Genomic DNA, 72,089 nt, shown 5'->3' on the forward strand with positions numbered 1-72,089 from the left:
GCTCGCCTACATGGCATTCAGGGATAAAAATGTCAAAAAATAATTGTTCACACGACATTCGTTGGTTAGCACTAATGCGTGACTCATAGGGACAAAAATGCCAATAAAATTTTAGCTTTTGTTACTACTTCAATCAGACCCAAACACAAGGGTCATTTTTCAATGGTTACTTCTCCTTTTTCCACCTTCCCCTTCTAGCCTTCTAAGACTTCCAATGACCTCTATAGCCAGTGTGTCCAAACCCACCATCTTCGACCACCACCAAGCACCATAACTAGATCTACACATCACGATATCACCCATCACCGACGTGTCTAGACCTATCATCTTTGGCCATAACCTTTCCAAACACCAACCCGGGCACCCATCATCAACCCTCGCACACCACCCATTGCCAATCGAACCTCTTTCATAGCCACCCATCATCACCGCAACCAACCAACATAAACCACCTGCACCATAACCAGAAAGCATTCAACCTACACAACCAAACCCTCACCACCGTGCCACCATTGCTAGCACAACCAACGACCTTAACCAAACTCACAGCTGTAGCACCAAACATCGGTAACCACCACATGCTCCACCATCTTCGAACATAGATTTGTGGTGGTACAATAGTGATAATGGCTTGCAATTGTGCGACGGTGCATGATGGCGGAGGTGGTAGTCTTTTTTTCCTCTATAATAATTATCTTGTTGTTTCTATGGAACCCATTGATGACCTTGGTAGTTTGGCTTGAGGAGAGGGAAATGGTTTCACTGGTTTGTTGAAGCAATAATTGTAACAACAGCGGAATCCCATTTTTGAAAATGGCAATGGGAGGTGATGGAGAAAGAGGTAACAATGGATATGGAGGATAGGGGAATAATTTGGGAAATTGGAAGAAAAAGTAAAAATAAAAAGGAATAAATGAATTTTTTTTACCATTGATTTATAATTTAGAGAAATCTAACAGAATCAAATTGAGAGGATCCGTGTCTTGATATTTTGATGACAAATTAGTCCATCAACATTTGATGACAAATTGGTCCTGCCAAGTCAGCATCCCATGTGGCACTCTTTTTCCATGACAATTCAATCCTCAGTTGCCACGTAAGCATCAACATTAGACATTACGGGCGAAACTAACGGTAGGACTAATATGTCACCATTTTTGCACTTTTAGGGACCAAGTTTTATTTTTTTCATCTTTCAGGGACGAATATGTCACCAAACTACACTTTCAGGGACGAATTTAGGTATTTTATCAATATTTTTCAAACCACTAAAGAATATATGATACAACTTTTGTTATTTATTCTCTTCGATTTTGAAGGTATTTCTAAGATATATTATCAAATATAAAAATAAATATAGAACCTAAATCAGTAAATGACCAATTTATTTCGTGAACATGTATTTCATTGGCATCTTAATCCATGAAATTAAACTAAGAAAAACTCAAATAAATCCATGAAATTATTTAGGATTTCATTGTTTTTGAAATTAACCCATTTTTTCACTTTGATCTCTAAACTCATGTTATTATTATCACTTAAGTATTTAAACTAGGGACTAAAATTATAAAAAAAAAAATCATTTTAGGGATTTTAATGAAATTCTAAGTATTTTCAAGCTATTTTTTTTATTTTTTTTATTAGTTTCAGGACTAAAATGATAATAAAATACAAATCTGGGGACTAAATTAGTAATTTAGTCTACAAGGTTTGGGTTGAAAGTGGACAAATAGGAGTAGGTTAAGTTGGTAATTCAATCAATTCATCCACCAATCATACGAGTGGTTAGGAGGGTATGGCGGTAGAAATTAGACAACCATACTAGTGGGTGGATTATAAAAGGATTAGCTAATCATTTAACTATGTTAAGTTTATCAAAGGATTATCTAGCTTGGAATCTTCAAAACTTCATTGGTAAATCAATGGTCTTTCTCAGTTTTTTTATTCATATTTTTTCTTATTTAATTCTCTTTGTTTATATAAAAAATTTGCACTAGGACATGTTGAAAAAAATCAGAATATAAAATAAATCAAAATTTTCATTAAGTTAAAAATAAATTAAATGCTTTAACTTCAAAAGCAATTAAATGGAAAAGTTTCTAACAAAGTTAAAGTGTATAAGTTGATTTTAATCTAATATAGAAGTTTAACATATTTCATCACTTTATTTTCTCCTCTTATAAATATTTCTCAAGAAAATTATTTAAAATAAGTTTACTTTTTTCCTCTATGTCCTCATCCTTTGTAACAATAGTCATTGGCACCCAATCCAGGTGAAGGAGACTTGTATTCCTAAATGCTCTGGATAAGTATCGGGTAAATTCGGTCTACATGATGCAAATAAAATATAATATTAGAAGGTGAGTGAGAAGACTTTGGCAGTTTAGCGTATGCTGGTGTTTGAGACTAAGTCATGATGACAATGAAATCCACATAGATGCGCCTAGTGAGTGGCTCATCACCACTGGCGCAAAACCATAACGAACATAACAAGTGAAGGTGTCCTCAAATAAAGAGTCATGGGTCCATCGATCCTCCACCGATGGGATTCTCTGATGGAAAACTAGCTTCATCAAGTAGTTCATCTTCCTTTAAAAAATAATTAAAACGTTATGGGTGTGTCCTCCATCCATCCATCGTCATGTTCCAAGCAAACAAACCATACGATTAACAAATAATTTATACTACGACATATTAGCACACTTGATCAACTGATTCTTTACTAAACTCATTTGGTTTTACACTATGTATTAAGTCAAAAGACATTTACATCATAAGATAAATTAGGATCTTTAATTTTTTTAATTGGATACAAATAAATACAAAGGTTAAAAGTTACGTCTTATGAAGCATTAGACTATAAAGAATGATTTTGTGTATAATACATTAGACTGAAGTAGACATCACTCAAGATCTAATAGAGCATCAATGAATGACATTTAAAACTTCATTTAATATTTTGTGTATGAGTTTCATTTTGCAGACAATATTCTCTGGATCTGTCAAATCCTATGAAGCATAAATGAGACTCAAGATTTGAGAAGTACCAAACAACCATTAAAAATGCGCTTTATTGTTACTTATTGTTCGAACCAACTTTGACCTATGCGAATTGACTTGTTGGTGTAGTAATCTACACGAAAGCCAATAAAAGGGGTTCATCTACATGAGAATAGGATGTGCATTAAATGTTCTAACGACCATAAGATTTCAAATGAAGTCCTAGTGGAAAAATCAAACCATTGTGAGATAATAGATACTTGAAGAAGGTCTATGTAAATTATAAGCATTGAAGAAATGACATGAAGTGAAATATATGTGAATTCATTCTTTCTTTCTTCCATTATTTTTGTAAAGCTTTCTATAAATTCTAGTAAAGTTAGAAAAAAATTATCAAAACACCTTGAAAGAAAAGACTAAGTGTTAGATTGTATATTCGTCTTTAAGACATTAGCCAAGTTAGTCATTGTGCAAACACTCAAACAAATCTTTTGATTTGTATAGAGTCAGCAATGACTCGATAAGACAAAGAATATTAGGTTGTATCAAGCTTAGGATAGAACTTGAATTGTAGAGCCAAAAGTGGCAATAAACAATACTTGTAACTTTGTGATAAGTTAGTGGAACTTAGTGGTTTAGTCAAGAACTAGATATAGTCTGAGTAGCCTAATATAAAATTCTCAGTCTTATACTTATTAGGTTGTGTCAAGCTTAGGGTAGAGCTTGATTTGTAGAGGCAGAAGTGACACTGAACAATACTTGTGACTTTGTGATAAGTTGGTGGAATTTGGTGATTTAGCCAAGAACTAGATGTAACCTCGGTGGTAGAGATGAATCAGTATAAAATTTTCAGTCTTATAATTCTTTCCTTTCATCTGTGTTTTTCAAGTGACTTAGAGTGTGTGAATTCGATTTTAGATAAATGATTCAGTTTTTTTTAAAATTTGTTTTTCAATCGTCTGATTGTCATTTTGAAAATTTGTTATCTATTTTCAAACAATTCTTTTATCATACCATAAAACTTGTTTTTTTCTTAAAAAAAAAAGTTTTAGAATTACTAAAATCATAATTTAACCTTCCTTCCTGTGATATTTGTTTTTTACATGCTTCTTGATTGTCTAGGTCACATAGGAGAGGACCATGAAAAAATATTATTGATTTATAATTTCTTGAAAACCCTATTAGAAATCATGAAAAATCAATTGTCACATTTGAGAAGGTGAACCCTTTCATTGATCTAAATTTATATGATATGCCAATTTTATATAAAATAAAAGTCATATGATATGGAATGGGTCAAGCTATGTCAGAGTACTTTTGGCTATAGCTTGTTTCATTTTAAATTGGTCATATCGATACAAATCAAATTCAAAATGTTATACAAAAGTTTTCCATCTCAAACATTTTATGTCTCTTAATTTCATCTCTACATTTTTATTTCACAATTAATATAATTAAAAAATATTAAATGCCAAATTTTAGAGATGAAATATTTATATTTTAACTTTTAAAATTTTATAATAATTTTTAGATTGTATTCATCAATACTATTATTTTCCTTCACCGTTTTATAATTTTCTTTCTAGTTATTTTTTATTTTAGTTTATATTATATATTTTACATAAATTTAAAAACATGCATTTATATAATAAGTATAACATTGGCTTTTTACTTAGTTTTAACTAAGTTTTCATTTTAATGTGTCTTACAAATTATACAACATGCTTATTCTTATAAATTCAAAGAATATAATGAATGTATCCAACTTATAATTTCAGTGAGACTACCTTAATATATATAGTTGAATTTAAGTTCCATAAAAAAAAGAGAAAAATAAACATCAAATTACCAAATCAAAAGTACTTGTAAATTTTATAAACAAGCTCACATTAGAAAGAGTGTCGTCCAAACTTAATATATATAACTAGCCATTGTGTACAAAACATAGAGGATTGAGGCCAAAAACTAATTAAGTTCAAAGAAGACACATTTTGTTAATAATTAGAATTTCTAGTAAGCTTCAACACATTAGTGTTTATGCCGCGGGAGCATAGTCATAAGTATCGTCGTCGTCACTTTCCATGCATGCAACAAGGAAATACCAGAATTTCCATTCCCCTTATGATTCACTACTACAAAAAAAAAAACACTTTTTATGTCGGTTAATTTGCACATTCTACGTCGGTTATTAACCGTTATTGTAGATAACGTCATAGAAAGTGCAGACTTTCTACGACGGTTTCATAGAGAATCGTCTTAGAAAAAAATATAATTCTAATACAGTTTTTAACTAATCTAAGACGGTTCTTAGTTAAGAATCGTCTTAGAAGAGTACACTTTCTAAGACTATTTTTCAGATAATCGTCTTATAATGCATTTTAAAAAAAATATGTTGAGGATTCTAAGACAATTTTTTAAGATAACCGTAAACATTCTAAGACGATTTATCTGAGAACCGTCTTAGAATGTGTTTTTTTATATAAAAAAAATCATATTCATAGAATCATGAATTTGTAGAATATAAGATTCAAATTATGTAACTAACTACTAGATTATTGACGTAGTCTCCTTTCACTGTACAAAAATTAAGCTTATATTCTACACACACAAAAAAATCAGTAAAACATACATATAATTGGATTAATTTGCCTTAAAATTTGATAAGGTACCTTGCGACAGGACTATACAAAGATGTTATCTTAATACACCAAACAACACCGACATTTCAAAATGTAGTGACACAATGATAACAATGAACAAAGTTATAGGACAATAAATCATACTCAAATTATCACAAAATTCAGGAAGTACATAAATCTAATAAAGAAAACACAGATTATATCAAGAGTGATGAGTGATTGCAAAATCAAAATGGGATATAAGTAGACCTACAAAATCTCTTCCCAAAGCAGCATAGTGTTATCTTCAGCCACCGTAGTCCAAACTTTCCTAATGGTCAAAGTCTGATGTTAACAAAATAATTCATTTCAGAAGTGGTTCTTCAACAAAAACATATGTATCAACTTGCCAATTTGGTTTCAATTTTATTTCTAAATTATAACAATTTCCATCTTTATTGTAATTTGTAATAAGATTGGACATAACACTCACCGTGAGACGAAAAATGTTGTCTCATACTTTAATTCCAAGGTCTCCTAATTCCCTGCAGCACTAACACATACAATTACAATGTTCTCAATGAACTCCATTATTCACTGTGTGAATGAATAAAATCCAAGCACTCATTATTGTATGTGGTCTAGCCTTTACTCATTTTCGACGTGGTCTAGCCTAGGAGACTAGGAGTGGCTAGTAATTAAATAAGATTTGGCAACTATTTTGTGAGTTTGAGTTAAGAAAGGACAAACTAAAAACAAGAAAATATAGTATTGAGAGAAGTCTCTGGCTTTAGTGTGAGAAGTAATAAAAAAGAATGTTTAATAGTTTCTTTTTTGAGTCATTAGGATAAGTAATAAATGCTACTTTTATTCCTTCAACTCTGATTTTGGGGCACGGATTAACAAAATCTATATACCAATATACCTTACGAATGTTCCTGCTCATTCTTGAGCACATACAATGGGTCCATTAAAAATTAAATAAATTAAATGAAAGTTGTTACTTCAGTATTCAATAATTATTTTACCATGTGATGTGACTAATATAATCATAGCTAGTTTAAATTACTAGTAATTAACAAAAAAAATATAGCATGCAGTGAGATCAATCACAAAGGGGAAGAGACACACAAAGGCAAGAATTGAAGTAATCTATAATAAGCAAGAAAAAAATGTAAAAGGAGACTCATGCTTATAATGTGCTAGAATCAAATTCAACTGGCACATATCATATATCACAATAGTGGCAGCTAATAATTTGTTGATTCCAAATCAACCGCCCGACAAGAAAACCAAATCATATTAAACATTTAACACAATTAGGAAGGAAGCATGACAAGCACATAACAAATTATCATAATGGGTGATAAAAGGCCACCTGTTTAGATGGATTGCTACCGCTAAATGATGGTAACAAGCCATGGTGGATGTTAGTTATATCCTTCCCATAACTCCTTAAAAAGAAGCTCCATAGTATCTGCACAAATAAATCAATAAAAAAGGATAAGGCAAACTTAAACAGGGCAGTGTAGGCTCTAGGCCAAGCTCCAAACCAAATCTTTGAAACTCTATATCTACTTGATGCAAAAGTTTGAATCTGCATTTACATTCCAAAATATACTTTAATTATGCCAAATTAAGAGTATTTTCTCAATTGTTATGTTCTATTTGCACATTTTCTAGTTATTGGTATTATGTTACATCAAGGAATACTTAGGCATATCATTTACTTATTGTTAAAGGTCAACATTGTAAGATATTAAATAAATTGATTAATATAGGATACAAAAACCCAATTAAACCAATATGCATATAAAGATCAGTTAGAGAAGGATTGGATGACTACAAAGTTTTAGAGTCTTAAATGTACTAGCATCTATCATTAGGAAAAAGTGATCAATAACTTGTACTCCACTTAAAAATTTATCATAACTAGAGGGAAAAGATAGCCAAAATGTCATCAAAATTGTTATTCAAAATTTGGATGCGTGCTTACAAAATCAAAGTTTCAACATGATGCCAAGGCACGTCATGTAACATCCCAATTTTCGTAAACTAGATTAAAAAGGATTGTTATTTATAAATAAATAGAGTTTAAAAAAAATGATGAGATTTTATAAATAAATAAATAAGGAGATATAATTATTAATTAAAATAATGATTTGAGAGAAAATAAAAATGGTATTTTATTTAATTGTTTGATAGAGAATAAAATAAAGTTTGTTTTTATAAAATAATAAATAAATAAATAGAGTAAACAATAGGTCGTAAATGCCCCTAGCTATAAATAACAACATGCTAGGTCAATTTTTAGACTGACTCCTCAGTCTCCTCTGCCTCACAATGTTGTTTCTTCTCTCTCCTCCCAAAACCCTATCTTTTTTTCGCAGGCCACCTAACCTGTCTTAGAAAAACGACGATCTCGGACTCGTTCACCGTTGGATCGTTGTGAAATTTGAGCACCACGTTCGCAACCCAATTACAAGCATTCACACCGTTGGGAATTTCGATATTATGTCTGAGCTAAGAGAAATACCCCTCGCATTGTAGCATTTTCCTTTCCCGCAGAAACCCAGAGCTTTCTCGGTAAAACTACGATCCCGGTTTCGTTAACCGTTGGATTTTTATGAAATTTGGATATTTTGTTCCAAATTCAATTTCGCACGCTATCACCGTTGGGATTTGCGAGATAATATTTGTGGAGGGAGAAAAATAAATCGCATGGTGACAGTACAAGTGGAGGCTTCAATCCCTTCTGTGTCTCTTTGACGTTTAGGAATTCTATCGGAGCAGCTAGAGGAAAAAAATTGGAGGAATCTCAGAGAACCGCTAGAGATGCTGCTATCGCTGGTTGAAGACATGTGAGTCCGCTTAAAGGTAAGGGATGAGTTATTCACAATTGGGAATTAGTGAGAATATGTGTATGGATCCTTAGAGATATCAATTGGAATGAGTTTTGGGGTATTTTTGCAATTTTCATTTTATCCTTATAATTATTACAGTGAATTATATATGTTTGACAGACCAATTGTTGTGGAATTGATATGCTATTGTGTTGAGCGTGAACCCTATAAATCGAGTACTTTTTCTAATTAATATGAATTGATGAAATAAAGGAGAAATTTAGAGAGAGATATTGATTTTGTATTTTCTCTTTTTCTTGTTGTTTAGGTTTTTATATATAATTTAAAAAGTTAATATCATAATTGAAATTGACCAAAGTGTTCATATAATTATTTAGAATGTGTGCATTGAAAGCTTACTTTGTAATTTGTGATTCAATATGATGTATGCTAGCTTATATATATATAGAGGTTGTTATTTATATTAATAATTTATGTAAATAATATTGTAGAGTGTTATAGTATGATTCCAAAAATTATTAAGTGTTGGAGTTTGAGAATATTATGGTTAAATTTGATGAACATGTGTATGTTGTACCTTATGAATATCATTAGGAATGTTATGAGATGGTTGATGTGATGTTATGAGATGTTAAAGTGTGGACATGATATTCGATTGTAAATAAGTGAATGTGTTTAACACTTGATGTTACATTAATTATATCGTGAGCTATGAATTATACAATAACCTGACTAGTGTTTATGCGCAGTGTTAAAGAGAAAGTGTAGGTTCCTAGTTAGGAACCAGTGTTAAATTGTAGCGCAATTGTGTTTAACATGTTTGAAACATGAGTGTGAGGTCGTGGTATTGTATAGTTCATGAGCAATGCTTATAAATGAAATATGTGATTAATTGTGGAATAATATGTTGCCTTGAGATTATAATATTGTTATTGAGATTGAGTAAAAGTGTAAAGTAGAACAGGTGTTGAATTGTGAGATACGTGAAAACATGTGATGGTGGATTGTGACATTATGAGATGTGAAATTGTGAATGAGTTTTGGTTGTGAATAAATGTGTGATTAATTCTTGATGTGACATTATTTGCGTTGTAAGCTGTGAATTGTACAATAACCCGACCAGTGTTATCTTGAGAAAAGTGTAAATGTGCAGTGCTAAAGAGAAAGTGTAGGTTTCCTATTTAGGAACCAGTGTTAAAGAGAAAGTGTAGGTTCCTATTTAGGAACCAGTGTTAAATTGTAGCGCAATATGTTGTACGTGTTTAAGACACGAGTGTGAGGTCGTGGGTATTGTATAATTCACTAGCAGTGTCTGTGCGCTAAAATGATTTTAGGGGTTGGACCTGAATCAGGAAGGAGAGGCCCTGACGGACTCTTCGGAGTGTAGGCCTTGGGGGTCATCGGGTTTGAGTGCTCCTTTAAGCCTATGCTGATCCCATATGGTTGGAGCATTCTCGCAAAACATCGTGACCCTGACTGGTCTCCCTATGATTTTACTTAGTGAGAGTGACCTGGCAAACCCATTGTGTGGTGTGTCTTGTTATGTACTCCTAAGCGCCCCAGGGTGGTTTTTCACTGACATGGTACCACATTGCATGTAGGCTTGAGTCTTAGCATAATTGTCTCATGCGCTTGCTAATTGTTTATTATGAAATTGAGGTGTTATTATGTCTTGATCAGAGCGTGTGATTCTTGTGTAATGTGATTGATGATTGAAAAGTGTGATTGATGGATGAAAAGTGAACTTTGAATGACAAAGTGGTGGAATTACGTGAATTACATGTAAGTAAGTTTTATTTGGTTTATATGATATGTATATCTAGTTGTCTTGTTTCTCTATTAGTTAGGAATGTGATAACTCACTCTCAGTTTGTTGTTTGTGTTTGGATCCTGTGATGATCTTGAACTGTGTTCGGGGGAGCAGATGACTAGGTGAACTGTTTTAAGGAATATTGTGCTGAAGGACGTCGGGACACAACGCTCTGATAAGATGTGACATTGGGATATATGTTTTTATGTTAATTTTATGATGTTAGTCTATTTTATTTCACCTCACGGATTTAACAAAATATTTTTGTAAATTTGACGGCCTTATTTGAGCCGAATATTTTTTTAATGAGTTTATTTGGTAATTGAAATGAATGTGAACCTTTTACCCATTTGATTTTTGTTTACCAATATATTTTATTTATTTGTATATATGTCGGGGTAGAGGGTGTCACACGTCACTTGGTTGAAAGTGATTTTTCCATGAGGCATGGTGACATTTTATATATAAAACTCAAACTACACGACCCCAAGTCATAGGAATATTCAAAAATTTGACTCACTAAACTTAAAACAAAAAAATGTTCTAGCATATAAGTGTATTTGGATAAAGTGTTTAATTAAAAATTTATTCCCAAGCTTAATTGTGAAGTTTTTTTTAAAAAAAAAAATTATTTTGATAACATTTATGGAATTTATTAAAATATATTAAAAAGAACTATAAGAAGCTTATAAGCCATTTTCACTGTGAGTTTATGATAACATTTATCACTCCAAAGGAATGTTGAAACTCAATTTATATACAAAGCAATTGAATACTTATCACCTCACCCATCGAAGAATGAATACAAAAATGTTGAGGTTCCATCCAACCATTGAACTGCTTCAAGGAGAACCAAAACTAGCTAGTTTCTTTATCATTTATTAATTTAAGTTTTAAAACTACTGATATTTTATATTGAGCAAATAATAATTTTTAACCAAAATTGTACAAATAAAGCCCGCATTCAATTCAAACATAATTTGACCAAATCAACATTACAGAAGCTCAAATTTACACATTCAAGCATTTATAACAATGCAATATTTTTAAAGACTACAACAACTCTGACTAATGATGCACCCTTATTTTACTACATGCAGTCATGCACTACAGCCTATAGTTTCATATCACTACATGATTGTTTAGAAGGAACCATACAAAGTCCCTTTTTTATAAATATCCAAAGAGAGAAAGCGAGTGAGAGAGAAATTACAGTGAATTTAGGCGACCAAATTTTATAAACATCCATAGGCTCCATCATGAGATCATATAAGTTCAAAAAGGCACTATCCAACATCATCCAACAATAGAAGGGTCTTCAGCTCCATAAAGAAGACTACATCACACCAAAGTAAAAGGAAATAGTCAATTAAACTACAAATTTGAATATATGGGTGGCTCAAAATTACATATATACACAGTAAAAAAATATGTACTCAAGAGGGGAAAAATCAGCTATTTTCCTCTTCTTTTCCACTTTGTGAAAGGATCCAGCTAAGTGCTAATGAACGCCCTCAATCACTGGTTAAGAATCAGTAAAATAACAACAAATTAAAAACTTTATTGGAAATCATGATAGAGTTACATTGACTACACTTCAAGGTATAGCTCTTGGTGTTCTTGAGCTGCACAATCAAAAAATAGATAATCTAACAGCAAGTAAACAATTAGAATCATGATTTAACTATATACAGACAACAATAATTACAAGCAATCATCAAATAAATAAAGTTCATACTCGCCTCCAAATCCTGCCTTTGGTATGTTCGGTCTGTAAGGGGGAATTCCTTTTCCCACAGGTACTGATCAGGGTTTGCCCTGCAACTAAATTTGCTGGAAAAAGATGATTTTCTTCATGGATTTCCAAAACTGTCCAATCTCGAAATGAAAAATCATGAAACTGAATTGATGATAGGAACTTAATATATTTTTTATCATACCAAGAAATAATTAATCACTTTTCACTCAAAAAAAAGGTAATCCAGTGGCTACACACCCTGTACATTTTGGATAAGCTTCCAACAATCATGAAAAAGGTAGATAATGAAACAAAAGACATAAATTTGTTCCGTAAAACCAAAATAATTAGAAACAACTAAATAAATTTTAGGGATAAAAAAATTGCATCAGAGAACCTTCCTTATATTCAAAGAATATGCAACAAATGAAGGGAAATCAGAGTAGTATTCACCACAATAAGCTATTACAGGTCGTAGCTCAAGGTGTCTGACTATGGGTTTGATGCTTCGAGAGCATTTTCTAGAAAAACATCCTAGCATTTTCCCTACAATAAATTGTTTTTTAAACAATTTAAAATACAAACTCATTCAAGAAGGTCAACAAAAAGACATCAACAACCAGTATTACTATAACTCCCCCATAAAGTCACCTCCAAGCTTATATAAATTACTAAAAACAAAGTCTTACTATAATTCATACTTTGCGCTCTTCTTACTTCTCTTGGGCTGCTCATGGGCCCACTGAAGCCCACTCGGATGCTCCTACTCTCTGTGCTCGATGTCTCCAACCATGACTCCTCCTGCTGCTTTAACTGAGGACCTTGCACCAAATGGCGTCGTCGTGGCAGAGAGTCTTCCACCAAAAGGCAACATGGCAGAGGACATTGCTGCCCCAAATGGGGTCATCATTGTGGAAGACGAAGAAGCACCAAACGATGCCGTTGCGGCACCAAAAATTGAAGAACCGATGGTGTCAAATGCAGGTGCGGGAGAGGAAAAGGAGGCCAAGGAGAAGAAGGTTACAGAGGAAGAAGAAGCAAAGGAGAAAGAGAGATGGGACAGATAAGAGGACACGATAGATGTAGGGTTTGTGGAGAATAAGGCCAATACGGGTGAGTTAGAGATTTTAAAAGGTTAGGCAATGTCAATTTTGTAATTAGACGGAATTTATAAAACCGTCATAGTTTTCATTCCCTCTAATTGAAAAATTGCCGCCGTATCACATTCTAAGAGGGTTCTTAATAGCCGTCTTCGAATGTGTGTTGTAAAAAATAAGTTTTTTAGTAGTGATTATAATCTCCCTCAATGCAAGTTGTATATGCGTATAGATCACGCCAATCATCGCCATTATTGTCGTATGCATGCTTCTTGCAAATGGATGCCATATTTTGTTAATGAGACTAGATATTAAACAGTGATCACAAGAAATTAAACTGAGGTTTCTGAATTGGGACTGGGAAAAGTGAAAGCTAGATCCAAACTAATGGTGTAAGTTGATTTTGAGATGGGTTTTCTTTCAGAGTCACAGTATATGTAGAAAGAAGAGAAGGTGTTGGAATCGTTTTGGCACAAGCTGTAATACCCCGTTTTCATAAAATAAATAAAAAAATAGTTTTATTTAAAAATTAATAGAGTTTTTAGAAATTAAATAAATGAGAAAAAAGGGTTTTTGTTAATTAAAATAAGGGTTTCATAGTATTAGAAAATAAATAGAGTAAAATGATGTTTTAGAAAATAAAGAGATGTTATAATTAGTTATTTATTTAATGAAAGAGTAAAATAAAATAATTTTTTTTATAAAATAATAAAATAAAGAAAAATAGAGTAAATAATAGACTCAGAGTACCCTACCTATAAATAGAGACATATTAGGTCATTTTTTACATTTACGATATGTTATTACACTTTCTCTTCCTCTCAAATTTGTTGTTCCTTTTTCCTCTCTCAAAACCCTCTCTTTTTCCTGTATACACCCAAACATGACGCGGTAAAACTATGATCCCAGACTCATTAATCATTGGATTATCCTGCAATTCAGATACCAACTTCAAAACACATTTTCCCATGCTCATGCCATTGGGATTTACAAATAATTCCTCTAGAGGGAGAAATTCCCATCTCACAAAGACAGTAAAGTTGAGGCTCTAATCCCTTCTCCTTCTCTCTAATGCTTGGAAACTCTAACAAAGCAACCAAAGGAAAAGCTTGAGGGATCTTAGGAAATCGCTAGAAACGCCACTATCACTGTCGGACTACACACGTGAGCCCGCTTAGAGGTAAGGGAAGAGTTACTCAGACATGGGAATCAGAATGAACATGTGTAGGGATCCATAGAATAAATTTTGGGTTATTTTGGGTTGTTTTAAGAATTTTAGTTTTGTTCTTATTCTTTTATTCGCAAATTGATTGTGTTTGATGGACCAATTGATGTTTTGATGCAAAATTGTTGTGGAATTGATATGTTCTTGTGTTGAGTGTAAAACCTAGAAATTGGGATTTTCCCAATTAGTGTGAAATAATGAAATTAACCCAATTAGTGTTAATTAATGAAATTAAGTAAGGAGAGATTTACTGTACGAGGGAGTGAGATATTGATTTTGTATTTTTTTTCATTTTTTGTGCTTTTTAGGGTTTTTATATATAATTTGGAATTAATATTATAATTTGGAATTAGAATAGGCTAACAAATTGACATTCTCGATTATTATTTTAGTTTTAATATTTAGTATAATTTTATATATTGTTTCATATTGTTATTCTTTAAAATTGGCCAACATCTATTTAACTATAAGGTTCTTTGAAAGTTTTAGTAAATCCTCGGTACAATTTTGTTTGATTATATTTCACTTTGTAAATTCATGATTAGAATATTTGTGTGTTTAGTTATTTATATATTGTGTGTGTTTATATATGTAACACTATTTGTATATTATGAATTGTGATTGAGATTGAGTATAAGTGACAAGTTGAGCATATGTTAGTTTGTGAGATACACGTGAACATGTGATGGTGGATTGTGATGTTGGGAAGTGTTAAATTCTGGACATGGGATATGGTTGTGAATGAGTGTGTGGTTAATACTTGATGTGATATTATTTGTATTTTGAGTTGTGAATTATACAATAACCCGACTGGTGTTTATCTTGAGAAAAATGTTTAGGTGCGAGGTGTTAAAAGGAAAGCATAGGGTTCCAAATTAGGAACCTGGGGTGTTAAATCATAGCACAATGTGCGAGGTGTTAATAGAAAGGTGTAGGGCTTCAAGTTAGGAACCTAAGGTGTTAAATTGTAACACAATGTGTGAGGTGTTAAAAGGAGATTGTAGGGTTCCAAGTTAAGAATCTGAGGTGTTAAATTATAGCGCATTGTGTTAAACTGTTTGAAAATAAGTGTGAAGTCATGGGTATTCTATAATTGATGAGTAGTGTTTGCATGCAAAAGATGTTTTAGGGGTTGGACCTAAATCAGAAAGGTGAGGCCCTAACGAATTATTTGGGGTCTAGGTCTTGGGAGTAAATACACTCGGTTGAGTGCTCCTTTAAGTTTATGTTGATCCCATATGATTGGAGCATTCTTGCAAAATAGAGTGGCCCTGACTGGTCACCTTATGATTTTATTTAATGAGAGTGACCTGACATACCCATTGTGATGTAGCTCCATGTGGAGCTTGTAGGCCTTGGATCTTTTTCATCAATGGAGTCCTTTGCTTCTTAAAGTTCAATGGTAGCGGAATGGAGAAGGAAGAAAGATGATTGGAGATGCAACTTCAAGGAAAAGATGAGTCAAACACAAGCTCACAACCACAGGAAGCCATGGATAAGAGCTTGAAGGAGGAGAAGATGAGGGGAGGGAAAAGGAGAGAAGGAGCATGAAATTTTATACCTCAAATGAGGTTTAAACTTTGAATTATAATTCTCAAATTATCAAGGTTGAAAAATGCACACACATGGTCTCTATTTATAACCTAAGTGTCACACAAAATTGAGAGAAATTTGAATTTCTATTCAAATTTCACTTGAATTTGAAATTGAATTTGTGGAGCCAAAATTTCATTAATTATGATTAGTGAATTTCAGTTATGGTTCAGCCCACTGATCCAAGATCAATTCCAAGATTCTCCACTAAATGTGCTTAGGTATCATGAGGCATGTAAAGCATGAAGGACATGCACAAAGTGTGACTATATGATGTGACAATGGGGTGTACCAAGCAAATGCTCACCCCCCCCCTCTAAAATTTCATTGGATTCGGCTTCTCCCAATTCAATTAAATTTATTTCCCAACACACATCAAATATTCACTTAATGCATGTGAAATTGCAAAACCACCCCTAATACAAAATCTAGTCTAGGTGTCCTAAAATACAAGGGCTGAAAAATCCTACATTTCTAGGGTACCCTACCTACATTATGGAGCCCTAAATACAAGGCCCAAAAATAATGAAACCTTAATCTAATATGTACAAAGATAAATGGGCTCATACTTAGCTCAAGGGCCCGAAATCTACCCCAAGGCTCATGAGAACCCTAGGGCCTTCTCTTGCATCTTTGGTCCAATCTTCTTGGAGTCTTCTATCCAATACCCTTGGGGGTAGGATTGCATCATTGTATGGTGTGTTTTGTTATGTACTCCTAGGCTTCCTAGTGTTGTTTTACACTGGGATGGTACCACATTGCATATAGGATTGAGTCTTAGTGTATTTGTTGCATAACACCTCTGTAATGATCATTGTGACTTGCTATGTGATGGTGGATAATGAATTGTGTGAGTGTGAGATGTTGTATTGTACTTGAGATTTGTTGTTTTTAACACGTGATTAATGCAAAGTTGTGGAATGTGATTTTGTGATTAAATCCTTGGGACAAGTGATGTTACACAATGAGTGGTAAAATGATGTGAATTGTGCTTAGTTGAGCTTGTTATACTAATACTATATATATGTGTCTTTTTTTATCTCTACATCTTTAGAAATGTGATAACTCACTCCCCGTGTGTTGTTTGTGTTTCGATCATGTGATTATCTCGAACCTTGTGTTCAGCAGAGCAAAAGACTAGGTGGATTACTTTAAAGAACCTCAAGCTGGAGGACGTTGAGACACAATGCTCTGATAGGATGTGACATTGGGGCATAGGGTTTTTGTTTTAAGTGCATGATGTTCAAAACATGTCATTTTACTTTATTTTATTTTGCTACTTAACTTGAGTTCTTTTGTAAACTTGAAAGACCTTATTTTGAGCCAGAAATGTTTTTGATAAGTTTTATTTGGTAAAAGTGAAGCGAATATGGACCTTTTACCCATGTGGATTTACTTACGATTTACTGAATAAAATTGATTTAATTAGATTTTGCATTTTATATGTTTTTCTCATTTATATGCATGTTGGGGTAAAGGGTGTCACATTTAGTGGTATCAAAGCAGGTCGAACCTTTCGGCCAATTTGTTATGTGCTTACCATATTCTGTTGTGCACTCTGTGTGATTTCTTATGATTATTCTATTGTTTATGTTGGAATTGTAGCTTGCTTTTCCCTTTCGCATGATTGCATGAGACTAATTGATGCTCGTGATATGCCTTGTATCCTTAATGTCCAATACACCATAATTCCACTGTGGAGTCACGAGCTATGAGACCGACCATCTTTATAATTTGTGAAGTACGGTAGGACATTATGGCAAGCTGTTAGGTGATGCAAGCAGTCTTGATATTGATTGATAATGACTTAATGAGAAACTACCTATGAAGGGTTCTGACCAGTGGAGGATTCTGACCGATGAAGGATTCTGACCAACTAGAGGGTTGAGTGAAGTATCATCAAGTGAAGTACCACTAAGTAAAGTATCGTATGGAGTGAATCATTGAGACATTAACTTTCGAGGGATGGTCTAATTAAAAGTGTGGTGTATGTATTTGTGTTGTTGAGAACCTTTGAACTGCATGTCTGTGGTGAATGAGAGTAATTGCTTGGTGTGCCAATATGAATTAGTTAGATTCTTATTTTCTTATCTTACGTGTATATCGTGAGTAACTATACTTCCTTGATGCATGTATGATGACTATTTAATTCTTATTTCTTTTATGTACATTATATGCTTGTTGTAGGAACCTTACAATTATATGTAAGTTTGTAGTGTGGTGTTCTACCTTATTTGCATGGATAGTATGGTTGTTTGCAATTCCTTATTCTTAGTGACGCTAATGCCCTATAGTTCAATGACCTGTGTCAAAGGTCGAAGCACCATTTTTTTCTCATCTTAACTTCGTCATAGTTGTTGTTGCTGCAATAAGGTGCACGACAAGTAGTAGGTGTAGCAACAACTTTGACATCCATGACTTTGACTATTGAGTTAGAAGATATGGAAACTAGAAAAAGGAAAACAATGATGCAACAACAGTAGAAGTTGGAGTTATGAAGTTGAAGTTTCAGCTTCAGAACTTCAACTTCACAACCTCAACTTCTACGGTTGTGGTATTGTGATTTTCCTTATCCTAGTTTTAATATCTTCAAACCCAATAATCAAAGTCATGATTGTGCACTAGAAGTCGTTGCTACACTAGCTATGTGTTGTGCTCCATATTGCAGCAACAACAACTATATGACAAAGCCATAATAATCAAAGAAAAGTTTGGCTTCTTCCTTTAACCTTTTCATTTGGCATGGGTGATGGTGATTCTTTCAATGCCCCATATTTCATAACATGTAATCGTACTAATCAAATGATTATTTCATTCTTAAAAAACAATCATTCAAGTGTGTGTGTGTGTGTGTGCACAACATCTCACACAATGGCTAGTTGTACATTTCATTGCTAGTAGCCGGAAGTTGTCATGACTAAAGGACTGACGAGTTAGTGGAAAAAATCTATAGTTGGTTCCTCGACGTGAATCCTTTTCACTTAGAGTCCAACAGAAACAAGTTAACCGTGGTGGATGCTAACACATTGTGGAAAGTACAATGTCTAATGTGTCAATAGTAATTTTGTGTCGCTAAGTCAGTAATCAAAATATTCATCGTCTTTGTTTATATGTAACATTTGCTTAGTTTTTCTCGTTAAGTTCAATTCATGGAATATTAAAAGCAAAGTAGCATTAGTTCCTATTGATGAATTAATGATAAATTTATCAATCTATATTTCTAGATTGATCTAAGGCAAAAGTCTCCAGATGATAACTAATTTTTATAATTGACTTAGTCTACCGTGACAACGAAGTATCATGGATATTACCACTTAGTTCAATGAAGATGCCAATAAAAATTCCCATTAGTTTTTCTAATTTTATCGTCTTTTCAATTTGACGGAATCTTACTCTTCCTAAAAAATTGAGATGTGACTCCTACAATAAATTAATAATAAAGAATTTAAATAAAATAATTTTGCAAAGTAAATAAAAAATAATAAAATGAAGAACTAGAAAACAAAATGAATTGTACATCGTCATTGATATTATCTACTCAAATAATTTAGTGTCAATTATCCTCTTTAAAAAATACTTTATGTCTTTAAAAGAATATGAAAATGAGGAGAGAGAAAAAATAGAACTGAAAAATTAAAAGTTACAATTATTTTTAGATATCCTATATGTTGCCAATACTTTCTAAGGGATACAACACAATTAATTACTTTCTAAGGCATTGAAACAATAGTCACAATACTATCTAATTATGTAAAACTAATATTGTAGTAGGCAATCATAATCGTTATTAGTTTTTATTAATGTGGCACTGTCCAATCAAACGTCCCTAGGGCTTAGCTACAACAAAACATAATAGTAAACTATGATTTATATAAATTTCATTGTAACAATTGAAGAAGAGAAAAGCAGAGGGCCTAAGGCGATGGGCTAACCCACCACACCGCTATGCTTAAATGAATGTTTATCAAACAAGGAGAACATAGCCTATATCTTGGCGGTGGGTTAAGCATAAATATAGGTGTGTGTATACATACATAAAAGGATGTTGTTAGTTGTAATGGATGGTGTTGAACATCATAAGTGTTTGATAAAGAGTATATTGGCTAAGAGATCATGGGACTCTGAAGCAGGAATAAATGGAGTAGCTCAGCATTTTAGATGCAAAATGCAGAAAATGGTTTTACGAAAAATGCTTTAGAGCATAAACTGGAAAATTTCTACAATGATAATTATATGGACCCTATAAATAATAACACGCGTAATACTTTCATGATTTCCTATAAATTTGAATGTGATGCAGTGAAACATAAGGTAGATCATAAGTATGAGAACCATCAAAAAGTAAATGGAAAACAGAGTGCATTTGGGGCTAAGGTAAAGGAAAGGCCGAGTGGCCTCAAAGTGGCCAACCAATTGCTAGATGCACTTCATATTACTGAAAATAGCGTTGCTCCAGAGATGATTTCATCAGCAGGAGTGCCTTAAGTTATAGTGAAAGATTGAAATGCAACAACACACTCTTTGTTTACTCACTCTCTCATGCATCTCGCCTCTCTCACAGTCACACACACACACACAACAACAACACTTGCCTACTTTCACAATACATTATTAAAAAATAAAAGAGCACTAACCAATTGGCATAGCCACGACGGCGTGTGCGACAATGGTGAGGGCTCAACGGTAGCGCCACAACGATGTGGGTGAGCAGAGAGCAAGACAATTGCGACGGAGGCATGGGAACCTCATGCGAGGGTGGTGTGACGGTGGTGGAGCTTGTGCAACGCCAGCATGATTATGATGGGCAACGGTGAGTGCGAAGGCTTTCGAAAATTACCAAAAGGGAAGTCACTGATTGAGTCCCTCATTAGGGTTGGGTTCTTTTATTTTTGGTGTAATTTTAATTTCCGATAGAAACATAATCTATTGGAAAATCTGTCGGTAATATTTAAATTTTCAACGAAAACATAATCTGTAGGAAAAAAATCATCGGTAATTTATACTTTCCGACGGAAAAATTATCCATGGGTAAATTTCGTCAAGAATTCAAACATTCCACTCCGTCGATCAATTTCATTGGTAATGCAGACATTTCCAAAAGAATACATTCCGTGGAAAATATTTTGTCGGTAATAATGATTTTTCTTGTAGTGTATGCAGAGCAAATACTTTAGAGGGACACACTATTGCATTGTGCCTTTGTATTTTTTGAAAAAATTCATCATCATATGAAAACTCTTGCAGGATTATTTTTGTTGAGAGACTCCATTAATTCTTCCAAGGCTATCAATTTTCCTCTATTTATTTTTCTAGATAACTTAAGCAAAACTCATTCACCTTCAACTCTCCATTTTTTTAACACGCACGAATACCTTTCTCACCATCATGAATTCCTTTTCTTTATCTTTCATTTTCCCTTGCCCATAAACGAAAGCTCTCACCTCTCACGTAGATTTTGACTTTTAACTTACTAATTATTCTCCACAGATGTTGTTATCTTTCTCGTTCACTAAATATTCTCCACAATCGTCGTCACTCACTAATTATTCACATTGTAAATTCTCTAGTTCTTATCGGGGGAAACCATTAGCAAGGTATATATATATTACCAATGACTTCACCAATGCGAGAAGGTTTTGTCAGATAACTACTGAGCATTTACAATGGTATCGCCTATGCATTTTGACATTCACTATGGTTTTACTTACATGCATAACTTGAAGAGTTCTACTTAGATTTTTTTCATGTGAGTCCCCACTATCCAAAACAACAAGAAATATGTTGTTGTTGAGGTTTTGAAGGTGTATGCAAAATAACTGGCAGGCTTTATTTTTTTCATTTGAAATTCTTGACCGCCTAGATATGATACAAACCACTTATGGTGGTGTTATTGTTTAACTTATATAGGGAAGAAAAATACATTAAAGTGGGTAGCCATGGAAGAACTAATGGATTATCACAACAAAAAGTGTTCTCACATGAGTTGACATTCAATGATGGCCTCTTGGAAAATTATAAAGGCATCCATCCATGCAATATGGCATCCTTCTAACTTATTTTTGGCGTGCACTTTCCCTATTGTGTCAGCACCCACCACATGGTTAACCTATTTCGGTTGGACACTAAGTGAAAAGGTTTCAAGGAGAGGAACCAACTATTGATTTTTTCCATTATTACCATGACAACTACTAGTTGTTGTATGAAACGCACACCTCTCCATCAATTGAGATGTCTTGTAAATGCACACTAGAATGACTATCTTTTAAGAATGAGATATGTGTTTTATATGTATGATTACATGTTATAAGATATGAGGAAATGAGAGAACGACCCTCACTCATGCCAAATGGAAAGAGTATAAAGGCAAAGCCACCATTTTTTCATATTTTGGATTCGTCATAGTTGTTGTTGTTGCACTATGGAGCACAACAAGTAACATGTGTAGCAACCGCTTCAAGTGCACAACAATGACATTGATAATTGGGTTTCAAGATATAAAACTAGGATAAGGAAAATCACAATACCACAATCAGAATAAGAAAAAAAATTTGGTTTCATCCTTATACCCTTTCCATTTGGCATGAGTAAGGGTTGTTCTCTTCATTCTTAGAAAATAATCATTCAAGTGTGTGTGTGTGTGTGTGTATTTGTCTTTGTGAGTGCACGCACGCGTGACATCTCACTCAATGGCGAGTTGCATATTTCGTTGTCAGTAGCTAGAAGTTGGCACGACTAAAGGATTGACAAGATAGTGGAAAAATCTATAGTTAGTTCCTCAATGTGAATCCTTTTCACTAGGAGTGCAACCAAAACAAGTTAACTGTGGTGAATGTTGACACATTAGGGAAAGTACATGGAGCAAATATTTTAGAGGGCACACTATTGCATTGTGTCTTTGAACTTTTCAAAGAATCCATCATAGTATAAAAACTCTTGTAAGGGAACTTTTTGTTGAGAGACTCCATTAATTCTTCCAAGGCTAACCAGTTTCATGTATTTATCTTCCCTAGATAACTTAAACAAAATATCACATAGCTCACACTCATTCACCCTTAGCTCTCCATTTTTTTTAATGCACACAAAGACCTCATCTCGAATACCCTTCTCACCATCATGAATTCCTTTTCTTTATCTCTCATTCTCTCTCACCAAAAACGAATTACCTCTCTCCCCTCACATACGTTTTGACTTTTAACTTTCTAATTATTCTCCACAAATATTGTTAGGTTTTTTTTACCAAAATAGGTCAAAAATGAAAACTAATTACCATAATAGGTTGATTAAGAAAGTATTTACTAAAATAGGTGATTTTTGCCTCATAGGAAGTAGGAGGCACCTTGTGCTTTTTGTTTGTGTTGTAGCAGGAGGTGCCACCCTGGAAAGTTGCATCTAGTTAAGCCAACACTAAATATTCTTGATTAATGGCATTTTCACTCAATTTAGCGGTCAAGCCGATGTAAGACACCCTTTTAATATTAGCATACAAATAAACAGAAATTACTTATTTTATTAAAAAAATCATTTTTTAGAAAAAAGTTTAAATAAACTCACCCATATTATTTTATCATTCCTATATACTTTGTTATTCTTTATTTCAATTTTTAGTTAAGATTATAAAATGTAAGTAAAAAGATGAAGAATATATTATAATTTCAAAGTTTACAATGAAATACAATTATATAATGAAATGCTAAACAATAATTCAAACTTGATTACAACTATAATATTAATTTTCCTTTCTTAAAAAATATATTTGCTTAATAAAATAATGTATTTTACCACTAGAGTTTAACTCAATTTGATTGAGTAGAATGTTAGTTGTTATAAATCTTCTTATTTGATTCCTACATATAAATAATAATAATAATAATATTTTAGATAATGCAATATTATGAATAAATGAATCTCCTTTATTATAATACAAATATATAATATAAATAAACTAAAGCCTAAAAAATGTGTCATTGGGATACTTGAAAGAATTGTGTACCATTGATTTTCAAAAAAAAAAATAATTATATAAAAAATTGAGGTTTAAACCATTTTTTGTTTCAAAAAGATATTTTTATTTGGTTTTTTTAAAGCCAAAACTTTCATTCAATATTAGATGACAATAATGTATACAAAGAGGTATCAAAGGAAAAAAAGAATATAATAATTTTTATTTATCATAATTTGTAGTATATTGTAACAATATTAAAATACATACTCGTATTACTTCATTCTTCATTACCAAAAGAAATTAAAATATATACTCCTATTACTATATTCCTTGTTACTAATAGTACATACCCTTTTTTTCCTAATTAATTAATACACTTATACTTACTATAAGTAGTCTCATCAATATAATACAAACATGATTGGTTGAGATAAATTTTATGAGTATCCTGCATCGGCTTGGCCTAGACTAAATAGTTGTCCAGGGTGGCGCTTCTTACTTCCTATGTGACAAAAATCACCCATTTTGGTAAATTATTATTGATCAATCCATTATGATAATTAGTTTTAGTTTTTAACCCATTTCGGTAAATCATCCAATGTTATTACCTCTCTCGTTCGCTAAATATTCTCCCAAGGCTAGCCCAACGGTGAGAAGGGTATAAAGCAAATTATAAGATAATTTTTTTTACTTTAAAAGAAAGAGCTCTATGTTAGGCCTTTTTGTCAATATATGTTACATTTTTGTCAACATATGTGGCCTTTTTACTTTATAAAAATTAATAGCAAATATTTTTGTTGGTGGGCCTAAAGCATAGCCTATAGTCGTTTTACTCTTGGGTCAATCCTATATTCTCCACAACCATCATCACTCACTAATTATTTACATTATAAATGCTCTAGCAGTTATCCGGGAAACCATTAGCAAGGTAGACATATTATCAATGATTTCACCAATGCAAGAAGGGTTTCTCAGATAACTACTAAAGCATTTACAATGGTAACATGGTACCGCTTATGTATTTTGACATTCATTATGATTTGACTTACACACATAACTTGAAGCATTCTACTTAGATTGTTGGCACGTGTGAGTCCTCACTATCCAAAACCAAAGGAAATGTGTTGTTGTTGAGGTTTTGAAGGTCTATCGAAAATAATAAGTAGCCTTTTCACCAAAAATTCATGAGTGCATGGATACATACACACCACTTATGGTGGCATTATTTTTTAACTTATCTAGGGAAGAAAAATACATTAAAGTGGGCAGCCTTGGAAGAATTAATGGAGTCTCACAAGAAAATGTGCCCCCACATCAGTTGTAATTCAATGGTGGCCACATGGAAAATTACAAATACATTCATGCATGCAATAACGCGTCCCTCTAAATTATTTTTCGTGTGTACTTACCTTGTCATGTCAGCTCAACTAGAGTTAACCTATTTCAATTCCATGCTAAGTGAAAAGGTTTCTTGTCAAAGAGCTTACTATCAATTTTGTCAATTGACTTCTAGTTCTTTTACCATGGCAACTATTAGCTACTGGAATGAAACGTGCAGCTCTCCATCAAGTAAGATGTCTTGCACACGCACACTAGAATGACTATTTGTTAAGAATGGGATATGTGTTTGATATTTATGATTAAATGTTATGAGATATGAGGCATTGAGTGAACAACCCTAACTCATGCCAAACAGAAAAAGTATAAGGACAAAGCCACCATTTTTTCACATTTTTGGCTTCATCATAGTTGTTGTTGGTGCACTGAGGGGCACAACAAGTAACAGGTGTAGCAACAACTTTGAGTGCACAACCATAACTTTGATTATGGAATTAGAAGATATGGAAACTAGAATAGGGAAAATAATGATACAACAACAATAGAAGTTGAAGTTTTAGCTTCACAACCTCAATTTCTATTGTTGTGTTATTGTGATTTTCCTTATCATAGTTTTTATATCTTCAAACCAAATAATCAAAGTCATGGTTGTGCACTAAAAATGGTTGCTAGACTGGCTACTTGTTGCGCTCCACAGTGCAACAACAACAACTATATGAAGAAGCAAGAATAAGAAAAAAAGTGTTGCTCTGTCCTTATACTTTTTTCATTTTGCATAGTGAGGGTTGTTCCCTCAATGTCCCATATCTCATAACATGTAGTCGTACTAATCAAACACCTATCTTATTTTTAGAAAACAATCATTCAAGTGTATGTGCACGATATCTCACTCAATGGCAAGTTGCACATTTCATTGCCAGTAACTAGAAGTTGTGACTATTAAATTAAAGGACTGGCAAGTTAGTGGAAATAATCTATAGTTGGTTCCTCGACATGAATCCTTTTGACTTAGAGTTCAACTGAAATAAGTTAATCATGGTGGATGTTGACACATTAGGGGAAGTACGCAAAGCAAATACTTTAGAGGGACACATTATTGCACTGTGCATTTTTACTTTTCGAAGAATCCATCATTGTATGGAAACTCGTGTGAGGGCACTTTTTGTTGTGAGATTCCATTAATTCTTCCAAGGCTATCCAATTTCCAGTAGTTGTCTTCCCTACATATCTTAAACAAAAATCACATTGCCCACACCCATTCACCCTCAGCTCTCCATTTTGTTTGACACATATAGAGTCCCCATCTCGAATACCCTTCGCACCATCATGAATTCATTTTCTTTATCTCTCATTCTCTCTCACCCAAAAACAAAACCTTTCTCCCCTCATGTACATTTTGACTTTTAACTTACTAAATACAAATGTTGTTACCCCTCTCATTCGCTAAATATTCTTCACTCGCTTATTATTATTTATATATTATCAATGATTACACCAATGCAGGAATGGTTTCTCACATAACTTCTACTAGAGCATTTACAATGGTAAACATTGTACTGCCTATGTATTTTGACATTCATTATGGTTTGACTTACACAAATAACTTGAAGCATTCTACTTGGATTGTTGGCACGTATGAGTGCCCATTGTCCAAAACCATAGGAAATGTGTTGTTGTTGAGGTTTTGAAGGTCTATGGCAAATAATTGGTAGGCTCTATCTTTTACCAGAAATTCATGATTGCATGGATATGATACACACAACTTATGGTAGCATTATTTTTTAATTTATCTAGGGAAGAAAATTACATTAAAGTGGATAACCTTGGAAGAATTAATGGAGTCTCACAACAAAATGTGTCCTGACATGAGTTGAAATTCAATGATAACCTGTTGGAAAAGTACAAAGATATCCATGCACGCAATAGGGCGTCCCTCTAAATTATTTTTCTTGCGTACTTCCCCTGTCGTGTTAGCACCCACCATGGCTAAACTATTTCGATTGGTTGCTAAGTGAAAATGTTTCTTGTCGAATAACCAACTATTGATTTTGTCCACTGACTTCTAGTCCTTTTACCGTGGCAACTACTAGGTACCGGAAAGAAATGTGTAGCTCTCCATCAAGTGAGATGTCTTGCACATGCACACTAGATTGACTATTTGTTAAGAATAGTATATGTGTTTGATTTGTATGATTACATGTTTGAGATATGAGACATTGAGGGAACAAGCCTCATTCATGCCAAACGGAAAGGGTATAAGGACGAAGCCACCATTTTTTTCAAATTTTGGCTTTGTCATATTTGTTGTTGTTGCACTAAGGGGCTCCACAAGTAGCTAGTGTAACAACAATTTTGAATACACAACCATGACTTAAATTATTGAGTTAGAAGATATGAAAACAAAGATAAGGAAAATAATGATACAACAACAACAAAAGTTGAAGTTCTTAAGTTGAAGTTTCAACTTCAAAATTTCAACTTCACAGCCTCAATTTCTATGGTTGTGGTATTGTGATTTTCCTTATCGTAGTTATATCTTCAAATCCAAAAATCAAAGTCTTGGTTGTGCACTAGAAGTGGTTGCTACACGAGCTAGTTGTTGAGCTCCATAGTGTAGCAACAACAACTATATGTTGAAGCCAAAATAAGGGGAAAAATTGTGGCTCCTTCCTTATATATTTCCATTTGGCATGAGTAAGGGCTGTTTCTTGGATGCCTCATATCTAATAACATGTAATCATACTAATCAAACACTTATCTCATCTTTAAAAAGCAATCATTTAAGTGTGTGTTCATTACATCTCACTTGATGGTGAGTTGCACATTTCATTGTCAGTAGTCAGAAGTTGCATGATTAAAGGACAGACTAGTTAGTGAAAAAAATCTATACTTTGTTCCTCGATGTGAATCCTTTTTCCACTTAGATGTTTGTTTTTTTTTTTTTTTTTACTTTAATCCTTACAAATAACTCACATTTTTTGTTTTAGTCTTGATAAATATGTCACTTTTTTATTTTAGTTCCCATTAATTTTATCATGATGGTGTGATATATAATGACATTATCACCCTTACACTTTATGGAATAGATTAACAAGGACAATTTAAAAAAAACAATACGGACATAAGTAAAAATGAATAACAAGAACTAAAACCAAAAATCTCTTTAGGAGTAAAAAGTTATTTAAGCGAGAAAAATAAAATAAAATAAAAATTAAAAACAGCAATATTCAATTTTTAAAAGTGGCAAAATTCGTGGTGTGAATTCTCAGACTCCCATGCCCATGTGGACTAGTTTGGACCATTTGTTCCTCCAATTATCTGGTATGTGGCTATGATTCTCTCTCTTCAGATTCCATCCCCATGGCAACGTCCAACCTCTCCCACCAAACTGCACGGCCGTTCCCCACAGCGTGCGTCAGTTCCCGGCCACCAAGCGCCGCCGTTAACCTCCGGCGGCACCTCCCACCTCCTCCCAAGCCCAGAAAACTGACCCTCAAAACCAACAACCGCTCCAAGTGGGCCATTCAATTGAGCCTAGTGGAGCAAAGCCCACCAAAATCAACGTTCAACATGCAGCAACTCGTGGGCTTTCTCTACGACGATCTAACCCACCTCTTCGACGATCAAGGTATCGATCAAACGGCCTACGACGAACGCGTCTTCTTTCGAGACCCAATCACCAAACACGACACTTTGAGTGGCTACCTCTTCAACATTGCACTTCTAAAAAATCTCTTCAGGCCCCAATTTCAGTTGCATTGGGTCAAACCGGTCCGTTTCAAAACTAATTTTTTTTTTTTTCTGTGTATATTAAAATATGTTCCTGTACTTCTACTTTAGTTGAAAATTGAAATTTGATTTTAGTTGCTGAATTTCAATTTTGATCAATTTGGTTATTCAACTTTACAAATAGTAATGGTTTTCGCTATCTTTAATGAGGGATGGAAACCACTGTTTTTAAAAGTTCCGGATCAAATTAATCAAAATTAAAGTAATAATACTGTTATTCTGTTGATCACTAGAACGTGGAGAGTGTAGTCGAGGGAGAGAATTCTAAGAGAGAGTTGTTAAAAAAGAATCAGAGTCCCTCTATTTATAGACTGGCCTTTGGCGGAAAACGTTAGTTATGCCATGGGTCATCTATTATTTGCGTTTCATAGCCTATATTGGTGACTTCATATGCGCAGGTTTCTTTAAATACGTCGCCATACCTTTACCTGTGTCTGGCCTAATATAACTAACAACGGGTAAAGTAGCTCCCAAGTCTGGTGTTGCTTTGTAGAAGTAATGTTAACTAAAGAGTGTAGAAGCGAATGTTTTCCCCACAGCCCCCACGTCAGTGTTGTTTTGTAGAAGTAATGTCAACTTAAGAGTGTAGAAGCAAATGTTTTTCCCATAACAGATTACATCCCATGTACCATGATACTTATTTGTAAAATAACCTACACTAGTCGGCATTAATTCTACAAAACAACACTGACTTGGGGGCCTATGAGGAAGACATTCTTCTACACTCTTAAGTCGGCTATGTAAAGAAACCGGCACATATGAAATCACCAACGTAGGCTATGAAACACAAATAATAGATGACCCGTGGCATAACTAACTTTCCCGCTAAAGGCCTCCAACAGTCTATAAATATTATAACTATACACAAAATAGGAGGACTCGGATTCATTTTTAACAACTCTCTCTCTCACCTTCTAGTGATCAACACCATAACAGATACTAATATCATTTTTTATTGAGAAAGTATAGGATCAAAAATATATTTTACCATGTTATTTGTTCAATTGGACTAATGGAATTGTTATAGACAGGACCGTATGAGATAACTACACGGTGGACCATGGTTATGAAATTGGTGCTACTTCCTTGGAAACCGGAACTGATCTTTACAGGAACTTCCGTTATGGGCATTAACCCAGAAAATGGCAAGTTCTGTAGCCACGTGGTAAGTTACAACTATCTAGTAGTTGTGCTATGCTATCAAATGATGAGTTTTTAAAGGACAATATTTACATGTTTGGTGCATTTGATGCTATTTCCAAATATTTTTCACCTTGGTAAGTGCTTTATAAAGGTTTAAATGAAACTCTAATTTTAATTGAAAAACAATACTTAACAGTGCTTAAACTGCATCTTATTTTTTAAAATGGAGAGATATTACCACTTTCAAATTGGCAATGAACTTCTTATTTTTTATTAGAGTAGAAGAGTAGAACTACTCCTTTTTCAGTTATGTTAGTTAACTCAACTAGCCTTAGGTTAATTGACAGTTGGTTTGTTAGTTATGACAGCTGATCTAAGCTCTAGTATAAATACTAGACATGTAACTACTTTTCAGTTGAGTTAGTTAATATCAAAAACTCCATTTCTGAAGTTTAAGCTTTTCTCTCCTTTTTCAATTCTGAAAACCTTTTATTTTTCAATTTTCCAGGACTTTTGGGATTCAATAGAGAAAAATGAGTATTTTTCTTTTGAAGGTTTGTTGGATGTAATCAAACAGGTAGCCCTTCTGTTTCACAATAGTTGGATGTATGCCTAGGATGTTCTTTATCTCAAAGTCTCCTGAAAGTTATTCTAACTAGGAAGCCTTGGCACTTTGCAGTTGAGGATTTATAAGACACCAGAATTGGAATCACCCAAATATCAAATATTGAAAAGGACGGAAAATTATGAGGTCAGTCTTGTCATTCATCAATGTAGTTGTTCTCGCATTGATACTGATAGTTTAATACTACCTCCGCTCCTATTTATAAGAAACAAGTTATAGTGTAAAATACAATATAACATGTTTCTTATAAATAGGAATGGAAGTAGTATATTTTCTGTCATTTCTGATGTAGCAGTCTGTTCCATGATAAAATAATGGGCCATTTTGTTTAAAGGATCACATTAATTCTGTTTAAATCATAACATAAAAAATCACCATTTGTGATCTACAACAACACCGCATCGTACTACTGCATAGCAAACATTAATGCACTAAGAGATGGTTCTTTATTTCATCAACCACCACAAAAATTTCAAGTGGCAAAAATAAAGATTAGTATATGTCTGAGTACTAGATTGAATTTTCACAATTTTTATCTATCGGATGAATTTTTTTTCCCCATTTTGAATGATAAAACAGGTTAGACAGTACAATCCATTCATAGTAGTAGAAACAAATGGAGACAAGCTATCTGGGTCTACTGGCTTCAATGATGTTGCTGGGTAAGATATAACAATCAAATGAAGCTTCCATTTGTTCTTAGATCTAGCCTTAGATAATGCTTAATGTTAATTATCCCCTTACACAGATATATATTTGGAAAGAATTCCACAACAGAGAAGATACCAATGACTACTCCTGTATTCACGGAAACCAATGATGCTGACCTGTCCAAAGTGTCAATCCAAATAGTTCTTCCATTAGACAAAGAAACAGAAAGGTATGCTACTGAGTTTTGCTTGTTTTGAAATTTGGATAAATTTTGTGCTAAGAGATGCATGCCTTAGCTTTATAAAGAAATGCAGTTTTGTAGAAAGTAATAAACATAAAAAAGTGTAATATCTTTAGTTGAATTTAAAGGTTTGTGCTTACTGTTTTAATGTTGACCAGTTTACCAAATCCTAATCAAGAAACAGTTCGCTTGAGAAAGGTTGAAGGAGGCATTGCTGCAGTAATGAAGTTTAGTGGAAAGCCCACAGAGGATACTGTTCGTGAAAAGGAGAAAACCCTGCGTGCCAATATCATTAAAGATGGTCTTAAGCCTCAATCTGGTTGTTTGCTTGCACGGTACAATGATCCAGGTCGAACATGGACCTTTATAATGGTATGCTACAAAACCTGCTTGAATGTGTCAGTTGATTTCTAATATGTGCAGTGCTTGCTCTACTGTAACTAATTCCCAGTGTAGATACCTGATGTATGCTTTGGATGAATTATTTAGTTATAGAGATTAGGTTCGAGAATAGTAACATAGAAGAAAAGAGAATGAGCCCTATTTTTGGGAGTTACCTTGTGTTCTTGGTGTATTCTCAATATTTCCCCAGCATCAAGCCAAGAACTCGAAGTGTGACTAATCAAGTTTATATCCTATTAAATATTGATTGTATAATCTATCTCAATGGAGCATGTCATTCCTTGATGCAATCCGACTAAGCAATAGATAATTTGAGGGTGTTTTAGATAAGAGATTAAAATGTACAAAAATAAAATAAAATCTTAAACTTATATTTGTAAATAGATGAGATTGAAACAATAAAATCAGGATAAGACAAACCACTAATGAGAATTTGGTTTCATTTCAATGCTATTCTTTCAATCCTACTTGAACCTTGACATGGGAGATAGCCAGAAGTGCTCTACATTATCCCCACTCTTTCCTTTGTCATTGGGCAGGAAAGTGCTTAACTGCCTAATCCTTTTCCATCAAGTAATCTCACACTTCATGAGGTAGATCAAGAGATTCAAGATGGATCTCTCTCAAAATCCCTTATTATGTGCCTCTTGATGTCTATTTATACTTTTGTTTCCCTTTACCATCCCCTAGGCAAGTCTATTATCTAGCCAGTGTCTGTCCAAATAAGGGTATGATAGGTCATAGGTCTTTTATTAAGCCTTGGGGATTTCTTCTTCTACTTTAATGAGATGAGACAGACTGATGCTAAGGATACACACACATACCTTGGACATCTGATCACACCGGCTGTGTCAGACTGTCAGTTACTAGAAAAAGAGCATGAGTGTGCTCTTTGATGTTATTTTATGAAAACCAAATAATGCAATTAGCTTTTTGCCTAAAAATGAAAATGGTAGAACTCTGTTTTAGCTTTCCAACATTGTTAGAATCACCTTGATTGCATTTGTGTAACTCAAGTTATACCCATTTTGCTGAAGCAAGGTCAGAATCAGCAACAATCTGCAGTTCATTTGATCTACTGAACTTCTTTCACCAAATTCTCAATTAATTAATTCAAATATGCTATTAAAGGCCAAATATAATAAACAAAGTCATTGATTCATCTTAAATGTGCAATAAAAAGAATAGATTTATCTAGATTCTTTCCATAAATATGGCAAATCATTTTATAAAAGTAATTACAGAGGGATTTTATATGTTAATTTGCAAAAGCTGCTTTTGCTTCCACTTGTCGTTCTGCAACTAAACAACTTTCTCATAAATTTGTATATAACATCAGAATTGGTTGTACTAGAAAACAAATTGAAACTAATTGTTTCTTGGAGGGTATCACCATAATTAAGCTTTGCTATGCATGTCATGGTGAAATTGAGTCTCCATTAAGGTTTTGTTTTTCTGCTATACGCCTGATTCTTAACATATATTAGTCTGCGGTCTGCTTCTATTCCCATCTATTTTCTTAGTTTAATGCATCCAATGAATTTCATTTTGTCAAATTATTATTTTCCCTACTGGAGATATGGGTTTCAACTTTTTCTTTTCTAAGTACTTGTATACTGTACCTGCATGTAGGTCTTCTATTGTAGAATTACTCCATGTTCAACGATGATCTATTTTTTCCTTTGGAAAGTTGTTACCTTAATTTGATGTTCGTCTGCTTAGCTAGTGACAATTGCTTCATTTGTTTTGTGGTTCATGACATGGAAGAGGAATGAAGTGCTCATATGGCTAGATGACTTTTCCTTGGATTAGCATCAATGCAGTAACCGTAGCTACTTTTTATCATCACTTGACACTATTTTTCGAACATATCTTTGGCTGTATATGAAAGATATGGTTAGAAATTCTCTTATCAAGGAGGGATGTTTGGAACCAAAAATAGGCTATAGACTACAACATTGAAAGTAGAAAGTTAGTGATTAAGGTACATGTTTATTAGCTGCTATTCATCGAGTTGTAAAAGAACATTAAGTTTACAGTACGCAGTTATATTTATTCTTTATGCTCCTGCAATTTATGTATGGCATAATTCAACAAAAGAAAGGTGCAGCGTTATGATAACTACTTTTAAATTCGAATTATCTTACCTATTCAAGACCACAGGAAGTGCACATGGATCGTGTCAGGATAGTAATGTGATAGAATACCGCAGCAACCGCAACAAGCATGACCCAAAAGGAACGTGCAAAGACCCACATACCTACTGGACTACATAGAAGAAACTGCCAAATACCGTTAATCATGCATGTTGTATGTGCTTAGCAGCTTGTAATAGCATTGTTAGGAAATATTAGGCTGTCACATGTCCTTTTATATGTCCTTATATAGGAGTTTCGTGTTAGACATGCATGCTGTGCATGCTTAGCAGTTTGTAATAGTATTACTAGGAAATATTAGGCTGCCACATGTCCTTGTATAGGAGTTTCTAAAACTGTCCATAACTTGCAGTATTTGTCTTTAAAAGCACATAAAGCCATGAATAAAGGAAGAAGAAAAAAATCTTATTTTTGTACTCTTGTAAATCTCTTGCTTTTTTTTCTTGGAGGTAGTCTTGGTCTTGAATTCAAGACAACACCCTCTATCATAATGAGTAGTGTCAATCTAACAAAGAATTCAGCAAATTATCAACTAATAACAAATTAGATTATTTGAGTAATCAAAGAATGGGTACTGAGCAATGAAAATAAAAGAATCAATCACAACAACTAGAGAATACGATATTCTAATTTCTAAAGGCAATTGGGGTATAAATCTTCTTACTCTTATCCTAAAAGTAACAGTTCAATTTAATATAATCTAATATTTGCAATTGCAGTTTCAATCAATGAAAATAGATTTAGCCTAATTTCTTAGTGCAGAACCTCTATCTAAATCTGTATTTCTATCACTTAGGTAAAGTCTAACAAGAAGTGGAAACAAGATTTCTAAGAACTCATTAATGTAATCTAATTTTTTTCGATTACTAATATAATCTAATCTTTGCAAATGTAGTTTAAATCAATGAAAATAGATTTAACCTAATTTCTTAGTGCAGAACCTTTACCTAAATTTGTATTTCTATCCCTTAGGTAATGTGTAACACGGGTAAGCAATGAAAACAAGATTTCTAAGAACTCATAAATCACATGTTCTATTATTAAGATATATACAAAGCTATGATAAATTAACCCAATTCTAACATGTTAAATTTTTCAATTGTCGTGCAAATTATAGATTTCTAAATTTATAGAAACTAAACAAACAGAGTACAAAGATAGAAGCGGAAAACACAAGAATAAAATTAAATTAGGAAAAGAATCACAATATATATATATATATATATATATATATAAGAAAAATAACCAAATTTCAATGAAATTTGAGTCAAGTTCATTCGCTCCCTCGTGTCTCTAGAGTTTTAATGAAAAACAACCGTAGCCAAGAGTGTTATAGTTACTAGCAAAAATACAGGTTTTGCCATATCTGTATATTCGTATTTCTATTTTGTTATTGAATTTTTATATGCTAAAATTAATATATTTTTTTAATTTATCTATTATGTATTGAATTGTATATTAATTTTATTATTTACTTTAAAACTTTGTTTGCATTTTTATTGCGCGATCACATTTTTATTGTGTTAAAGTTTTATTAATTTTTCTTGAATTAATATTTTGCTTATTTGTGTACCATGTTTTGCTTCCAGTTTTTATGTTATAGATAAATATTAGTTCATATTGAATTTGATGCAAGCATCACTTCTAAAATATTATTGATAGTGCTAAAAACATTATTATTTATTATTGTTATTATTATTATTGATATAAAAAATATGTAGAATTTTTTTGTCCTACAATCGTTACAAATATTCATCCAAGTTAAAAAAAATTAAGATTTCTTAAATTCGACTTTGAACATAAGGAAACATTATTAATATTTAATTTTAAATTAAATTTAAAACTAAGATAAAATAATGGGTAAACAGAGTAGACCCAATAAAGAGAAAACTTTAATTTTCTTGTATCTTCTCACACAGGATTTTGGAAAAATATAAATAATAGATAAATTTAATAGATTGTAAAAAGAAAAACTAATTAAACTAATAATTAAAGATATAGTGACAAATATTTGTCTTTATGAATCATTCCAATTTCAACTTTCTTTTTGTCTTCTTTAGCAAACCATGATCTATTTCTTTCTTTTGGTTCAATTCATAATACACAAAAAAAATCATTTTTTTAAATACAAAACAAAGTTACACATACTATCACGATTAAGCGGTTGAAGTTAGTTACTAGGAGTTATTAGAAATTAGGTGAATAGTTACTTAGTTATGATAGTTACTTAGTTACTAGAAGTTATTGAAGTTAGTTACTAGGAGTTACTAAAAGTTGATTATTCAAGTTGGTTATTCTCTATATTTGTATAAATAAACCACCTTTGTAATACTTTGATGAATGAATTCGAAAACTATCGTTCATTTCTTTCATTCTTTATATGGTATTAGAGGCAGGTTGCAGATGTTTTTACAAAAACACTTCCAAGCTCGATTTTTGGTAAATTCATTGTCAAGTTGGAAATGATTAACATTTATTCCTCAACTTGAGGGTATCATGATTAAGCGGTTGAAGTTAGTTACTAGGAGTTATTAGAAGTTAGGTGAATAGTTACTTAGTTATGATAATTACTTAGTTACTAGAAGTTATTGAAATTAGTTACTAGGAGTTACTAGAAGTTGGTTACTCAAGTTGGTTATTCTCTATATTTGTATAAATAAACCACCTTTGTAATACTTTGATAAATGAATTCGAAAACTATCGATCATTTCTTTCATTCTTGATACATACCTTTCATTTTTTTCCAATGTGATTTCTTTCATTGTTTAGATATGTTTTTGCTTAAGAGATTTTCACAATTTGCTGCAATGTCCAATTAATGAGATAAAGACTAATCAAATTCTCCTTTTTGCGTAAAACAAAATATCTTAAACCCAAATTAAAAAATTGGGAATGGTAAGTCCAAAATGATAAGATGCATAGAGAGATGGATGGTGGTTCTGTTGGAACAAAGAAGCTCTTCACACACACTCACACTATGCACTCACTCACTCTATGTTAGAGAATAAGAGAAGATGAAAGAATTGATTTAGAAAGTAGAGGGAACTTAGAATTCTGAATTAAAACTTCTGCACTCATTCTCATTCATACTCATCATTTTCATTCATGATCACTACTATATTTATACACTGCACATATAGCTTTAACAACCTTCATAGCTGTCAAACTAACTCCCTCCTAACTACTAACTAACTAACTGAATTACAGCATACATCAACATCCCTCCTTAATTCAGATTTGTCAAGGATGTCACTCCTAACTTGTCTCTCAATTCATTGAACTTGATAGACTTCAATGGCTTAGTTAGTGTGTCTGCAACTTGATCTTCAGACATGCAAAACTCTAATTCAAGCTTCTCCTTATTCACTTGATCACGCAGGAAATGAAACTTGGTTTCAATATGTTTACTCCTGCCATGTGCCACAGGATGCTTAGCTAAATCAATTGCTGATTTGTTATCCATCAACAACCTCATAGGACTGCAATTTCTCAAGTTTAGCTCTTCCATTAAAGCTTCCAGCCATAGAGCTTGACAGGCTGCCATAGCAGCAGCAATATATTCTGCTTCACATGTTGACAAAGCAACTACACTCTGCTTCTTTGAGCACCAAGAGATTGGTGATGTTCCAAATTTGAAAACATACCCAGCAATGCTTTTCCTGTCATCCTTATCACCACACCAATCTGAATCACTATAACCAAACACTTCTCCTTCTATATTCTTCTGACTGTAAGGATATAAAATGCCAAGATCCAATGTTCCTTTCACATACCTCAGAATCCTCTTTGCTGCCAAGAAGTGAGGTGTCTTTGGTTTCTCCATAAACCTGCTTATCAACACAACATAATAGGCAATATCAGGTCTGGTGTTACATAGGTACCTCAATGAGCCTACAATTTGCTTGTACAAGGTAGGATTAACTTCTTTCTCATCGCCATCTATTTGCAGCTTAATTCCAGTTTCAGTTGGTGTGATAACAGAATTGCAATCCATCATATTGAACCTCTTTAGGATGTCTTCTGCATACTTCTTTTGATGCATGAAAATCCCTTTACTGGTAGAAACAAATTCAATACCCAGGAAGTATGATAGTTCACCAAGATCAGACATCTCAAATTCATCCATTATTCTTCCTTTGAACACTCTTATATCTTCTTTACTACTGCCAGTCACTAGCAAATCATCTACATAGAGACATATTATCAAAAACCACCAGAATTTGTGTTTCTGACATAGACTCCATGCTTAGTAGTGCACTTGGTGAAATTCTGCTGGATTAGGAAGCTATCAATTTTCATATTCCAGGCTCTAGGAGCCTGCTTGAGGCCATATAATGCCTTATTCAACTTCTAGACTTTATCCTCTTGTCCCGCAATTACATAACCAGGTGGTTGAGTTATATAGACTTCTTCTTCAAGTGGCCCATTCAAAAATGCTGACTTCACATCCAGTTGATATATAGACCAATTTCTGTTGCAAGCAGTTGCCACAATGAGCCTAACAGTTTCAAGTCTTGCAACTGGAGCAAAAACCTCATTGTAATCCAAGCCATGTTTTTGCAGAAATCCCCTTGCTACTAATCTTGCCTTATACTTGGACACATCTCCATTAGGCTTTACTTTAGTCTTATAGACCCACTTCACATCAATGAGTCTTTTTCCTTGAGGTAAATGTACTAACTCCCAAGTCTGATTCTTCTCAATTGATCTCAATTCTTCTTCCATAGCTACTCTCCAATGTGAACTTTGTGAGGCTTCATCATGACTCATTGGTTCTGATTCAGCAAGTAGAGCAAAGTGCACAAAATCCCCTTCTGTCGTGATTGTTGTATCAGGATACAATTCATACTCTCTAAGTGTTTGTGGTACTTGTCTCTCTCTTTGTGACCTTGTGAGTTGCTCTCCACATGATGATACATCCTCTTCACTTTGTTTGTCTTCAAGGTTCACAATCACCTTTCTTTCACCATTGTCAACAACATTTATTTCCCAATTCCAGCCCTTTGTTTCATCTATCAAGACATCTATGCTAATCACAACCTTCCTCATTCTAGGATAATACAGCTTATAGGCACCAGTTGGATGATATCCAATGAGTATCATTGGTTCAGCCTTGTCATCAAGTTTCTTTCTGTTCTGCTCAGGCACATGCCTAAAACACAGTGAACCAAATATTTTGAAATGACTCGCACTAGGCTTCTTTTCTGACCATGCTTCTTCAGGTGCGTATCCCTGCAATCTCTTAGTGGGACACCTGTTCAGAATATACACAGCAGTAGAAGCTGTCTCTCCCCAAAAGTAATGAGGCATTCCCTTCCCTTTTATCATGCTCCTGGCCATGTTCAGAATGGTTTTGTTTCTTCTCTCAGCAACACCATTATGCTGAGGTGTATAGGGAGATGTCACTTCATGAATTATCCCCTCTTCATCACAAAATACTTGAAATTCATGTGAGTTATACTCACCACCTCCATCTGTTCTAAGCACTTTGATTACCTTATCTCTTTACTTTTCACTCAACAACTTAAACTTCTTAAAAATGTTAAACACTTCACTTTTCTACTTAATGAAATAGATCCATATTTTTCTAGTAAATTCATCAATGAATGACACAAAGTAATTGTTACCTCCTAGGGATTTCACTTCAAAAGGACCACACACATCAGAATAGATCACTTCAAGCTTTCTTTTGGATCTGATTGGAATTTCTAACTTGAAAGAATTCCTTAGTTGCTTTGACGCACAACACTCAACACATAATTTTTTTGGTATCTCAATTTGGGGAAGACCATGAACCATTTTCTTACTTTTCAATTCACTTAAACTCCTGAAATTTAGATGACCAAACTTGTGATGCCACATCCAACTTTCATCACTTATGGAAGCAGCCAAGCATTGAAATTCTGCAATCTGAATTCCAATCTTGAATGTTCTATTTCTTGACAAAGAGGCCTTTAGGATCAACCTCCTCTTGCTGTCAAATATCTTCATTTGATTATCCTCCATCTGCATTGAGTAGCCCTTTTCTAGCAACTGTCCCAAGCTCAGCAAATTATTCTTCATATTGGGAACATATAGCACATCATTGATAAATGAGTGTTGTTCATCCTTCCTTTGAATCATCACCTTTCCAATGCCTTCTGCAGTTACAGAGCTGTTATCTGCAAACTTGATCTTGCTCTTCACCTTATCATCAATGTTTACAAACCACTCTTTATGTCCAGTCATGTGATTGGAACAGCCTGTGTCAAGATACCACAGATTAACATTGTCTTCTTTTGAGTTTGTTGTTGCCATTAGCAACACTTTATCAGAGTCAGAATCATCATCTTATGCCAATTGAGCCTCATCTGCATTTCTTGGAACCCTTTTATTTCTGCATTCATCTACAAAATGTCCCTATTTCTGACAGTTATAACACTGAATCCCTTTCTTGTTGAATTTCTTCTTGCCCACTTTGTGATTCCCTCCACTTTTCTTGTCTGTTTCTTCATTCTGGTTATGATTTCCAGAACTGCTGGAGCCTTCACTTGACCCCTTCCACTTGTTGTTTTTTCCCTTTCCCTTTTCCTTTTTATTCTTGCCACCATCATAGTTGTTCCCTTTGGTTGTTTGGGCTTGCATAGCTTGCTCAACTGATCTTTGTGAATTTCTTTCATTGAGCCTCATCTCTTGAGCTTCAAGAATTCCTTGCAGTTCTTCAATCTTCATTTCTTCAAGATTCTGGCCTTGCTCAACTACCACCACTATATGATCGAATCTTGGTGTCAAGGTTCTTAATACCTTGTCAATGATCCCCAAGTCTGATTGCTTGTCACCATAAGCATTCATTTGATTTGTAATTGCCAAGATTCGAGAAAAGAACTCACCAATGCTTTCTTGATCACTCATTTGTAGAAGTTCATACTGCCTTCTCAAGGTCTGCAACTTCACCTTCTTGAGTTTGCTATCCCCTGCATAGGATTTCTCTAGAGTATCTCATGCCTTCTTTGTAGTATCAGCAGATCTAATTTTCTGAAAATTATCTACATCTACACACTGATGAATAATGAACAACTCATTTGCATCTCTTTTCATCAATTCACGGTGAGCCACCTTTTGTGCATCAGTTAGGTTCCTGTCAAGTTCTTGAACCCCTTCTTGCACCACTTCTGTCACATCTTAAAATCGAAAGATTATCTTCATCTGAGCACACCAATCATCATAGTTCTTGCCTTTGAGAACAGGCATGGATGCTGGAAAATTTCCATTCGAGGAAGTCATCTCAATTTCAGTATTCAAGGATCTTGAACTTCTGCTCTGGATACTAGTTGTTGGAACAAAGAAGCTCTTCACACACACTCACACTACTCACACTATGCACTCACTCACTCTATATTAGAGAATAAGAGAAGATGAAAGAATTGATTTAGAAAGTAGAGGGAACTTAGAATTCTGAATTAAAACTTCTGCACTCTCATTCTCATTCATACTCATCGTTTTCATTCATGATCACTATTATATTTATACACTGTACATATAACTTTAACAACCTTCATAGCTGTCAAACTAACTCTCTCCTAACTACTAACTAACTAACTGAATTACAACATACATCAACAGGTTCAAACCGCAAGAGAAAAAATTAGAGGAAGTATAATATCAGAATTTGGTATCCCAGAGGTAAATGTATTATATCTTAAGATGTTTATCGATTCAATCCAATCTCTCTATACTGTTTCATTTATATATGTAAACACAAAAATTGACCTGGGTTAGAATTAATGAAAGAAGACCAATGAAACTATGAGAACAGAGAAAGAGAAAGTTGAAGAAAAAGATTAAAGTTGAAGTGTCTACGATGCTTAATCCAACCATAATAAAACCAAATAAAAATGCTTCAAAAAATCGTGTACTCACACACGGTGAAAATGCTTTAAAAAATAAATAACAAACAAAATAAAAAAAAGCTCGTAAAAACACATTTGTATTGAAAAATCAATCCCTTAGATTAAACATGCATGGCAACATTTTTACCAATACAATAAAGTAACGGTAGAAATCACAAAGTTCATTTAGATAAAAATAGAAATGGATGAAGAAAAAAAAAAACAAATATAACAATACTATGTTATGCAATTCCAATTTTACGAGAGAGAAGATGGATAAAAAATGGGAGTTGTGTGAGATGAAATGTGAGAGTTGTTACTAATTAAGTGTGGGAGGAAAGATAGTGTGCCGTTATTTGGAGGGAATGATGATATGCGGTTATGGGAGGAAAATAGGGTGCAGTTACATTTGACTATGTTCCAGAAAAGGTATTAATATGCTGTTCAACTTTTTCTTTATATCAGTTTAACTTTTACACTTTTTTTTTCTATTTAATCCATTAATTATTTCATACATATTTTTTCATACATGAGGAATAATGGTCCAATAAAAGTGAAGACTAAAAACTCTTAATACTAGTATCTACTTTTTTTTATTGTTATAGATACATGAAATAAAAAAGAATAAAAAGAAAGTAATATAAATTTGACTTTTTTCATTCGATCCCATCGTGTCTATAGAGTTTCTAACTTCCAAAACCTCCTCGGAGAATTTTCCCTCGGAGATGTGAAACTGAAAATATGGCCAAAAGACGTGAACAGTCTCATAAAACTTCAGCCAAAGACCTTTAAATAATATTTGGCTCGTTTCCTAACATTTAACAAAAACATGGATAGAGTAAGAATAAACATTGAGAAAGAATAGGGAAAAAGAAGGTACGAAAGCAAAGAAAGTCAAAGTAAAAGCGAAAGAGAATGCAAAAATTAATGGTTGAATTAGCAGGTCCCCAGAGTTTGGGCACTTGTGTGTCTCTCCTAATTAGCATATAAAATAAATAATAAATTATATCAAGTATATAAATAGATAAAAGAGAGAGAGAAGAAGATAGAAAACATGTAACACGTAAGAGCATAACAGATAAGTGTAAGAAACAATTAATAGCCGCATAAACTTCTGAACACAATTTAGTAAAAAAATGAATATTTAAATTAAAAATAGATTAATATTACACATTTCTTTTATATCAAAATAAATTTATGGGTAAAATATGTTTGAAGTTATTGTAAAATTTGAAAAAATATTAATTTTATTTTTGTAAAAATTTTCATATTAATTTAATTTTTATAAAAATAAAACATATTTATTAATCATAATTATAATTCCATCGGATGATAATATGACATAGCTAAGATACTTGTATGAGTAATTTGATTACAAATGACTTAGATAATTTGTGGTTATTAAAATCTTTCAAAATAAATTAAATCATTTATGATCGTTAAATCCTCCAAAAATTATAATTTTTTATCACTTTTTGGGTGGTGATTTTTTTGTACTTTCCGATGAAATTAAGGAAAAAAATGAAATATCAATAGGTTCTGATATTTTCTCATTATTCTTGGGAAGGTAAAAAAATAAATAATTAAGCCGGTTAAACATATCATGAAACCGTTTAATAAAATTATTATTAAGAACTAACAAAAATGTTTTTTATTTCACAAGAACCATTTAATAAGAAAAGTTTTATATTTTGTCACAAATCTCAAACATATTTATTTATATTATCAAATAAAAATGTATTTTTCTACATTAACTACGTGTTATATTACTTCTCTTTCTTAGACAAATTAAGAAAATACAATTAGCATGTAAAAAAATCAATTTTCTGGTATAATCTTACTTTATTTTCTCTTTTCTTTTCATAATTTTCTTCTTTATTAATTAAATAAATAACTAATTTATCTCTTTCTCAATATAAGAATAGAATTTAAAAGGTAATATACCAATTAATGTTATTTTAAACTTTCAAAATGATAAATAAATAATTATATAAAATAAATTAATAGAAATATTTTTTCTTATTTTTTTAAAAAAAAATGGTAGAAAAAAGTTTAGACAAGTTGGGGGCAAAACTACCAAAAGGGGCAATAATTTTTTTAAATTATCAAATGGGATAAATTTTAAATAATATCCATAAAGGGGTAAATAGTAGGATATCATACTACTTTTTTGAAAGTAAAGTCTTGAAGTTATATATATTTTAATTTTTTAATTACTTATTAGAAGTTATAATTGATTTACGATTTTAAAGTCGTAAATTTTTTTACAATTAATTATTAACGAATTTAAATTATTTTTAATTTATAGTTTTATTTAATATTTTTATATATTATTTTATTTAAATTAAACGTAACAAAAAGAAAGATTTTGACGTATATTCTGAAGAATTTATTGCGGAACATCATCTCATAATTAATATCTTTTTTAAAAAATATGTGTAATACATTTTAATATTTTTATTTAAAGTAAGTCTTTTGTTTACATAATTTTTCTAATTTATAAAACAAATAATATTCTTTAATATTAATAACAAAAATATTGAAAATATTAAATAAAATAATATATAAAATATAGAAAATATATTAAATAAAATAATATAAAAATATAAAAAATATTAAATAAAATTATAAATTAAAACTAATTTAAATTTATTAATAATTAATTTTTAAAAAAATTATGACTTTGAAGTCATAAATCATTTACGATTTCTAATAGCTAACTAAAAAATTAAAATATTTATAATTTGAAAGTACGTAATTAAAAAAAGTCATTTTCTTTTTTATGACTTCAGTAAAAAAAAAACAAACAAAAATCATGAATTAATTTACAACTTGTGTTAGGGTACCTTACCACTTATTCCTTTGTGAATATTATTTTGAAATTTACCCCTATTGGATAATTTATAAAAACTGTTGCCCCCTATAAGTGGTTCCGCTAGTTAAGAGTTCTAAAGAAGACCGATAAAAAATACTTATATTATTAGTGCTCGTATTGAAAACAAAAATCAAATCAGCTTTTTTTTATATATATGAATTCGTTCCTTATCTTATCAGCTAGATCTTTAATGATTATTAATAATTTAATATGTTATATTTGAGTGACATAAAATAAACTACTAAATAATAGTGAAGGGGAAGTAGTAGGAGACGGGAACAGTAGGGTGGAGGCAGCAGGACAAACAATAAGAGCCGTTGGATGTAACGCCAGTGACCAGCTGTGATGAGAACGGTCAAAGTTGGACTGCGCCGCACTTGAAAAAAGCAATGCAAACGAATGAATCACTACGCGTTCTCATTTCTCAATGCCGTTTTCGCCTCAATGTTCGTTCTTTCGAACTTACTTCCCTCCCACCCTTCTTTTTAATTTTCCCTATATATACTTTACATTATAATCAGATCACAATCCTATAATGCAACTTCGTTACTAACACTCCTTCCATTTCATCAGCCAAAAAAAACAAAAACAAAGGCTCCTTCCATTTCGCCACACTCTCTCTCTCTTACCCAACAAATTTAATTTAACTCTATTTTACTTTCGTCATTTTAAACCACTGCTTCAAATCTATTTTACTCTCTCTCCCTCTAATCTGCGTCTCTTTTCGTTTCACGGGCCACATTGCTGCGTTCTCTGGTGTCTTTGGCCTTTCAAGGTACATTTTTTTTTATTGATCTATTTCTTATTTATTTTAAATGGTTTCGTGACACCTTGGAGATATCGATTTATTGATGTAAATGAATTAATTTTTTTTAATAAAACAGTTCCCCATTTTTCGATATGAAATTAAGATCTGGATTTACGCCTTGGTCCGCCATAGAAGAAACTTAGTTAATTATCCACGGATGTTTTGAAAACTTGAGCTTTGTATTTGTCCTTTTCAATTTCGTTGACTTTGGTGAAAGCAACGAAATTGTAACCAGGGACTTTATTGTGTCATATGGTTGTTGAGTTATAAAACTGTTTCACCTCTCTTTCTATATACATAAATGCTCATGTCAATCTCATGTTATCATAAATTAGAGAAATCAACATTTTTTTTTACCATTTTTTCAAGCAAAAGTTGTTACCGGAAAAGGATTATGTGTATTTTGGATTAAAGTTGAAAGAGCCCAAAAGTACTTTTGCACTGGATGCAACAATTTTTTCGTTCTTCTTTGGGTGTATTGAAATTTGTTATTGGAAATTGAAATTTTACAAAAGTAGTTTCCAAACTTCAATCCAAACATATCTATATATTTCAGGGGCTTGATTGTAAGCTAAGAAATTGCTTCAGCTGTATCCATGCATAAATGCTCAATTTGATCGTATCAACTATCAAGTTATGTAATGTAGCTAAATGTATTCAAATCAAATTTTTGAACAGGAAAAATATGGCAGAGGCAAAACCAGACACACCGTTGATGCCACCACCATTGCGGAACCTTCCAGATTTCAAGAAGTCCGTGAAATTGAAGTATGTGAAGCTTGGTTATCATTACCTCATCACACATGGCATGTACCTCTTTCTTTCCCCTCTGGTGGTGCTCATTGCTGCACAGCTCTCGAGCTTCTCCCTTGAAGATCTCCATGTCATTTGGGAGAATCTACAATACAATTTGATATCTGTTATTGTGTGCTCCACTCTCATTGTATTTTTGTCCACCCTATACATTATGACTCGTCCACGGCCCGTGTACCTTGTAAATTTCTCTTGTTACAAGCCGGAAGAAGCTCACAAATGCTCAAAGAAGATATTCATGGACCAGTCCCGGAAGAGTGGTTTTTTCACAGAGGAAACTCTTGAATTCCAGCGAAAGATTCTTGAGAGGGCTGGCCTTGGGGAAAGCACTTACTTTCCTGAGGCTGTTCTCAATGATCCTCCCAACCCCTCAATGAAAGAGGCAAGAAAAGAGGCTGAAGCTGTTATGTTTGGTGCAATAGATGAGCTGTTTGCAAAGACTTCTGTGAAACCTAAGGACATTGGAATTCTGATTGTGAATTGCAGCCTCTTTTGCCCCACGCCATCACTTTCGGCAATGATTATCAATCATTATAAGCTTAGAGGGAACATAAAGAGCCTCAACCTTGGTGGAATGGGATGCAGTGCAGGCCTCATTTCAATTGATCTTGCTAAGGACCTTCTCCAAGTCCACCCCAATTCTTATGCATTGGTTGTTAGCACCGAGAACATCACTTTGAATTGGTACTCTGGGAATGACCTATCGAAGCTTGTTTCCAATTGTTTGTTCCGTATGGGAGGGGCTGCCATTCTGCTTTCTAACAAAGGCTCTGATAGGAGGAGATCAAAATACCAGCTGGTTGACACCGTTCGCACTAATAAGGGTTCTGATGACAAGTGCTTTGGCTGCGTTGTCCAAGAGGAAGATTCCAGTGGCAAGATTGGTGTTACTTTGTCAAGAGATTTGATGGCAGTTGCTGGTCATGCTTTGAAAACCAACATCACCACATTGGGGCCTCTTGTCCTTCCAATGTCTGAACAGCTCCTGTTCTTCGCCACATTGGTTGGGAAGAAGCTTTTCAAGATGAAGATCAAGCCTTATATTCCAGACTTCAAGCTAGCTTTTGAGCACTTTTGCATCCATGCCGGAGGCAGAGCCGTGTTGGATGAACTGGAGAAGAACTTGCAGCTGTCCACTTGGCATATGGAGCCATCAAGGATGACGCTTTACCGTTTTGGCAACACCTCCAGCAGTTCTCTTTGGTATGAATTGGCTTACACAGAAGCCAAAGGGAGGATCAGAAAGGGTGACAGAACATGGCAGATAGCATTCGGTTCCGGATTCAAGTGCAACAGTGCAGTGTGGAAGGCTCTCAGGACCATCAACTCTGCGAAGGAGAAGAACCCTTGGATGGATGAGATCCACAAGTTCCCAGTTGAAGTTCCAAGGATTTCGCCTCTCTAAACAACGTAGTTTTGAGTATTTTTTGGTCAGCATTAGGTGGTAGCTGTTGAAGTGGTGGAAAGGGATGAGGGGTAGGTCTTGTTTGTGATAGATTTTGTTTGTTATTAAGTCTAATTTAGTCAACGACTTGTGCAAGAGCTTTGGACTGCCGGGGTATCTCAGCAATCTATTGCTCTGTGGTAGTGAAATGTAATTACAATTCAATTCGAGATTTGTCTTATACATTTACAATTCTTTCCCATTTTGAAATGGAAAAAATTTGTATTTTCTTGGTTGACATATAAGTGATATAACCTTGTTTCTTAAGAATATGATCAGGGGTTCCATTCTTGATTTATATGAATTAAAAAATGTTTATTGGGTGAGATTAGTTCCATGTAATAATAATGTTATAAGTGACTAATAGCTACACAGAGTCTAGTATTCTAAGCTGTTGCCATAGGACACACCCTTGAAACTGAGGTCCATTTATTTTCTCCACATTCTTTTGGAATTGAAAGGTAGGCAAATTTACGTTAGAGGGTTCCATTTATAAACAATTTACGTAACAAGGTCTATTTTGAAAGTATTTGCACAGGGAGTCTCTTTTTGCATGGAAGCCGCCATTAGCTTTGGCGATAAAGCATGACCCGCTAGAGGCAATGGCGATACAGGCGCTGACGTGGATGATCTCGCCATTGGCACTGGCGATACGAGCTGACGTGGAGAGGTGTCGCTTGTCCCATTGGCGAGACACGCCACGTGAAGAGGTTCCCGCTATCAGCAATGGCGATACTGACGTGGAGGAAGCTCTCGCCTCTCCCATTGGCGATACTGACGTGGAGGAATCAACCATGCAGTGTTACGCAGGCTAGGGTTGCAGTGTTTCTGATGAGTGCAGTGATAGGTTAGGGTTGCAGGTTGCAGTTGTAGCTGAAAATGGAGGAGTAGGCTTGTGACTGTTGCTTCCTTACGTTTTCTCTTATAAAAAAATGCTCCATGAACATAAATTTTTCTACACTTCTCCTCCCCCAAGTTGTTGCGGAGCTTTTCCTTTCTCTTTGAGTGTGTGTGCTGTGCTTCCTTGAAGTTTCTTGCGTGCCCTTTCTCCTCCATAATTCCTGGTAAGTGATTTTTAAATTAAATAAGATTTATATATTATGTTGTTAAATTATAAAAATAGTAGGTTAGTTAGTATTAATAGATATTTTAAGCTTAGGTTAATTAGTATTAATAGGTATTCTATTCTTAAGTTTTATGTATTAATAGATATTCCAAGGTTAAGTTAGTTAGTATGAAAATATTATTTAGTTGTTGTATATATTCTTAGATATTATATATATACACACACACACACACACACACACGTATGATACTTTAGTTAAGACACTCTTAATATAAGTTTTTGTAATATTAGACACAAGTTAATATTAGTTTTAGATATGTATTTATAAATTTTAGGCTCACGTAAAATTTATATATTCTGGTAAGTGATTTTCAAATTAAATAAGATATATATTCTGTTGTTAAATTATAAAAATAGTAGGTTAGTTAGTATTAATAGGTATTCTAAGCTTACGTTAATTAGTATGAAAATATTATTTGGTTAGTTAGTATAAAAATATTATTTAGTTTTTGTATATATTCTTAGATTTTATATATGTGATATTAGCTTTTGTAGTATTAGCTTTTGAGGTATTAGGTATATATTTACACGCATGATACTTTAGCCAAATAAATATATATATACCCATGATACTTTAGCCAAGACACATGTAATATTAGCTTTTGTAGTATTAGGCATAAGTTAATATTAGCTTTAGGTATATATTTGTAAATTTTATACACATGTAAATTTTTAGTTTTTGTAATATTAAATACTTCACACGTAAATAAATAATTGTAATATTAGACACTTCACACACGTAAATTTATCTTTTTAGTATTATAATTTTGTATGTTATATATAGATAGTACATTGTTAAATAAATGAGTTGGTAAGTTAATATTATTTGAGTTAATTATTTTTAGTTAGAATGTTATATATATTATTTGTTAGTTTTAGTTTGTAGGTTAATATTATTTGTTTTAGAAAATTTACGTGATTAAATATATGATACATTGTACATTATTATTATTTTTGTATTACACATTGTTTAAATAATTTTTTGCATTTCAATATTTGTTTGTCTTTTAATTTATTTGGTAGTCCATATTTTATTTAATTATTTATTTGTTAATTGTAGGATATATTATGTTATTTATTTAAATTTGTCTGTGTGTATGTATTTGAAATTATTTGTAGAATATATTTAAATTTTATTATTTGTATAATATATTTTGTTATCAAATAAATATATTTTGTTATTTATTTAAATTTGTCTTCACATGTATTTTAATTTATCTATAGAATATATTCAAAATTGCCCAGTTTTATTTATTACAAATTTATTTATATATATTTAATAACGTTTTTATAAATGTGTGTAGTTTTATTTATATTATCTACAAATAATGTATAAATTATTTTGTGAATTTATTGTATTATATTTTATTTTGCAGTATCAATGACATCTTCATCGTCATGTCCATCACATATTAAAATTAAGTCTGGCCCGATCGATAGTGATGTATTATGGATGCAACCTAAACATGTTTCAGAACATGTTTCGAATGGGAAAGAAGATCGGAAATTACATATCAGACGAGCTGTCCCCACGTATCAAGGGGAAGAAGAAATCCCAGAGCAAATTTTTCCTTTCCTTTGACAATCTGGTTTTTACTGTATTATGAAGATGGGATACTTAAAAATAAATGTCTCATTAATTAGTGCTTTGATAGAAAGATGGAGGCCGAAAACACATACGTTTCACATGAGATGCCGAGAGTGTACTATTACTCTTCAAGATGTCTTTGTATTGTTAGGTCTACGTGTGGATGGTTTACCATTAATCGGTCCAACAAATCTTAATTGGGCTGATTTATGTGAGAAATTATTGGGAGTTAGACCACAACCACAAGAAGGTGAAATTAAAGGTAGTGTGATTAAATTAAGTTGGCTGGCTCACCATTTTGCACAAATAAATAACCACGACGACGAAGAAAGTACGAAGATTTGCCCGTGCATGGATACTAAGATTCATTGGAGGTGTCTTGTTCGTTAACAAAAACAGTAACAAAGTTTCGCTAAGGTACCTTCAATTTTTACGTGACTTTGGAGACTGTAACACATATGCATGGGGACCTGCCGTACTTGTTTTTCTATAGAGAGAGATGTGCAGTGTCACCGATTATAAAACTAAATCAATCGGAGGTATGTGCATCTTACTACAAATGTGGGCATGGGAACGATGTATAACCTTGGCTTCAAAGAAGACTCCTTCCCAAGTAGAAAATAAACCACTCGGGCACAGGTTAGTCATTTTTAAAAGCGTTTTTCATTTCAAAAGAATAAATGGTTTTAGGGTATATTAAATTTTAATCTTTGTAGGTGGCTACGACGTGGAAATCAACATATCGACAATGATGATGTGAGAGTTTTTTGTCGCAAGTTGGATATTATGAAACATTATGAGGTAAGAACATGATATTGTATTTGTAAAATAAAAAATGATGTGTTATTTTACTAAAATGCTGACAACCATGTTGTTATATGCAGTTTGTGTGGGAGTCTTACACAACAACTGTTATATCATTGTTGCCTCCCATTTGTGTAGTCGGAAGTGTCGCATGGTGCGCGGTGGTGCCACTAATTTGTTTCCAAGTTATTGAGTGGCACCAACCGGATAGAGTATTGAGACAATTTGGAATGCAACAACCAATTCCAAAGTCTCCTTCGCAACCCTTGAACATTCATGGCATAACACTAAAAGGGAAACATGATGAAAATTGGGGGCACTTGTTCGCCCCAATGATTTATCAGTGGAACAATCGCCATGCTTTTAGGATCGACGCTTATCCCTGACAAGAGGGTCTATTGAGCTTTAACTCGGACTACATGGTCTGGTATAGGCGAAAGACAAAGATGTTTGTTGACCCACAAAATGCAAACACGGCTACATTGGTATTTTTTTGTTTTTTTTGAATATTTAACTTTAAAATTTTTTTAATGATGCCCATTAATTTTCTGACCCTAATAATTGCAGGCTGAAGTTGCAGAGACATTACAATACATGGTGTCTCCTCAAGAGAGGAATACATGGACAGTTGATGATCTCGTGCCTTATGTGGAGAAAATTACAATTTTATCCGAAGAGAAAGAGAGAATCACTGAGCCTGTGTCACATGGTCCTGCATCAGAGCGTCAATTTCCAGCACAAGAGTTTCACATTCTTCTGTCAAGTGTTGAAACTCAGGGCATAGGCAAACGAAGGGAGGCTGTTGAAGCGGAAGAATATTCCCAACAAATGGCGGAGCGTGCCATGGAATGTATTACATGCCACAAACATTTGCTCAGTATCCGACACAGATGTATCAGTATTCTTTTCAGGGTCATCACACTGATACTTCTGCAAGCGAGCATTCGTTCGGTGGTGTTGCGGACACACATCCTTATTTTTCATGGCCGACTATGACCCCTTCACAGCAATATCATGGTCAAATTCCAACACCTAATGCCCCATTAGGTACACAATGGAATGTACCGGGACCAATACCTAATATGGGTGACTTATTAGGTGTTGATTTGCGTCACGAATTTTCTGTTGAGGCTGACGAAGAAGAAGCGGGGAGACATCGGGGCAGAAGAAATCCTTATCGCCAAGCACGAAGATGGGATAGACCATGTGGCACATCCTCACGGCATCACGGACACCAAAATGAATGATTTGCATGTCTCTCTTTAAATATGTTGTTGTATATTTCTCATTTGAATTTGACATTTAATCTATCGTATGCAGTTTATTAAGGCTTCCTAATGGATACGGTTTATGTCACGCATCAAACTATAATAATAAATAAAGTTAAAAAAAAAACTAGGTAGACAAAAGAAAATAACTAATGTTTCTAACTAACGATGAACACCAATGCCATATGTGCACCAAGGTAGACAAAAGAATATAATTAATGTCACTCAACCTGGATTGATCCACTCCATTTATTTCAACTTCTAAATGTAATTTTATTTCATTAGATGCATATGAGTCTGGAGTAATTTTATCTAAACCCTAAACCCTAACCCCTAACCCCTAAGGCCTCAACCCTAAATCCAAAGGCTTAGACCCTAAACCCTAAACCCTAAGGCCGAAACCTTAAGCCCTAAACCCTAAACCATAAACCCTAAACCAAAAACACTAAACACTAAACCCTAACTAAGGCCTCAACCATAAACCCTAAGGCCTCAACCCTAAACCCTAAATCATAAACCCTAAACCCTAAGGCCTCAACCCTAAACCTTAAACCCTAAGGCATCAACCCTAAACCCTAAGGCTTAGGTGTTATTCTGGTGTGTTATTATGTAGTGTTTAGGGTTTATTCTGTAATGTTTATTTTGTAGGGTTTAGTCCTTGTTCCAGATAGTCCATAATGACTAAGTCCATAGTTTGTCATTGTAGATAGTTGTCCTTTAGTATCAATTTGAATACCGTTAAGTACAACATTGTAGATAGTTCTTCTTTAGATACAATTTCGAAAATAAGTAATGTATAAATTTCTTGACAAAAGTACACATTCAAAAATAAGTAACTGACGATTTCATTGAACACCACAAAGTAAATACATTGAACAAAACCTCAACCAATACAAGTCACTCATCTAACATACATAAATCAATTAAATGAATTACTTCCACGGTCAGATTGCATTGGACATCGGTGCCTATTGTGACCTTCTGCTCCACATCTACTACATTTTTGTCGGTGGTCAAATGGTTCCAGCCAATCCATCTCATTCCTTATCCTTGTTGATTTTGGCCAACCTTTCACATGAATTGTAGTTGGGTCAGGGATAAGTGTCCATGCATCATCAGAAGGAGGAATTGCCGCTTCATTCCCAAGAGGCCACCACTGTGCGGAGTATGCTTTTAAGATGTGCTCATTCGTGTAAACAACATCTATATATTGATAGCAGTTCATGCTCACGTAACCACAAGCTGCAATAATGTGTGAACATGGATAGTGAAGCGCAAAATACCTTCCGCATTGACGATAATGGCCATTGAAGTTAACTGCCCACTTTTGTTCGCCACGTTGCGTTATAGGATTGAAGGTCTCCTCTACTTCAAACCTTGTCGAGTGGATATCATACACGCGAACGATGTGCGAACATGCTTGTTCTTGATTTTTCCTAAGTTCTTTAACAAGCTTAGAACAATATACTTGGCCTTCGTTTAATTGTCTTTGGGCTTGGCGACCACGATCAACAATGTACTTTCGACACCTACCATCTGTTGACTTGACCAACGCTGTTATTGGAATGCTACGACAATCTTTCAGCACCTTATTCACACATTCTGATAGGTTGGTTGTCATGTGACCATATCTTCGTCCACATGTATCGTAAGTCATGCTCCATTTTTCCTTTGAAATATGATCAATCCATGTTGCTATGGCTGGACTCAATTGACGAAATTTTTCTAAGTTTTGATCAAACACATGATTGCAAGGAGTGTACGCTGCATCAAATTTGTTACCATCAAAAGTTGTAGGTAGATATGAAACTCAAATTAACTTAATGTATAAAATAAACCTTACCCAATTTCTTGAACATCTCTTTTTGTTTCGCGTTGTTGAATTTGCGATTGAAATTGCTCGCTATGTGTCGGATGCAGTACACATGATAACCGTGGGGAGGTTTCCAACCAAGTGCTTCGTTAGCGACAACAGACTTTATACTCGCGTGAGGATCAGATATTAGACAAATTTCATTCTTATTTGTGAGGTGTTCACGCAAGTGGGCCAAAAACCATGACCATGCTGTTAACGTCTCACCTTCGACCACGGCGAATGCTAGAGGAAGAACACCACCATTTCCATCTTGTGATGTGGCCATTAACAGGGTCCCACGGTATTTCCCGGATAAATGTGTGCCATCAACTTGTATGATTGGCTTACAGTAGTTAAAAGCCTCTTTACATTGACCAAATGTCCAAAATACTTTATGAAACTGACGATGTTCGTGACTCACCCTATTACCAACAATAAAATCGTCATGTAGTATTTGAAAGTAAGAGCCAGGAGAATGATTTTGCATGTGTGTTAGCCATGACGAAAGTTTCGCATATGACTTTTTCCAATCGCCATATTCAATTGCAATCGCCTTTTGTTTTGCCATCCATGTTTTTCTGTATGAAACCTTATAGGAAAATTCACTATTTATCCTTTCTTGAATCAAAGAAATTTTTATTGATGGGTCTTCTCTGATCATGCCTGTAATTCAAATAACAAATTAAAATAACAAATAACACAAAAGTAGGATAATATGAACATAAAAAACATACCTACTACACAAGTAGCAATTAAATCTGAATCAAGCTTTTCAAGGTCTTGTGTCATACTCATATTTAGACATGTGTGCGGTCCACCCCATTGTGTCACTTTCCATGCATCAGTTTTTTTAGATAAAATTGCCCTCATATAAAAAGGGCAAGGAGACTCTGCGATTTGGTTTCAACAACCTTAAAACTTTGATGCACCTTCATCACATATTGTTTCAGTGCATTTTTTACCGCATCTTTACTGTCAAAATCCATGTCAACATATAATTCTTGTCCAACATTAAAAGTCGTTGGCATGTCCAAACCACAAATGTCCTCCTCGTCCGGATGACTCCAATTGATATTGTTATAATGCAAAGCATCATTCCAAAATGGATTTTGAATTCCTGGTACACCTAATAATTAAAAAAAAATCAGGTCAACAAACTACTCGTATTTAGTTACCATTAAATACAATTCTCATAAAAAGATAGATGTATTAAACTAATTTTTTATTTCATCAAATTTACCTTCTGTTGGGTGAACAATTGAAACTGGTTCAATGATGTCAGTGACTTCATCGTTTGTATCAGATATTTCATCAACACTATCATCTTCATCCAAAGAGTCTTCAACGTATGAGTTAGAAGCAAGATAATCATCATCATGTAAATTGCTTATATTTCTTGGCAGTTCCGACTCATGATGAGATAGATTATGTCCACATGACGTAATAGAATTTGCAAAATGATACATAGAACCACCAGCAACATCCTTTTCTACGTACAATTCTAGAACTGACATTTGTTGTTGTTGTTGAAAACTTTCGATCATAGTTTCAACATCTTCGTCATCACAAATTTGCAAGGCAACATATTTTCCTGAAACTAAAAATCTACAACTTATAGTAGAAATAATTTCATTATTTCCTAACTTTACCTTATCTCCAATTTTTTTCTTCAAAGCATTGAAACTAATTCCGCGTTTAATCTGAATCGCCTTTTTACTGCCTTCAAATATTACACCATCATTGTCTTCATATACTCTTCCGTTGAAATACAACACTGTAATAATTGAATTCATGATATACCTACATGAACAAAATTTAAAATAATTAATCATAACAAGAGTAGTTTTAAAACAAATAAGTGTATTTGTTTGCTTCATCTCCTAACTTAATCTTAAACTTAAACTTAAACTACAGATTAAAATTTCATTCTAACTTCAAAAAACTAGAAGTGAATCAGGTAAATATTTGTAAGGCCTAAAAAACAATCAACAAAAGCTTCTGAATAATTAAACATAATTAAAATAACTTCAAAGTAAAAAACCTAATTACAAAAATTAATATGCTTAAACTTCACGTTCTAATTTTTTTCTAAAAAAAACAATTATTAGTTCAATTAAATATTTTGTCAATGATAAAAATAAAAAAAAATATATTTGCTTGCACTATTAAACTTAAACTAGACATTGGTACTTCATTCTAACAAAAAAATTATTACTCCAATTAAATAATTCTAAAAAAAATCCTTAAGTCAAAAATAGCATCAACGAAAGCTTATAACCTGAAGGGTCACACGTCAAATTTCTAAGCCACAAAAACCATGAACAAAGACGCTTACAAATAATTAGTCATAATAATTTTAAAATAAAAATTCTAATTCCAAAAATTACTACACTTAAACTTTACCTTCAATTTTTAATCTAACAAAAAAAATTATTACTTCAACTAATATTTTGTCAATGATAAAAATAAAAAAAATTATTTGCTTGCTCTATTACTCTAATTAAATAATTTATGAAAAATTCCTCAACTTCAAAATTTGCAACTATCACATATAAATATTCTTAAGGCTGAAATACCTTCAACAAAGACTTATAAATGGAACACTTACACTTTAAAAAATTTCACACACAAAAACCTAATTCAAATAATTACTGGTAATAATTTTCAAATACAAAATCTAATTCAAAAAATTACTACACTTAAATTTCAGCTTCAAATTTGATTCTAACCACAAAATTTATTACTTCAAAATAAACAATTTGTAAATGATAAAAATTATTACAAAAATTAAGTTGAAACTGAATAAAATAATGCTTCTAAAAATTTGACTCAATAAAAATTCGTTCCTTAAAATAAATAAATAAAAATTCTTACTTTCAATAAATAACTAGAACTTTGAAGTTTGAAGTTGAAGATGGAATGAAGATACTTCAAACAAAAACAAACGTTTCAGTCTTTCTTTCTCTCTTCAAACAAGTTTCTTTCTCGCTTTCTTTCTTGCTCAGGAATGTGAAATTTTACGTTATAGCATGCTCCTATTTAAAGGAAAACTACACAAAGTCTGGTCATTCTACCCGAAGTCGTCTGGAGCCATTTAACATGCATGTGACCCTCCTGCAAGCACATTGTATGCATGTGACCCAGTTGCAAAATGGTTCAGCCCTAGCCTGCAATGGCTCAGCTCACGAATAAAGCACCTGTCCCGCCAACAGTAATGGTGGGATTGCTTTTGCTTGGTCTCGCAAGAAGCAATGACGGGACACGTTCCACGTTGGCATATGTCTCGCCATTGCTGTTGGCGGCATGTGCTTGTCCCGCCATTGCCCTTGGCGGCTTGGCTACGTGGAAAGCTTCCCGCTACTCCCACTGGCGGCACACTCTTCTCTCAGCCAAGTCACCACCTTCTCGCCATTGACAATGGCGGCACCCTCCAGGTCAGCAAGCTTCTCGCCATTGACAATGGTGACACCCGTTTCTCGCCAATGCTTCTAACAGCATCAATGGAAAAACAGACCCCCTTTACAAATACTTTGAAAAGGGACCCTGTTTGATAAATAGTTTATAAAAGGTATACTACTTACTCATCAATGCAACCATAAAAGTCTTTTGCCATTAATGGAGTTTGCTAAGTCCTTCCAGGCGTCATTTAGATTGAAATACTTATTAATAACTTCAATCATTTTTTTTTGTTTTTTAAATAATCTTACTTTACCTAAACTAGTTGACTATTTTTCTCTTTTAATTTTAACAACCATTTGTACCCGGCCTTCTTTTGTCTTCTCATATAGCCAAACCATCCTAGACAATACTGACACTTTTATTTATATTTCCTAGAAATGGCATAGTAAAACAAAATAAGGAAATATTAAATTATATTTCAAGATTTCTAAACTAATTGACAAAAAGAAAAGAAGAGGTAATTGAAAGTTATCGTCTAATGTTTCAAATGATGTATTTGAACGCTAGTTAAAGTTAAAAATAGATATAAATCATAAATAAAAAGACTTTTTTCACCTGTCTACCCCCAAATTAGTAACATTGAAAATAAAGAGAAAAACATGAAAACCATGCAATGGATTGATTCATTCTCAGACTATATGGAACTACGGCCTAACAAATAGATTAGGATTTTTCACTATACGTAGTATGAGAATACAAATATTTCTTAACTTTAATTTCTGATTTAGTTTCTATAGTTTCATCATTTATAGTTTTTAATCCTTATAATTTTAAAGTGATTTTTTTAGTCCTATAATTTATATTTTAATTCTTTTTTAGTTCATGTAGTTTGAAAGTGATTTTTTTAGTCTTATAATTTGCATCTTAATTTCCTTTTAGTCCCTATAATTTGAAAATGATATTTTTAATTCTTATACTTTATATTTTAATTTCCTTTTAGTTCTTACCATCAAAATATGAGTAATATTATCAATTACAATTAACTACAAAAATATTAGCAAGTAATTCGTAACTTATTTATCGTAAGATAATATATGATAAAAAATAATTGATAATTTATAACTAATTGATAGCTAATTATATATATATATATATATATATATATATATATATATATATATATATATATATATATATATATATGTATGTATAAATTAAAATATAAATTATAAGAACTAAAAAGATCACTTTCAAACTATAAGGACTAAAAGAGAATTAAAATACAAACTATAAGGACTAAAAATACCACTTTTAAACTATAGAAACTAAAAGAGAATTAAAATGTAAATTATATGGACTAAAAAAACCATTTTAAAACTATAAAGACTAATTAAAAAATATGAATCCTGAAATTATAGCAACCAAATGAGTAATTTAAGATAGTTATTGTATAATTCTTTAAACAAGTCTCTTCGGTTCCTAAACCTGTGTGTATTTCTTCTTCAAGAAACTTTTTTATGCTCACTTTAACACTCAAAAGTGTTTATATAAAATATAATAAAGGAAAAGTTTAGGGAGTTGCTAGGTGCACCCAGCAATAATGTTGGTGCACCCAACACTAAACGGGAAAAGGCAGAAATACCCCTGTTAGTTTTTAAAACATTTTTGTGCACCCAGCCTTTTCTTCTTCTGCGCATTCCCTTCCCTTCTTCCGCGAGTTGAGCATCAATCCGCGAGGCGTTTCTTCTTCTTCCGCAAGCTTCTGGTTCGTCTTTCTTCCGCGAGGTGTTGCTTCTTCTTCCGCGAGCTGCGTCTTCGTTCCCTGCAAGTGGCTCTCCTTCTTCTGCGCATTCCCGTTCTTCCGCGAGCTTTCGTTGTTCCGTTCTTCATCGAGGTAAGCCTATTGTCCCTTCTGTTGTTCCTTGCGAATGTCGTTTTGCTTCCATTGTTCGTTTCTCAGGTGTAGTTGGTAGGAATGTAAAGCTTAGGGATTTAGGTTGATCCGCAATAGGATAGTTGAAGTTACGGATCAAGTTGATCCGTAAGAAGCATGCGGATCAACCTATTATGCTTGCGGATCAAGTTGATCCGCGTGAAGCTTTTTTAATTTTAAAAAGTTGAAAATAGGTTATAATAATGAAAAATGGTTTTTAATAAGGGTTTAGGGTTACTTTTGAAGCTTTTAGCCTGAAGTATGATATTGTATAATGGTTGTTTAAGTTATTATTTTGAAATTTGGTTTTGAGGCTTTTTGGTTTGTATTAATGTATGAAAGTATAATGTTTGTTTAAGATATTTTGTTTGGTGTGAATTTATATTTTGAAGGTTTCAGTGGTTTATTACTTTATTTATATCATGTATGGCAGTGAATATGTAATTGAAAATAGGAACACAAACTAATGGTTGTAGCTTTACTTTGAACACAAACTATTAAGTTTTGCTCAAGTTTCTCCTACTTATGTGTTTGAAACCCTTAAATTTAGTGACTCGTTAGAATCCCAAAAGGATGCTAAAAAAATTAGAACCCTGTAATCCTTTTTAAGGACTTTCTAGAGCATTCCTACTTCCCTTGTTTGAACTTAAAAAATGGACATTGGATTCAATGCAAGGGAGCCCAGTGAGTTCTCAGAAGTGTACATGTACACATACCCCAACATACGAAGAGGTTGTTTCCAGCATTTAAACCCATGTCCTACAAGGCATAAAGAAGCAACCTTACAATTGCATTACACCAAGGCTTCACTCTCTTGTTTGAAATCGAAATCCTCCAATTTTCCAAAACTTATCACCCTATTAAAATCTTCACTCTTCTAATTTTTCTTTTCTTTTCAGTATCAGTAAAAAGCATTAACCAGTTAGCAAGTGCTTCACATCTTTCCCAGAGACATGATACCTTCTACCTCTTTCAAAAGCTCTATGTGTGTCTGAAATTGGATTACTTTATTTTTCCTTCAAAACAACCTATAATCAAAATCCTAACTGAGAAATTAAAAAAAAAAACAATTTCCCCCCCAAAAAAATCCAAAGCAGGCATGCACTCTTACTGAAATTTTGCTTTGAATACCAAAAAGCTTAATCTAAACACTCAAATACTTTATGATCCTCTTCAACTTCACCTTGTTACTGAACAGCTAATTAACAATGCACGTGCATTTCAAAGCAATATTCATTCCAAAATCCAGATCCAGCATTGCCTTGAAATCCAAATCATCCTTCAAACCTAAGCACTACCTAACTGTATCATGTCTCTGGGAAAGATGTGAAGCACTTGCTAACTGGTTAATGCTTTTGGCCTCGTCCATATATATGATCATCTTAATCATGTCAGTATCAGCACCAGCCGACAGGTTGCTGGTTACATCACGTTGTTACAGGTAATTAACATGTTTTTCATAATTTAATTACAAAAATGTTTTAATGAGGGTATTTTATTTCAGACGTTCATTTGAAATTTGTATGATTTTCTTGTAACCTCTGTATTGTTGGATATATGAGCATTTTTCGTTTGTTGCGGAGTGCAATGCTGATCCAGACTACGACGAGGTGTCACCATGTGCATGTCGGTGGATTGCCATAAAGAAGAATGTCAAGAAGATATCTACAACGACGTACAGGCAGCGCCTGGATAATCTCAGGATTCTAGATGTCTGCTGGATGCCATATGCGGAGCACCGACCGGTCCAGGAGTTTCATCCGATTTCATGTTTCTCAGGACAGCTCCGCTGGGGGCCTATTATTGTCAGATACAGACCGGAGAGGGTTATGCACCAGTTCGAATACGTCTAGTGCATTCCTGCACACCCTGTCGATTCATGGGTGTCATTTGATGACGTAGACGATAGGTGGGCGCACTACTCTGACCATCTGGCGCCAGCAGGTGACATATGTGTTGTGCCAGGTCAGTGTGCGCCCGACTACATCGATTGGTTCTTCGTGATATCTCATTCATTCATGACTGCGCCACAAACATCATATCCTCCTCGAGATGCATCTACGACACAGCCCAAACATATCCCTCAGGAGCCAGCACCAGCATCGACACATGCGGATTGTGATGCAGATGAGCCTAGACATGCAATGATAAATGTTACTATTTGGTTACATGTATGTCATTTACTTGAATTATTTTAATACTAATTTGTATAATTCGTTTGTTTTCAATTTAACAGGAGGCTTGCCATGCCATAGCGGAGACGTTGGAGCATCATCTCAGCCTAAATGAAGTCACGCCAGGCACATCGACACATGAGCTCATCCAAAAATGCCTCAGGATTTCCAGGGGTGTCATAGAAGACTGCAATGTGCATGCCTGGTTTCGACATAGGCGGCGCACGGATCAACCATAGTTTATTGACACATTTCATGTTATTAGTTTTGGATGATGTATTTGACTAAACATTTTGTATATTTTAAGTTATTTTGGTTAATAATATTAGTTTATAATATTATCAGTTTTGGATGATGTATTTACATGTTATTTTTAAATTATGTTTAAATTACTTGATTCAAAATTCATTGAAATATTATGAATGGAAGTAACTAAATTAGAAATGTTATATTATTATTGCCTTAGTAAATTAGAAATGTCATTTAAAAATTAAAACATATCTACATTATTTATTACTAATTAATTAATTTAATAAAAATATGTTTAAATAAAGCTTAAATTTTCAAAAAATACAATCTGTTGCGGATCAAGTTGAACCGTAAGTCTTTTGTGGATTAAGTTGATCCATAAAAGACATACAGATCAAGTTGATCCGCAAATGTAAATAAGGCAAGGACAGTTTTAGAATTTTTTAACTATGTTGGGTGCACCAGCAATAATGCTGGGTGCACCTAGCAACAACCAAAAGTTTAACGTTATTGGGTGGTATATAATAAATATTTGATAGTAACCGAATCAGAAAGTATTCTAATTGAACAAAATATTCAAGAAATTAATAATAGGGTGAAACTTAGAGAAACGAATGAAGGAAGAAATGTTTGATAGATTTCTCAATACGTAGCACAAGGCCTTTTTCATGATTCCATTGTATAAATTTTGGAGAAGATGAATGTTTTTTGTTTTGGTCAATGACATAATAATAAAAGAAAATTGTTAGGAAATCAAGAGGAATAAACACTGATTTTTTTTTATTTATATTGTGTTTAATTTTTCTATTTTTATCAAATATGAAATTTCATTTGACCCTTATATTTCAACCAAAACCTATAAGCCTTTACGAAAATTGATTTGAGGATTTTGAGCTAGATCAGCTGTCGCAGCATTACAAATAAAATCAGGAACAAAATCATAGATATGAAAAGGACTAAAAATATCTCTAGCATGCTTTGTCAAAGCTTATGCTTGATTTGCCTCCCGCAACACATGAACACACTGGACATGACCCTGGAACTTATGGATTGCATGGATGCTTCTAACCAGATTATAACAAGGGTACAAGGGTGAAGAGAGCAACAGCCATTATTCACTAGATTTGTACCAACTTGGGAATCAAAATAAATTTTGATCCGTCTATGTCTTCTATCCCAAACCATTTGAAGAACAAGCAAATATGGCCCATTACTCTGCTGCCAGATTCGTACATATACCAAGCTTTGCCGCAAATCCACAAATAAAGCACTTATTAGTGTGTTTGTTGACGTTTAAACTGTTTTCCTTTAAAAAAAAGTAATTTTCTGTTTTAATTTGAGAAAAAAAAATATCTGCTTATTAAATAAAACATTTTTTAAGAAGTATTTTTTTAAAATTACTTATTTTAAGTTTAAACAAATTAATCCAAAAACTTCAGAATCATCACGCAAAACACCATCATTTGAATGTTGTATTTGTCTCGTGCACTTGCTATCCAGTGGACAATTTTGTGCAGCTTTCTTCTTTTTTGTTGCAACAATACTGGTCCATAATTTAATTTTTCCTCGTCTTTCATCTCTCTTTGTACCGAAGCTCTATTCCAAATGTACTATGAGTAGATTTGTCCGAAAATTGATTTTAAACAAGATAGCACAAGAATTTAAGAAATCATCTCATCAAACGATCTTCAGACTATTCTTGTAAGGCTCCACGGTGTGATGCTTCAGAGCATATTTGAGTTGCAGTCCGACATGTGTTGGTCCCCATTCCAAGACTAATCTAACGGATCAATGCAAAAGACGTAAAGATCCGTTTCCAAATATAATTTTGGACTAATTGACCATTTTGAATTATTTTATAAATAAAATATTAATATAAGTTTATTTTAAATTAATTTACTGGTATGAGTTTATGTTGATCATTGATCAGTTAAAATTACATGTTTAACCAATAAATTCAATTAGAACATGTCATGGGTCATGTTTTCGATAAACATATTAGTCAAATTATTAATTTTGACTAAAATAAACTCATACCAACACATTATTTTAAAAAAAAAAACTCACTGATATTTTGTTTATAAAAATGACTCAAATAGTCAATCACTCTTAAATTTGAGGCTTTGTAAATGGATTACTCAAACATATACTTTGGCTATAGTTCTCACCATCTAGCTCTTAAATGTCATCTAATTTTGTAAACTTGACAAGTTTGTTAATTCTCTTAAGATAATTTCCTTCAAATATTGAAGTTATATTGTAGTCGAAATTTTGGGACTTACGGACATTTAATGTCCTTGGTTTTAACAATCTCCTTTTCTATGAGACAAACTTTAATGATTTGATGACATAGGAGACACTATTTTCATGTGTTTTGAAACTTGAAGGATACCAGAGTACGTTACATATTTAGATATATCAACGACAATTATCATAGCCAAAAAGTTTAGCAGAAGCACAATAAAGGAAAAACTCAAAGATACTCATAAGATGCAAAAAATACTCTTTTTGGTTGTTGCATCAAATCTTGATGTTTTTACCGTTTTCTTTCTATCATCAAAAGACAATGAAATGAAATGATAGAATGAGACTTCGTTAAATAGTGTTGTAGTACAATAAGTATAAGTGTAAGAAATTGAAAAGCGTGTTTAAAAAGATCGTATGAGGGCTTTTGAAAAATGAAGGGGGAGAGTAAGAAATAAAACTTGGTGAAGATGCAGGGGATGAGAGTCCAAACTAGCCTGGATTCTGAAATATTGTTCGGATGACACAATTCGCTTTTTCAGACAATTCAAATGAAGAACATTCAACTTGATTAATCGACTTATAAACTCATTTATCCTTTATTTGTCAATTCTTTATTTTCTTGATTTCTTTTTAATATATTACCAGTTACTGATCACGAGTAAATCCAAAGTTTTGGATTGTGTGAAAATTAGAAACAAAGGCATGCAAACAATGAAATCTATTTATCATCTATCATTATACAAACAAAGTCCTAGATGACCTACCTACGTGTCAACCTGTTGTTAATTACATTTTTTGCCTAAAAATGTCAATTCATGCTACAGTGATTTATTATACGGTGCGTTTTCAACAAATAACGTTTCCTAAATTAAACGGTGTGTTTTCAACAAATAGTTCTCGCACTACAAAAAGTTTAAATTTTTTTATTTTGTTTTCTGACTTCTCACAATACATTCGCTATTGTATGTAGAGAAGGTGGAAGAAGACACTAAAGCTGTGATTTTTATCTACAAAAAGCTTCGATTTTTATCTCAAACAGGTTCGTTTTCTTTGTGACTTCTGACAATACAAAAGTTTAAATTTTTTTATTTTGTTTGCTGACTTCTCACAATACCTTGTATGCAGAGAAGGTGAAAGAACACTAAAGCTACGATTTTTATCTCCAACAAGTTTCGATTTTTATCTCAAACAGATTTGTTTTCTTTGTTTCTCTGTCTACGTTTTCTTTGTTTCTCTATTTCTCAAAATACAAAAGCTTACATTTTTTAAGTCAGCCTCTATTGCATGCAGAGAAGGTGGAAGAGTAGACTACAACTGTAGTTTTTATCTGAAAACTCTACGAGTATGAGTTCATTTTCTTTGTTTTTTTGGTTTATGGTTAAATTTTTTCGTCTTCGTCAGCCTTCTCAGACGTGTTCATTCTTTCTTATACCCATTTTTTTGGGATTTTATGATTTTTCACAAGACAAAAGCTTTAATTTTTTGGGTGTTCTCTCTTTATTTTGTTTTCTAAGTTCTCACGCTACAAAAAGTTTAAATTTTTTTATTTTGTTTTCTGACTTCTCACAATACATTCGCTATTGTATGCACTCCAATTTTTTTGGGTGTTCTGCCTTTATATTTTTTTTCCTTTAATGCTGGCTGAAGTTATTTCAATGGGTTATATTTTTATATTTGTTCAATCCCTTTGAGTTAGACAGTTCCAGCTTTGATTTTCAAATATATGACATGTTTTATTATCACATATATGTCATCCTTTATTTATATGGTCAGATGATTGAATATAGTAGTTTTGGACTTCTTTGTTTATGGTTTGTTTTGGGTCACAGGGATTTCAATTTACATTTTGATGTAGAGGCTCTCAACATTCGTAGCTTGAATTATATTTATTCATTATTAGAAATATAGATAATTTTTATTGCTCATTGTTAGGTTTTAGTTAATTTAATATTATTTTATTAGTAATATAGATTATTTTAGTTAATTTTTGTTTGCGTCCCATTTTTGCGTTCAGTTGTAGCAATGGCAGGAATTCTTGACAGAAAATTAGCTGACTCTGGTGATAGGGTAGCTGATAATCAAGAAGCAGCAAAATTGGAGTGTTGATGACCCCATTTGATTTATGAAGAAATTTTTATGTTACTTTGTTTTAACAGTTTAAAGTTTTAATTTCATAATTATGATTTCCAAAAAATGTATTTTATTAATATTGTATTCAAACATTGTCAAAATAGACAGAGTTTCACAAAAGTTTCTTAGGGAGTCGGGTTTGATTACGATTAATATATGAGTCATATTGAGTGTTTGATCAATTCAATTTCATGTAATTTTTTTAATGGCTGAATTCCATATATATACAATTTTATTATATATTTCAAAAAGAATAGTGTTCACGTTACTTTAGCTTAAACATGTATAACAAAAAATTATTGAATTAATAAATAAATTTTAGAGATATAAAAAATGTTATGATGATGAGTTAATGTTTTAATTTTCATTTTCAATCATAAAAAAAATAATGATCAATTGGGGAGTTTGGGTGATTAATATTAAACTAATGTTAGTACAACAACCTCTTTATTTATTTTTTAATAAATTCCTAAGACCATTTACATTACATAATTATTTATTTATGAGTTACTTATTATAATTTTGTGGGTCTTATAATTTCATATAAATTTAAATATTTTAAATTAAAATTTACTCCTATGCTAAGATTACGTTATACTTTTGTTTAACTTTTCTGTCAATTTTTTATTATATTTGTATCGTTCTATATATCAATTTGTCATTTTTTTTTTGTTTTTCCCGTTTATTGTTAATGGAAATATGCGTGATTGCTCTATTACAAAAAACTAATTAGCTTCATACTTAGGAAATAGTTGCATTTCTATTTCACTCAGCTTTACAGTGTGGTGTTGTTTATATCGGGGTAAGATAATTTTGGATCAGTCATGGAAATTAATTTATGGATAATAAAATCAATTCGTTTGGTTGAATAATCAATTTAAAATATTCTATGGATAGTCACAATTTCAAATTTCTATCTTCAAATTTGAAATTTAAAATCAATTTGTTTGATTTAACAGTCAATTTAAAATTCGTTTGTGTCTATCTTCACTTCTTGAAAGTGACAACTTCGTTAACAATTCGTTACATATTTTATTGATGTTTAATTACTAAGTATATTTTATTCATATTTTTGTTAATTTTCATTTCAAATTAATAGGTACTTAAGAATCAATTTTAAATATTATATTAGGATATAGAAATAATCATAATTTTCAAATTAATAACCATATTTTGTTAGGATATGAAAATAATCATAATTTAGAAGATGATTTATTCCTAATTAGTAGGTACTTAACAATCAATTTTAAATATTACATTATCAATTTTAATATATTATTAAAACAGCTTCAATTTTGTATTAGTTTTTTCCGTAATCATTGTCAATTTATTGACATTTAATTAATAAGCATATTTTATTCATATTTTTGTTAATTTTCATTTTAAATTAATAGGTACTTAACAATCAATTTTAAATATTCTGGTAGGAAATAGAAATAATCACAATTTTCAAATTAATAAGCATTTCTCATAGGATATGGAAATAATCATAACTTAGATGATGAGTTATTCTTAATTAGTAGGTACTTAACAATCAATTTTAAATATTATAGTATCAATTTTAACATATTATTAAAATCAACATCAATTTTGTATTTGTTTTTGTCGTAATCATTGTAAATTTATTAACGTTTAATTAATAAGCATATTTTATTCGTATTTTTTTAAAAAAATTTATTTCAAATTAGTAGGTACTTAACAATCAATTTTAAATATTACATTATCAATTTTAACATATTATTAAAACCAACATCAATTTTGTATTTGTTTTTGTCGTAATCATTGTAAATTTATTAACGTTTAATTAATAAGCATATTTTATTAGTATTTTTTTAAAATTTTATTTCAAATTAGTAAGTACTTAACAATCAATTTTAAATATTACATTATCAATTTTAACATATTATTAAAATAGCTTCAATTTTGTATTTGTTTTTGCCGTAATCATTATCAATTTATTGACATTTAATTAATAAGCATATTTTATTCATATTTTTGTTAATTTTCATTTCAAATTAATAGGTACTTAGCAATCAATTTTAAATATTCTGTTAGGATATAGAAATAATCATAATTTTCAAATTAATAAGCATTCCTGTTAGGATATGGAAATAATCATAACTTAGACGACGAGTTATTCCTAATTAATAGATACTTAACAATCAATTTTAAATATTACAGTATCAATTTTAACATATTATTAAAATCAACATCAATTTTGTATTTGTTTTTACGGTAATCAATGTCAATTTATTGACATTTAATTAATAAGCATATTTTATTCATATTTTTGTTAATTTTCATTTCAAATTAATAGGTACTTAATAATCAATTTTAAATATTCTGTTAGGATATAAAAATAATCATAATTTTCAAATTAATAAGCATTTCTTTTAGGATATGGAAATAAGCATAACTTAGACGATGAGTTATTCCTAATTAGTAAGTACTTAACAATTAATTTTAAATATTACAATATCAATTTTAACATATTAAAACCAATTTCAATTTTTTATTTGTTTTTGTCGTAATCATTGTCAATTTATTAACATTTAATTAATAAGCATATTTTATTCATATTTTTGTTAATTTTCATTTCAAATTAATAAGTACTTAACAATCAATTTTAAATATTCTGTCAGAATATGGAAATAATAATAATTTTCAAATGCATGAGTATAGAGATTTTAAAAAAAAAGATAGTAAAGACAATAGACATGATAAAGTAAGTGATAGTATGAAAAAAAAGAAAATGACTTACATACTAATACCGTAAAATAATTTATACATTTTTGAAATGGTACCAAACATGCTTTATTTATGTGGTTAACCCATTTTTCCGCCCAAAAATGTCAACATCAATACCGGCCTACGTGGCTGTTTTTTTATGTTTATACGCTTTTTTAATTTTTTTAAATAAAAAATGTAATTAATGTGGTACCTTCATAATTAATGCAGTATCAATACCGATGCATTTCACGCTTCTCATGTGAATTAATTGTAGCACCATTATCGATGCACCATATACAGTACCAATGACGTGACCCATTTCACGCATTAATTGTGGCACCATTTTCCCAACGCTTGCATTTTTCAAATACGTTTGTATTTTGAATTTGCTTCTGAACTGAGTGAGCTCGAAGGGTTTTTGTGATACGCTCACATTTGCATCCTCTCCACCTTCCATTTTCGTTCCTCTCCATTCATTATACTGATCAACAATAAATATGGATGACGCACGGAAACCGTAAAAGGTTAGCGCTTAATATACTAAGTAGATTATTAGAGTATATATATGGATTAATAGACTAAATGTTTGTTGAGGTGCAAAAGATTATCATGAGAAGTGAAAAAGATTATCATTATATGATCAACAATAAATATGGATGACCCACGGGACAAACATATTATTTTCCACGTTGACGTCATGGGAACTCTCATACGTTTTTTTTAATTGTTTGTTCGTGAATATATAGTTATTTGTTATTTGCTTAAACATATCATACATTATTTTTGTGTCTATCATAGTACTTTGAATTGTAATTCCATTAACCAGTCTTATTAGACAATGTTCCATCTTTGTAATCTGAACCATATTACTAGACTATATGGTTATTTGTTATTTACTTAAATATACAAGTTAATTTTTTTATATATTCTTAAATATTAGTAATATTTAACATTTTAAGAAATCTCAAATATTACTATAAACAAGTCTCAAGGACATTTCTTGGCACATGTTGGATTGTATTTGCCAAACCCAGTATTTTGTCATGGCCAACTATATGTTGCACTTTCACGAGTGCAAAGTAAAAAAGAACTACGTATTCTTATTCATGATAAACAAGGCATTGCAAAAAATATTACCATTAATGTAGTATACAAAGAAGTATTTGCAAACTTATAAACATATATGCTTACCAAATTGTTATACTTACAATTCCTACATTCTCAACTTAATACATTTTCCTTAGATATCATTTCCTACAAGTCAATATTTAATTTACAAAATTTCAATATATATTACATTTATTTCTTTATGTTGCAGCATCACATGACCAAGGCAACTATTGGATGTTTGTTATTATATCACCTCCACTAAAGTAAATTGATTTAAAATGTCTACTTATCAGGTGAATATTGTTGTATATAGTACTACCATCATACTTCTGATTATTAAATAATCAATAATTGTATCCAAAAAATCTAATGAACTCATTTATCTCTCTTTATTGTGCAGCCTCTCTTTCATTGCTACATCAACAACATCCAACAATCTACAATAGCATTAGGTTTGTTTGTATTCTTACTTTATTGCTTTTTTCTAAACATAGCTCAACATTATTATCATACAAATAAACATCGTTATTGAACTTTGCACATGTGTTGGTAATATTCAAATAGGAGTATGAGCCCGGGCGCCGCACAGGCAAAAGACTAGTTGTTAGTAGTAAAACAACCACCACTTAGGGGTACGTGTCGCCTCCTCCAATTTTTATCAATAAAATAATCCACCTTTGTTTTTGCGCTTCAGCTCTCTGCTGCTCTTTTCTTCCAACCATTTTTTGGCTCTTTTAAATTTCAAAATTTTAAAAACCACTCATTACAACTGAGTTGAATTTCGAGGTACCTACCTCTTCACCTCCATACCTATGAGGTCACGTCGTTGAGCTAAGAAGCTTCTGCGCATCAACATATAATGTCAACCAAATATCATTTTTGCGCTTCAGCTCCAACCTCAGCTGATTTTTGCGTTTCCATTTCCACTGCATGTTGAGCAACCTCACCTCATTTCTACATTTCCATTTTCCATTCTAGGAAGCTTCCTTCTCCCTCTCTTCGTCGATCCCACTTTGTCATTGCACCGCCACCTCCACACTATCGCCACATTGCCTTCTCCACCAAATCCCTCTCCTTCGTCTGCACGCTGGAGCCTACCGCCGCTGATCCCAGAGAATGCACACAAAGTCAAACAAAACACCACCTTGGATGAACTTGTACCAGTGCTGACGCTATTTTCGTGGTGTACCGGTGCTCTTGCTAAGATCTAAGGTTTGATATCATCTTATTTATTGTAGGAATTACTTGAACTAAATCCGATTGTTGGTACTCAAAGTCGTGGTATCTTCGAAGAACAAATATATACTTTGTTTCCGAGAGTTAATATTTTTGTTTCTATATTTTGTTTTTGTTTCCAATGTAACTACTGGGTAAATCTTAATAATTACTTATTGTCATATAAAAAACAGAAATAGGAAAATACTTAGAATGCAAAA

At 32.6% G+C, this 72,089-nt stretch overlaps 2 protein-coding genes across 8 annotated transcripts; both read left to right on the top strand.

The window, feature by feature from the left end:
• The first annotated feature begins 28,483 nt into the window (after nucleotides 1–28,483).
• Nucleotides 28,484–34,651, top strand: LOC100789568 (uncharacterized). 7 transcript variants are annotated; one of them, XM_014776645.3, is made up of 8 exons: nucleotides 28,484–28,996; nucleotides 30,042–30,179; nucleotides 30,666–30,734; nucleotides 30,837–30,908; nucleotides 31,362–31,444; nucleotides 31,531–31,662; nucleotides 31,833–32,046; nucleotides 34,233–34,650. In XM_014776645.3, exons 1-8 carry the CDS (start codon nucleotides 28,586–28,588, stop codon nucleotides 34,350–34,352), a joined length of 1,239 nt encoding a protein of 412 aa, XP_014632131.1. In that variant the 5' UTR covers nucleotides 28,484–28,585; the 3' UTR covers nucleotides 34,353–34,650. The 7 variants fall into 7 exon arrangements, with proteins under 7 accessions (XP_014632131.1, XP_014632134.1, XP_014632132.1 ...); XM_014776648.3 differs by having other exon boundaries at nucleotides 34,240–34,628; XM_014776646.2 differs by lacking the exon at nucleotides 34,233–34,650 and adding an exon at nucleotides 33,709–34,214.
• Nucleotides 34,652–45,383: 10,732 nt separating this feature from the next.
• Nucleotides 45,384–48,223, top strand: LOC100790099 (3-ketoacyl-CoA synthase 11). The gene is made up of 2 exons (XM_014776649.3): nucleotides 45,384–45,750; nucleotides 46,462–48,223. The coding sequence occupies exon 2, from the start codon at nucleotides 46,469–46,471 to the stop codon at nucleotides 47,999–48,001; it is 1,533 nt and encodes a 510-aa protein (XP_014632135.1). The 5' UTR covers nucleotides 45,384–45,750; nucleotides 46,462–46,468; the 3' UTR covers nucleotides 48,002–48,223.
• The last annotated feature ends 23,866 nt before the right edge of the window (nucleotides 48,224–72,089 follow it).

This window comes from Glycine max, chromosome 6 (assembly GCF_000004515.6).
Source record: "Glycine max cultivar Williams 82 chromosome 6, Glycine_max_v4.0, whole genome shotgun sequence".
NCBI lineage: Eukaryota > Viridiplantae > Streptophyta > Magnoliopsida > Fabales > Fabaceae > Glycine > Glycine max.

Bases quoted from the DNA above. Each gene is read 5' to 3' on its own strand.
- LOC100790099 (XM_014776649.3), top strand. From the start codon at position 46,469: ATGGCAGAGGCAAAACCAGACACACCGTTGATGCCACCACCATTGCGG.
- LOC100789568 (XM_014776645.3), top strand. From the start codon at position 28,586: ATGGCAACGTCCAACCTCTCCCACCAAACTGCACGGCCGTTCCCCACA. The intron at 30,180-30,665 runs GTAAGTTACAAC...TCAATTTTCCAG, and splicing joins GCAAGTTCTGTAGCCACGTG to GACTTTTGGGATTCAATAGA. The intron at 32,047-34,232 runs GTATGCTACAAA...TACCTATTCAAG, and splicing joins GAACATGGACCTTTATAATG to ACCACAGGAAGTGCACATGG.